The 72,089-nt window shown below is 32.0% G+C and overlaps 1 non-coding gene and 1 pseudogene across 1 annotated transcript; both read left to right on the top strand.

Moving 5' to 3' along the window:
* The first annotated feature begins 2,290 nt into the window (after window positions 1-2,290).
* On the top strand, window positions 2,291-2,402 carry LOC141492372 (U6 spliceosomal RNA). Its single transcript, XR_012469861.1, has one exon. It is a non-coding gene; the product is annotated as a U6 spliceosomal RNA (small nuclear RNA).
* Window positions 2,403-36,535: 34,133 nt separating this feature from the next.
* LOC141492286 (ADP-ribosylhydrolase ARH1 pseudogene) lies at window positions 36,536-52,411 on the top strand (annotated as a pseudogene).
* Window positions 52,412-72,089: the final 19,678 nt, after the last annotated feature.

Genomic DNA, 72,089 nt, shown 5'->3' with positions numbered 1-72,089 from the left:
TTTTTTTCTTTCTCTCCCTCTCTGTTTTTGAGGTTTCTCATCTTCTTTGGGGGGGGAGGGGGTTTATGTTTATTCTTATGTTTACTCTTATAACATTCAATTTACATGAATGTATGGCATGGAAACAATGCAGAGACTGCCAGACAGCCTCCTTGGGGGGGGGGGGTAGAAGAGGGGGAATTGTAGAACTCAGAGCCTTGCAAAAAATGATGGGTACATATTACTATTATATATAATTGGAAAACAAATAAAATGTTAAATTGTTTAAAAATACAGTTAAGAATTTTTAAAAATCTGAAAATATTTTGGAGGGAGCAGTATCTCTTCTCAAAATAAAGAAAACCTCTGTGAAAAAAATTAGTCAAAATTAGTCAAAATTTGACATACAATACAACTACATATATTAATCTAAAGAACTTGTATAAATGAAATATTAAGGAAGAAAACAAAGCAATACAAATTGAGTAAATCTGTCAATAATTCTATTCTGAATTATTTACATCATCAGTTATGATGTAATGTAATGTCCATGTAATGCTATTTGTTTAAATTAGGTTTTTGTTGTTGTTTTTTGCAAAACAATGGGGCTAAGTGGCTTATCCAAAGTCACACAGCTAGGTAATTATTAAGGGTCTGAGGACAGATTTGAACTCAGGTCCTCTTGACTCCAGAGCTGGTGCTCTATCCATTGTGCCACCTAGCTGCCCCTATGTAATGCTATTTGATGAAGCATTAAAGAAGACAAAGCAATTAGTATATATGTATGTATATGTATGTATATATGAAACCTATGCTATAGGAAAAAAAAGACATAGAAAAGCAAAAAAAATACAATTCTTGGATATTGGGAGTTTTGATTATATATTAAAAAGGGAACATATCAAGTGACTAAATACCACATAGTACTATTTCCTAAGCTCATTTCTTGACAAATTAGGTCAAAAAGATATCAATAAGGGGCACCTAGGTGGTACATTGGATAGAGCACCAGCTCTGGAGTCAGGAGGACCTGAGTTCAAATCTGACCTCTGACCCTTAATAATTACCTAGCTGTGGGACCTTGGGCAAATCACTTAATTTCACTGCTTTGCAAAAAAACAGATGTAAATAAAACCCTTGTAAAAAAGAACATTAGTTAACAAATGTATTGACTGACTGAAAAACATGTATCTCATTCTACATATATATAGTCTCATAGTGGAGGAATTTGTGAAACATCAACTCACAAACATATGCAGTTTTATATCAGTCTTATAAAGTTTATTGTGGTCATTGAAAGGATAAAAATTTGTTGACTTTGTGTGGCTTTTATTAACTTTATTTAATCATTTCATAAACTGTTCTGTTAAACATCAGTCTGCTTCAGTTCATATAAGTCTACCAAATTGTAGATATTTATAATTTTTATGATAAATGATTATTAAAATAATCTAGCAATATTTGTTCAAAAATTCTTTTATTGATAATCCCTCCCATTTCCCTAGGTTTTTGATGACAAAAAGTACTTTGAAAGTTTTCTTTATATGTTTGCCTGTTTTTATTAAATATGTGTTTTTATGGGTTTTTTAAATCATCTTGTTGCATAGCTAGTATTATATAACTGGGTCAAAGAATATACACAGTTTAATTATATTTCTGAATTCCATATTCTCAAATATATGGATCAAATCACATCTCTGAGGACAGCACATTATTATTTCTGTCTTCCAAAGCAATTTAAAATTTTTTCATATTCAGATTCATGTAAAATGAACCTCATGTTTATTTTATTATTTTGCTTTCGCCTTTTTGTATTAGTGACATGGAACTTTCCTTGATATGGTCACTGATGATTTGCTTTCTTTATTTTGAAACATTTAAAAATTCCTTTCTTTTAAAAAGTTGTTTCTTTATATTTTTTTTACTTTTTTTCAGGGAAAAGTTTTTCTGTAATATTTTTTAAATGCTTATTTAAAAGGTATTTATGGACACTTACATAAGAATTATCCTTTTTAGGGTACAGTGTGAATCATGTGTGTATACATATACATATATATATATATATATATATATATATATATATAAATAGCCACATAGATACATAAATATATATATGTTTTTGTATGTATTTACACATATCTACATATTTATGCATATTGTCTTATAGTTATATAACTCATTAATTTGAAGTTTATTATAAAATATTAAATGAATATTTATTTAAAATTATTTTTTCAAAACACTTTTTAAAAAAATTATTACTAGGAAGTTTTTGCACTAATAATATGGTCTCAGATACAAACTGTGTGTTGTGCTTGCTTTGGCAGCACATATACTAAAAAAAAAATGGAACGATATAGAGAATATTAGCATGGCCCCTGCCTAAGGATGACATCCAAATTTGTGAAGCAGACACTAACTATGTGATATTGAGCATGTCATTCAACTTTGCTTCAATTTCCTCATCTATAATATGAACTCAAGAAGGAGCATTTCAGCATCTTTGTAAGAAAACATTAATATAAAGGTCACAAAGAGTTGGACAGAAAGTACTGCACATCACTACTTATCTTAGTATCTGTTTTTTAATTTTTTCTACTCTCTCAGTCTCTTTACCTATCTCCAGTTGTCTTCTTGTCCGTCCTTCCTTTCTTTTATCCCTCCTTCCATCTCTCTCTCCTTCTCTCTCCCTTCTCTCTCCATAAATATATACATATGGCTACACATGTAAATATATTTACATGTATTTAGAAATATACAATTTCTCTTAAGGCATATTTGGTTACATCTTATAGATGCTGATATATTGATAAAATGAAGATGGAAAAATGGTTATCAGCCATACATCTAAGGTACCTTCCACAAAGAATCAGCTATGAGATTTGGAAATTGCATCATACTGAATCCTAATGGGGAAATCTAGAAACAGGAATAATAAGCTATTTTCTAGCTACCTTTGCATATGGAGAGAGAGAAATATGAAAACCCTGAAGACCAGGTTACCTTAAAGATATACCATAGAACTTCTGAACTGCCATTCAGGGTTGAGTTCAGTAGTAGTCTTATGTTGGTTAGTCATAAATCAAGGCTAAGAACTTATAGACTCCTATCAAAGAGGCAGCTAAGCAATCTGAATGCAGGGAATGTTTACCAGTCAATCCCTAGAATCATAAAATTACAGTATTTTCAATACTCCAAGAAAGCAGCAATAGAATCATACCAAATCTTCTCTCCTGGAGTGTCATAGAACCCAGTTCTATCATCAAGTCTGAATTAAGGAACAGCAAGGAAACAAAAAAAAAATCCCACTATTAAAAGCTATTGTTTTGACAGAGAAACTCAATAGGTAAACCTAGAAGAAAAAAACCTTAACATATCTATAAGGAAAGACTAAATAAAAACACAATTCTGAGAAAAAATCAACTCAAAGTAACGGAAAAAAATATAGTAAAAATTTTTTTCAGAGTTGAAATGTTTTACATGAAATGAGAGCATTTGGTTTAAAAAAAATGGAAGAAAGAAACAACATGGAAAGCACTGAAACACTTAACCAGAATAATAACCAACCACACAATTCTAAATGAGTAGTAATGAATCATCCTTTACAGTTGCTACAAAGAGAACAATGCATAGTACAGACTGAAATAATTTTTGTTTTGGACAACATGACTAATGTGGAAATTTGTATTTACTTTATATATGTACTATATATATATATATATATATATATATATATATATATATATATAATACATGCATGCATTATAAATGCCAGTAATTGACTTTGTTTTTCATTTATTTGCAATTGAGATGTAGGTTTGGGGAAAAATAGTTCAGAAAAAAGATTTTTGTTTATTGAAACAAAATATTTAAAATTTTATTATCTATTGTTTCAATGTAGTTATTTTTATTTTTATTTTTCCCACTAGTTTTCTTTGTCTCACTCATTTGTTAATATTTTATTACTTAATCTCCATTGACTGAATTTTACAAATTTCCCTTAAAGGTTAAAATTTGCATTTTTAACCCTGAAAAGTTGATATTTAACATTTTTGTATTAACAAATATGATTCTGAACTCTATCAAGTTACATGCCAAAATGAAGAATTTGTATTATATATATTCATATACCTTCTCATTCAGTATTATTAAAGATCTTCCATATTTATCTTCATTAATATTGTTTTTAAATCTTTAACTTTGTTACTTTTTAATGAATTGTCATAAATTTCAATATCTGAAAGTGTCATTTTATTGTCCCCCAAATTAGTTTTACTGTCTACTTCTCTTTTGATTACAGTTAGCATTGTCAAAAGAATAAATATTGTCTTTGCTGGTTCATACATATTTAATATTTATATAGCTTAATTTTCTATGGTATTTTAAAGTATAATGTGCTTTCCTGTTTAACACTAAGATATATATTTTATATTAATATTTTATTTGTTTTCCAATTACACACAATTGCACATTCTATCAATCATTTTTGCAAGATTTTGAATTTTGCAATTTCCCCCTCCCTCTATTCCCTCCCCCCTCTCCACAAAAGAAGGCACTCTGATAAACTTTACATTTGTTTCTATGATATGCTTATATCAAAATTGAAAGAGTAGAGAGAAAAAGCATATCCTTAAGGAAGAAAATATTAGAGGTTGCAAAATTTTGTAATACCAAAGACAACTTTTTTTTTAATTGAAGATAAAAATTCACAGTTCTTTCTCTGAATACAGATGTTATTCTCCACCACAAATTCCCTAAAATTGTCCCAGATTATTGTACTTTGTTATTTACCCTTTTTCATGATGTCTTCAGGATATAGACCAAGTAGAAATATGGCTGGATTCAATGGTATGCCCATTTTTATTGTGCCTTGGACATAATTCCAAATTGTTCTCCAAAAACATTGGATCAGTTCACAGCTCCACCAACAATGCATTAGTATTCCTGATTTCCTACATCCCTTTCAGTATTCATCATTGTCCTTTCTGGTTAATCTGAGTGGTGTGAGGTGGTACCTCAGAGATATTTTAATTTACATTTCTCCATTCAGCAATGATTTAGAGCAATTTTTCATATGACTCTAGATAGTTTTGGTTTTCTTATCTGAAAATTGTCCTTTGACTATTTGTCAATTGAGGGATGGCTTGGTTTTATGTAAATTTGATTCAGTTCTTTATATATTTTAGAAATGAGTCCTTTCTCAGAAATACTAGTTGTAAAATTGTTTCCCAAATTGCTATATTTCTCTTGATCATGGTTAGAGTGGTTTTGCTTCTTTTTAATTTAATGCAATGAAAATTTTCCAGTTTCTTTTTTACAAGGTTCTCTATTTCTTCCTTGGCCATAAACTGTTCCCTTTTCCACATATCTGACAGATAAGCTATTATAAAACATGTATTTTTACTTCTGTCTTTCCTGAAGTTCCTATTTAGTTCTGCTTATGTTTTGAATTACCTAATACTTAAGAGATACTTATCCACCTATCATTCTAACTCTGTATGAATCTTTGTGTTTAAAGTGTGATTTTTTAAATAAAAAAAGTTATTGTTGAGTTTCTCTATCATTTTGTTATCCTCATTTTAGAAAAAAAAATAGCATTACATCACAATAAATCATGTCTCTTCCCTTGGTCCTAACAACTCTTCTTCCAAAGAAATGGAAAACTGGAAAGAAAACAGTTAAGTAGCACAATATTTGGAACTATCTTCTCTCTCTCCCTCTTCTCTCTTCTTCTTCACTCAACTCAAAAGAAAGTGGTTTCTCCCCTTTTCCTCTTTGTTCTTGTTCTTGCTATTGCTATTTGTGAAAGACCTTTTAGAGGTCTTTGACCTTGGGAAAATCACAGTCTCTTTAGAACTCTGCTTTCTACTTTTCATTTTTAGACTTCATCATTTAAGCCACTTTCAGGTCTAAATTTCTGATTTTATGAAACTTGCTGTTAATAACAATAACAGTTCTAATTCTACCCCATCTCCACACCCACTTTTCCATAGATCAGCTCCTAGATCAGCTTTAAATAATTGATTCAGTGTCTATAACATGCATCCACCTATCCCCCATTAATTCCAAATTCTCTTGCTGACCTCAGATAAGTGGGAACTTCATGAAGTTGCCCTCATTCATTCCTAACCCATTCCCTGTGGCACTTCAAAAATTTATATAGCAAGTGAGACTTTTTCTACTCCAATCTTTCCCTAAAGTATTCCTTACCTACCCATGCTATCTTCTCTTTCTTTTCTTTTTTTATCGACATTTTATTTTTCCAAGTCCATGTAATAAAAGTTTTTCAACACTCACCTATATGAATATGCATATTTTACATTACAAGATTTCCTTCTACCTTTCCCATTCCCCTCCTCTCGAATGAACAGTCAGGTGAATATTGTGCATATATGTTTGTGTTAAATATGTTTATAGATTATTCATTTTGGTGTGAGGAATTAGAATTAAGTAAAAGAAATATATTTTAAAAAGCTAAAAAAATTGGGGGGCAGCTAGGTGGTGCAGTCAATAGAGCACCAGCTCTGGAGTCAGGAGGACCCGAGTTTAAATCTGGCCTCAGACACTTAATAATTACCTAGCAGTGTGACTTCGGGCAAGTTACTTAACCCCATTGCCTCAAAAAATAATTTAAATGCGAAAAACAATGAAATACATAGCAGATTTTTTAAAAAAAAAAAAAGTGAACGTATTGTTCATGAGATTCTGAAGGGCTTTTTTTTTTTTTTTTTTTTTTTTATGTTTTTCTTCCTCTGGATGGGGATAGCATTGTCCATAGCCAGTCAATAGGATTATCCTAGCTCTCTGAACTGCTGAGAAGTGCACCATCCTTCAAGGTTGATCAACTCACAATGCTGTTGTTAATATTTAGAAAGTTCTTCTGAATCTGCTCCCTTTGCTTAGCATCAGATTCTAGAATTCATTCCATACTTCTCTAGAGTCTGACCATTTATGGGTTCTTATAGAACAATAGCATTGCAAAACATTCATATCTCATAATTTGTGCAACCTCACCCAAATTGATGGACATTCTCTGAATTTCCAATTCTTTGCTCCCAAAAGAGTTTCTATGAATATTTTGTAACTTGTGGGACTTTTCCTAATTTTTTATGATTTTTTCAGATCCTAAAAAGTATTGCGAATATTAGAATTGTTTGGTTAAAGGTTACGATTAGTTTTATTGTTCTTTGGGCTTAGTTCCATATTGCTCTCATAGATGTTTTAATTTGCATTTCTCCAATCAGTGTTTGGATCAGTTTACAACTCTACCAGCAATGCCTTAATGTCCAATCTTCCCATAATGTCTCCAACAGTGATCATTTCCCCTTTTTTTCATCTTAGCCAATGTGTGAGATGATACTTCATAGTTGTTTTAATTTGCATTTCTCTAATCAATAATTATTTGAAAGATGTTTCATATTATTATATGGGATTTATTTTCTTCCTTTAAAAAATTCTGTTCATATCCTTTGACCATTTATTAACTGAAGAATGTTGGATAACCTTACAAATTTCATACAATTCTGCAGAAATTTCAGACATGAGATCTTTATTACAACCCTCAATTGTGAAAAATCATTTCCTAACTTTTTGTTTCCCTTCTAAGTTTGGATGCATTGAATTTTATTAGTGCAAAAACTTTTTTTTTTAATTTGTTAATCAAAATCATCCATTTTTCAATTCATAATGAATTCTATTGCTTGCTTAGTCATAAATTTCATCTTTTCTTTAGATCTGACAGTGTCTCTTGGTCTTTTAGTTCATCTAACATATCAAGTTTTATGTCTAAATAATATATTTATAGAGTACCATCCCTGGAGTCAGGAGGACCTGAGTTCAAATCCGGATTCAGGCACTTAATAATTACCTAGCTGTGTGGCCTTGGGCAAGCCACTTAATCCCATTTTCCTTGGAAAAAAAACCTAAAAACAAACAAAAAAAACAACCCCCCCCAAAATAAATAATATATTCATTTTGACTTAATTTTGGTACAGGATATGAGATGTGAGTATATGCCCAGTTTTTGCCATATTGTTTTCCCAATAATTTTTATCAAATAATAAGTTCTTTTCCAGAAGCTAACATCTTCGGGTTTGTCAAACAGTAGGTTACTGAATTATTTTTTACTGTTTCTTTGTGAATCTATCTTAATCCATTGATCTAATTCTTAACCAGTACCAGGCAGTTTTGATGACTACTGCTTTACAGTATAGTTTAAGATCCAGTAGGGTTGGGCCAACCTGCTTTACATTTCTTTTATCATTTCCCTTGATTTTCTTGTTTTTTCAGTGGATTTAAGTGGCTTGCCCAAGCTCACATAGCTTGGTAATTATTAAGTTTCTGAGGTCGGATTTGAACTCAGGTCCTCCTGACTCCAGGGCTGGTGCTCTAACCACTGTTCTATCTAGCTTCCCTTGAATTTCTTGTTTTTCTGTTACTCCAGATGAATTTTGTTACTATTTTTTATAGTTCAGTAAAATAATTATTTAGTAGTTTGATTGGTATGGAATTGAATAAGTAGTTTTATTTCAGTAGAATTGACATTTTTATTATATTAGCTTGACCTAGCCATGAGCAATTGATATTTTTCCAATTGCTTGGATTTGACTTCATTTGCGTGAGAAGTGCTTTGTAATTGAGTTCATACAGCTTCTGGCTTTGCCTTGGGAGGCAGATTCCCAAGTATTTAATGTTGTCTGCAATAAATTGAATTTCTCTTTGTATCTCTTGTTCTTAGTTCAAATATTAAAAAATGTTGATGATTAATGTGGGTTTATATTATATCCTGCTACTTTGTTGAATTTGTTAATCATTTCAAGTAGTTTATTAGATGATGTTTTTGGCTTATCTAAGTTTACCAATAGGTCATCTGCAAAGAATGAAAGCTTTGCTTCCTCATTGCCAATTCTGATTCCTTCAATTTCTTTTTCTTCTCCTACTGCTAAAGCTATTATTTCTAATAATACATTGAATAATAATGGTGATAATTTGCATCCTGGTTTCACTTATGATCTTACTGTAAATGCACCAAGGTTATCCCAATTTCATATAATATTTTTGATGTTTTAGATAGATACTACTTTTTTTCTTTAAAGAAAACCTCCACTTATTCCTTTAAGCTCTAATATTTTTAGAAGAATGGATGTTGTATTTTATCAAAGGCTTTTCAGTAACTATTGAGATGATCATATGGTTACTATGGGTTTTGTTATTGATATGCTCAATTATGTTAAGTGTTTTCCTAATATTGAACCATCCCTGCCAACTGGTATAAATACTATCATGGTGAATTATTCTAGTAATGACTTGCTGTAATCCCTTTGCTAAAATTTTATTTAAGATTGCTGCATCAATGTGCATTAGGGAGATTGATCATTAATTTTCTTTGTCTGTTTTGGTTCTTCCTGGTTTAGGTATCAGCAAACTATTTGTGTCAATAAAGGAATTTAACAGAACTCCTTTTTTAAAAAATATTTTATGTAGAATAAAAATTAATTGTTCCTTAAATGTTTGGTTGAATTCACCTGTAAATACTTTTTCTTAGTGAGTTTATTGATGGTTTATTCAATGTCTTTTTCTCTGAAATGTGATTAAGTATTTTATTTTTTCTTCTGTTAATTTACACATTGCTATTCTTATAAAGCTTCATCATTTCACTCATTTATCAAATTTATTGCCATACAGTTCAGTGTACTAGCTCTGAATTATCCCTTTAATTTCCTCCTCATTGATGTTTGATTAAGCCTTTTCATTTTTGATACTAATAAGTTGGTTATCATCTTTCATTTTTTAAAATAAGATTAGCCAAATGTTTATCTATTTTATTTTTTGTAAAGCCAACTCTTAGTTATATTTATCAGATCAATGGTTTTCTTGCTGTCAATTTAATTAATGTCTCCCTTGATTTTCAGAATTTCTAATTTGCTATTTAATTGGGTATCTTTAATTTGATCTTTTTCTATCTTTTTTAGTTGTATACCCAGTTCATTGATATCCTTCTTCTCTATTTTATTCATATATGCACATTTAGAGATAGAAAAATTTCTCTGAAACCTACCTTGGATACATCCCATTTATTTTTGTATGAAGTCTAATCAGTATCATTTTCTTGGATATAATTATCGATTATTTCTATGATCTGCTGTTTGATCCATTCATTAATTAAAATTAAGTTTTATAGCTTCTAATTAACTTTTGGTTTAGTTTTCCATGAACCTTTGTTTTTATCACATCATGCTCTGAGAAGCATGCATTTATTATTTCTGTCTTTCTGCATTTGATTATAAGTATTTTATGCCCTAGTACATAGTCAGTTTTGGTATAAGTACCATGTACTGCGGATAAAAATGTATATTCTTTCCTATCCCCATTAAGTTTTATCCATATGTCTACCATATCTAATTTTCTAAGATTTTATTCATCTTCTTAACTTCTTGTTTATTTTGTGGTTAGATTTATCTAGTTCTGATAGGGGGAGGTTAAAGTCCTACATTATTAAAGTTTTGCTTTCTATGTCTCTTTATAATTCACTTACTTTTTCCTCTAGGAATTTGGATGATATATCACTAGATGCACACATGTTTAATAATGCTATGGCTTTAGTACCTATGGTGCCTTTTAAGAAGATGTAGTTTCCTTCTGTACCCCTTTTAATGAGATAAATTTTTTCTTTTGCTTTATTTGAAATTAGGATCTCTATCCCTGATTTTTTTTACCTCAGCTGAAGTATAATACATTCTGCTCCATCCTTTTACTTTACCCTGTATGTATCTCTCTGTTTCAAATGTGTGTTTTCTGTAAATAATATAATGTAGAATTCTGGTTTTTAATTCATTCAGTTATCTGCTTCTGTTTTATGGAAGAGTCCATCCCATTCATCTTTACAGGTAAGAATACTGCTTCTGTAATTCCTTCCAAGTTATCTTTCCTCATTTATATTCTTCTCTTTCCTTTCCTTATTACCCTTCACCAAAGTTTTACTTCCTTTCCCTTATAACTTTTCTTTTAAAATTTAACTTGTTTATTTTCACTTAAACCTTTGCCATCCTTTTTATCAGTATCTTCTTCCACTTTTATCCCTCCCCCTGCTTCCCTCTATAGTAGGATAGATTTTTAAAGCCAAATGGGGATGTATCATATTCCCTCTCTGGATTAAATCTATTGAATAGAATTTACTTAGTATTCTTTTTTCCCCTCTAATATAAGAGATCTTGGAGTGTTATTTATCAATCATGTACTATTAATCAGGTATCATCAATCAAAGCTTGTTTTATTGCTTGTTTGATTGTTTGATAAGCTCGTAGTATTATAAATCAAACCACAATCACAGATTGATTGATTAATTGCTTGATTGTTTGATAAGGAGCATAGCATCAAAGTCATTAAGTATCTCCCTTTCTTCCATCTCATTAGAAATATACTTCTCAAGTATCTTGAATTACATCAAATTATAATCATTTTATACCTTATCACCTCTCAGGTAGCTTCCAAGGACACATTATTCTTATGAGCCAAAGTGTCATCCAAAGCCAAATTATTTTTTCAACTATTTTTACACCATCAAGCATACTCTCTCCCACATTTTTCCTTTAGCTCCCCATGAAGGTTGCTTAAATCCTTTTTAACTAAAGTATAGTTTAAGTCCCATCCTTTTAGGTATTTTATAACTGCTACCCCTAAAGTCACGTCTGAGTTAATAAACTCTTGAGTCTCAAAGTCCGCTAAGTACTGGTATACTCTGAAGAACTCTCTTATGAACTTACCAATTGACTGTATAAAGTATGGGAGACACAGGTTCAGGATTACCCAGCATATGCCCTCATCACAGAAAGTGTTAAGTTTTGTGAGCAAAACAGAATTAAAGTAGGTTAAAGGAAACAGAGACACTTATGTTTAGTGTAAACACCCCTTGTTTTCATTGGGGCTTTTTGCCTCAAATGTAGTGTTGTCATCTTGGTCATCTTCAGTAGAAAAAACAAGAACCAACCTTACTCATATCCTCTAAATACAATTTTTTTCAATTATATTCAATCCTTTAACTATCCTAAGAGAAATACAATTCTTAGTTATGTGTTAAAGGGTTGTATACAGTTTGAATATCTTGAATAACATTTGTTTTGTTTGTTTTATCCTTTCCTTTCCCTTTTCATTTAGCTTTTTATGTATCTCTTGAACCATATTTGACAATTCAATTTTCTATCCAGTTTGATCTTTTTAATCAGGAAAATTTGGGTGTCATCTATTTTTGGTGAATATCCATCTTTTTCTCTGCTGGTGTATGCTGAATTTTGCAGGGTAGTAAATTATTGGTTGTAATCCAAGGTCCTTTATCCTCTGATATATATGATATTTCAGATCCTCCAGTCATTCAATGATGAAGTTGATAAGTCCTGTGTAAGTCTGATTTTGTTTCCTTTGTATTTAAATTTTTCCTTCTTGTTACTTGCGCTATTTTCTCCTTTCTGAGAATTTTGAAGTTTGTCTATAATAGCCCTTGGTTACAAAAGCCCTTTTTTCCCCCCTGAGGTCTCTTTCTGGGGGAGTCTTGTGCATTCTTTCAATGGCTATTTTATCTTCTTGCTCTAGTTTTCTTTATCTTAAGTAAAAATGTACATATTTTTCTCATTTTTTACTTCCTAAGATAGCTTCTTAGTAATTCAGAGGACACAATATTCTCTATTCTTCCTTTAAGTACACAAAGATTTTTTTTTTAATTTGACTGTTTCAAATTTTTGCAGCTTGTTTGCTTCTCTGATTCTCTTATCAGCAGTAGTAGTGTTTTAAGGATCTATTTGCCTTTTGCCTTCCATTAAAAGGTATTAGAAGTCATAAATTCTTTTAATTATATAAATTTAATAAAATTTATATAATTATATAATCTGAATAATTTATATGAATTTTAATCCTTTGCTTTGATTGGCAATGAATTTTTGAATGTATACTTTTGTGTTTTTAATGTGTTATTCTGATATTTTCTTTTTTTGTTCTATTTTCCATGAATTTATGTGATTTGGATTGTGATGTACTTTCTTCCTGGCTACTTAAAGCATTTTAATTTGACTTTCTGGGCCCATTATGTTTTGGAAAGGAATTGCAGAAGCCTTCTAGTACACACCATTCATTCTGGAGATCATCTAATTGATTGAGTCTTATTAAGGGTTAAATAAAAATTTCCTAAGATCATAAATATAACAAGAATAATAAATGGGAATATTAATTGGGTCATTTGGATTTTAATAGTTCTGAGTACTTTTGCTCTTTAATTCGTTAAATTATGGCAGCCAAATTTGTTTCTTCATGACTTCAACCTAATGCTTCTAACATTATCTTTGCTCATTCTTTATTTCAGGTAATTATTGATAGTAGATAATTCATCTGCTCTTTTCATTTTCTACTTTGTATTTACCTTTTTATGCTTCTCTTTGCATTTTTGAAATATGGAGTATTATTTTTCTGTCCTATTTTATTGATTATCCATTATACTTCATTCATAATTTTCCAGGCTATTTTAAGATGATTGGGATTCTTTTTTTTAATTTGAGGGAGGGATTTATCAAAGCTCTAATTTCAGCACTTATTTCTTTTTTTTTCTTTTTAGATATATTTCATGATAACTCATAATTATTGCATATAAATTTTACATTATTTTTCTGGTATTCATTTGATAATTCCTCTAGAATTACTTTTGTTTTATATTATCTTCTCAGCCTCCATAAGATTTTTTTCATTCTGTTTAGCTTTTAGGGGGTAAATTCATTTCTTCCTTTTCTTATTGGATATGGTTGGTGAAGATACCCACTTTTGCTCTTTCTTCTGAAATTCACCTTGTTATACAAGTATTAAAAATTTAATTCCACACCAACTCCATAGTGCCAGGTCCAAGGTAAGAATAGGCCAACTACTCTCACCATCTTAAGCAACTACTGTTATCTAAAGATAAGCAAAATCCTATGATTATAGATATAAAACTAGAGAAGTCCTCAGAGAGCATCTGGTTGAACTCCTTCATTTTGCTCTCAGTTCTTGGACAAATATAGAGCAATCACTAAAATTTAATAAGAATAATTTCTGTGATCATTCCTTTGCTCACTAACCCAAATGCAAATACATGATCTGGCTAGTTATAGACTTTAGTATTTTCCATATTAAAATCGATCCATAAGAAGTCAAAAGTGTATGTTTTATGAGTATGTGTGTGTGTGTAATATGAATTATATTAAAACAAGTTCCTTTTCCTTCATCCATCTTTTTTGTATTTGATGCAACTTTATTTCTCATAAGATGCTTTTGTGGGGAATAAGGTTTGACTTGAATCTTTCATCTCTTCATTCTTTCAGTTATTCTGTATGCCTACAAATCATACTCTCTGAGAATAGCAAAATATTTGGTAACCCAAAGGATTAAAGACAATGAAATGGTGTTTGGGCTAGAAGGCAGAATATGATAAATGGTGACTTATGTCCAATAAGCAATGTAAAAGATCTCATCCAGGAAATGTATGATCAGAAGAGGAGGAAAGCCAGGCATATAGCCAGAGCAAGTGATAACAGATGGGTATCTAGAAAAATAAGCATATAGTATAGGTGATAAATCTATTATGGAAATTTAATTGGAGGAACTAGACAAAAATCTCAAAGAAGGAGGAGTGGACTGATTATGTTCTGCATCACTGGAAAGGGTACCCACTTTAATGACATCACATATCTATTGAAGTTCTAACCTTTGTAAGTATGAGGAACATCTGGATAACATCCATATTATGATAACACTTTTTTATACTTGACTATCATTATTAAGAATCCTTTCAATCTCACTTTTTCTATAGAGTAAATAATCCCAGGTGTTTGAAATTCTTCATTTTTATCTCTAAATGTTTAATCATTTTGCCACATGTGCCTTGATATGAACAGATGGATTGAGTTGAATTGTAAGAGTTGATGAAGATAATAATAATAAGGCAGTCAAGATAACCACAAAGACTTTCTGAAAGGTATTGTTGGATGTTTGGTTTAAAGCTGGAAAGAATTTTAGGCATCATAAAACCACCTCCCTTCATTTAGCAGATTAGGAAACTGAACCTCAAAAAAGAAGTGTTTCACACAAGATAAGATAATTGGGAATATAAAAGTCATCATTTTAATCTGGGTTCTCTAACTCTACATGATAAAGAGAAAATTTTCTTTATGAACTTCATTGCAATAGGAGATGAAAATAAATTTTAAGGATATCAATATCATGGTGAAATAGATGCTTTATTTAATTCTTAAGGAAACAATTTCACTTATACTGAAATATGATCCTAGGACTTTAGGAGGGAAATATTCTCTCTCCAAGATCCCCTCAACAGAGGATTAGGAATCATTATTTCACTGGAGGAAAATACACAAAGCACAAAAAAAGGGTCCCAAAACAAACAAACAGAAAATTTCCCCTGGGTTTCTCAAGTATAGAAACCCAGGAATAAAATTCACCTTGATTTTATTATTTAAATTTTCAACACCTGGGTTGTGAGTCAAGGCTAGAAATTTAGTTTTGCCTAAAATAGTATAAAAGTGAAATTAATTTTCTATAAACATATATTCCCACATCCTGAAGAACTACAGGTAAACTTAAAGCTGGTTGATGATGATGAAGATGACGATGTTGATGATGTTAATGATGAATGATGTTCTTTTTATGAGTTTTTTTTTAAATTTTTTCCTCACTTGTGATCTATTCTAAGGTAGAATTAAAATCCATGCCTATGTTAAGTGAGTCACTTTTTTGTCACAATCTTTTTACTTTCCAGAATTCTAAGAAATAGTACTTCTGATCATAATGAGAAGTAAGAATTAGGTCTTCCTTTTATTAGACTTTTGTTTCTTTCATTGAATTACTAGTAAATAGGAGCTTGGAATTAGAATTAGGAGAAAACTTCTTTTTCTGAGATTGGGAGAAATATTTCTGATATAAAAAAGCAGGTTCTAGTTTTAGCATGAAAATATATACATATATAGTGTGTTTTGATATATGTGTTGATATATTTATACATACACACACACACATATATATAATTATATGGTATTATGATTTAAGGAATGGCATTACAGGCTTTATATAAATGCAAAAATGAGGCATTTCTGCTTAAAGCAATTATGTGCAAGGTTGGCTATCATTTAGTTGATTTCACATTCTTCATTCCTCAATCTGTAAAATGAATTAAAAATATACATAATAGAAAAGAAAATAAGTATAATGGCATATAGATAATATTTTTCAGAGAGAAATCTATTGGACTATTGCAAATGAATCAATCTTTGAAAATTTGTTTAGTGACAATTGCCAAAGGACTGACTTCATATAATTAAATTTTAATTTTCAAAGTCACATAGTAAAAAATAGTTTCATCATTTACCCGTGTATAACATAGACAATACATATGGAAAGAAACTTACATTATTGTGCAATCCAAGCCTGTCATTTTATAGAATCAAAAAGTAAAACCCAGAGAAAGAAAATAATTGACCCAATAATAAACATTATAAGTAGAAAAGTTAAAATTTAAATCCAGATATTTTAAATCCAATCTTGTTACTACTATACATTTCATGTGTTCATTCACACAAAAACATACACACACACACACACATATATATATATATATATAATACACACAATAAACAAAATATATTCATATGTGAATAAATATTAATACTACTTGAAAACTGGTAATTTTTTTAAATCATTGGAATTTTACAAATCTAAGACTCAGGATGACAATTTGAAAGATATTAGTATATTATGTAGATTCTGAAAATTTCCAAATTATCTTCCATCTTCCCTGAGCTATTCCAATAATGTCAAATGATTTTCTTGACTTTTAAAGAGAAGGGAAAACCAGTTTTTTTTTAAATATGAAAATATTTTTCATTCAACTATTATTGTTATATTTTTCTGATCTAATTAAAATAATATGGGGGTACAATCTATGATGTTCTTGTTATTAATGGAATATTTAAATATGAAAACTTTATAAACATAACAAATATATTCTTAATTAAAATAATGCATTTCATGGTTCATTTCAATGAACAAATATTGATTAACTTTTTTAATTTAAAGAGCAAATGTTTACTAATTTTCAAGAAAATACAAAGAAATGCCATTATCACATTGTTCTATGAATCTATACCATGGAATTACAATATGTGCAATGCTGTCACAATGGCATGCTAGTAATACAAATAATTGAACCTCTTCCTAGAATCTTACAGAGATCTATCTTATATTATATTCTGCACTGAATGTGATTATATTTTGCTCCTAACTAAAAATATTCAAAAAATTGGCTATGGAAGAACAGAAGTATTACTAATAGAGATTTCTGTGGAAAGCATCAGCTTAAGTTACCACCATATTTTTCTCATTTGAGTTCAAAAGAAGAGAAAGGGAAAGGTGCAATTGTTCAAGAAGCAAACAAGGTCAAAATCAACAAGGTCCAAAATAACAAAGGATCAAGTCCCAAATGATGAGGAAAATATTCCTATATTTTTTACTGCTAATACATCCATATCACATGTCATTTTTTGAGGATACAACTTTTAGACCTTCAGGAATAGGGAAGTATGTTTAAAAAAAATCAACGTATAAAAGTGAAAGGAAAGTAAATAAATGCAAAGAATTGGAAATTGAGGGGATGTCCAACAATTGGGGAATGACTAAAAATATTATGATACATGAACACTAGGGAATATTATTGTTCTGTAAGAAAGCATAAATGGTTGGAATCTGGAGAAGCATGGAATGACTTGTGGGATCTGATCCTGAGAGAAGGGAATAGAGTCAAGAGAACAATGTACACATCAACAACATTATGAGATTGACAAACTTGATGGAAGCAACTCCTCTTGACAGTCTAGAAAGCTAAAAACAACTGTATTAGATTGGTTATGGACTATATTATCTTCAACCAGAGGAAGAAAAACAAAACAAAACAAAACACACACCCAAAAAAACCCCCTAGTGAATCTGATGAACACTGTATAAAAATTATGTGTTATGTATCTTTCTCCCTTCTTCCTAATTGCTCATGCTAAAAATTGCTAATTTGTAAATATGTTTAACAAAATACGTAGCAAAATACTAAACTGACTGTTCCCTATTGAGGGGAGGGGGCTGGTAAGGAAGGGTGGAGGGAAATTTTGTAACCTGGAAATATACATGTACAAATGGATGAAAATGAAAAAAACTAAAAAAAGAGGAAAAGAATAAAAAACAAATAAAAGAGGTTAACAAAAGAAGAAAGTAAATAAATTAACCTTGGTGGGTTATTGATTGCTTTTCTTGTTTATGATGGTTTTTGTTATTGTTTTTGTTTTTAATAGAAGAGAGGATGATTGAAAAATTCAAAATTCAGATTCTTCCAGAGTGAATGTAATGTTGCCAACAGGAGTATAACAATGTGCTAATAGAAGAACACTTTGATTTAGAACCTATCAAAGCCAGAAGAGGAAAAAAAAAACCTCTGATGAAAAAAGACATCTTACAATTTATTTCTTCTTTCCAGAGTTAGCCTCAATACAACCTAAGTTCTGGTTATGTTATAGGAGATTAAGTGAACTTTAAAGAACAGTTGGTTAACTATAATAGAGATTTTTTTTTCCTCAATCAGAATATGTCTGCATATTGCTCCATAGCTCCAATTAATTAGATGATTCTCTAGAAATATATGCATATATATATATATCACTTCATATTCAATTGTTAACATGAATTTCAGAGCTCACTGTGTCTCTTTCTGAAAATGTATTTCTTTCTCCTACCAGCAGTGACTTTCAAAAGCAAATACAGTATTTTGCATCTGTAGTTTTCACAGAGATCACATAGCAGCTATGTGAAATCACAACTTAAAGACAAACCAATGTGTGGCTTAGTTTTCAAAGACATTCCTCTAGTTTTATTATCGTGGATAATGAACCCTGTGTTGTGAGAACAGTATGAGATGATCTATTCACACTGTGCCACATTTTTCTACAGTGCCCTCTCCAGCTGGTATAAGATTTTCTTAAGAGGAATGATAGTATTAGACATTAGTGTTCAGACTAAGGCTTTTCTTTAGTCATTAAAAGAAAGGTTTGTATAAACCTATTATGAAGGAAGAAAAAAATCTCTATAATTGTACATTATAAAATTCAGTGTGTCTGTCAAATTTTTCAGGTTTTAGAAAAGTGCATGGATAATATGATTTTTCACCACCATCATTTTTGTTTATGTTCATCAGTATTTGCCCAATTAATCTAATGACATTGGAAATACAAATAACACTTTCATCAGCCATCTTCATCTTAAGTTACATATCAATATCTAATCTTTAATTTCATATATGTGAGACAATCACATTGTAGAAAGTTCCTATCATTTATGCAAATAAGTTTCTCATTTCTAAAATGAAAATTGTTTTGATTTTTTTAGAATTTAGTCAAAAGGATCAAACAAGTCAATTCATCCTAGAATTTCCTTTTTTTGAGGTATTCTGAAATTCCAATCCTTTAAAAGCCTTGGCAAATGTTACACAGATAGTATTATAAGAAAAACTGATCCAGATCAAGCTCTTTCCTCTATACAATTTTGCCTTTATATATATATATATATATATATATATATATGTATATATATATATATATATACATATATATATATATATATATATATATATAAATGTTTTGTATAATTTCTGGAATGAAATTGTGACTTTATATGTAGTAGGATATTTTCCCTCATAGAAGTAAGGGTCAGTTCTGTCATCATACCTCATCTACATCTGCAGAAAGTTTTGTTTTCATAACAAAGTCACTAACAATGCTTATGAATGATTTTGACAAAAGTATATATGTTCATAGGATAGGAATGTGTCTATGTGCAAATATACATAAATGTATTCATATAAACCACAATTTATTCTTTATGGAGAAAATAACACTGCAGCTGATACTGTGTGTATACCCTTGAATTTCTGACAACATATTTTCTTCTAGCTCATAAAACTAAGTAGTATAGATATCTCTAAGATCCCAGAAGCTTCTTGAAATTTCATGTCAAATCATTTTTATGTATTTTTATAAATGATTTGGATAATAGAAATAATATACTTATATTATTTGATATGGCTCAATATTCTTTTATTACTACTTAGAAGGCCAAGGAATAAGATGGATGACCCAAATTCTATAGTCTATCTGTTGCCTACTCTGCCTAAATTTCTCTTAATTCTTTGACAGAATTAGAGGATCTTGAGATTTCAGAGTTAGAAGAAATTTCAAAGGTCATCTAGTACAATTAGTATATGGAGATATATGACTTCAATACCACCTTCTAGGGGCAGCTAGGTGGTGCAGTGGATAGAGCATGGGCCCCGGAGTCAGGAGGACCTGAGTTCAAATCTGGACTCAGACTTAATAATTGCCCAATTCTGTGACCTTGGGCAACCCTTCAAAACTGCATTTTCTAAAATAAAGAAAAATTTAAATAATACCACCTTCTGAAAACCTCTAGTGAGAGGAAATTCATTTTAACCCAGGCCATCCATTATATTCCATTTTCAGATGTGTGTGTGTGAATGACTTGGCATTTGGCATCCTTCACAATCTGATACCTTATTTCACATTGTACATTTTCACAAAAATTTTGCACAAGCTATTAGCAGTAATCTCCACTAAGCAGTTGCAAGTTTTAATCTCCTTCACTGAAAGAACAGTGTTCCCCATATTATCCCAAAGCAAGAGATTTAGTTTTTCCTGAGAAAATAAAACTATCTCTTTGACTTGAATCCTGTCCCCTTGACATTTTTCTAGTTATCTTAAACCATAAAAGATCCCAGGCATGTGCAGCCAGGTCCCTTTCAATTTGTTAGTTATCTGAAGATCATGTGAGTCACCATTCTCCATCCCTGCTGACCAAATGTCTTTATAAATGAATAGAGGAGATAAATTTGTAGAAGTTCACTTTGTCTTTATATCATTATTGCATATCTATGCTGTGTGGTGACAAATCAAGCATTAATTTGTTAAGTGCTCAATGACTTATGAAACCTTCATTTTCAGTCAATATTGAAAGAGAATTAACGAATCGTTAGCATTATGTCTGATGCAAAATATTTCCTTGCTTTTTTTGAGATCCATATCTATATGTGACTCTCTCTCTTTTTTGCAAGGCAAATGGGGTTAAGTGACTTGCCCAAGGTCACACAGCTAGGTAATTATTAAGTGTCTGAGACTGGATTTGAACCCAAGTACTCCTGACTCTGGGGCCACTGCTTTATCCACTGCACCACCTAGCTGCCCCCTGCTTTCTTTTGTAATAACAATATCATCATCATCATCATCAACATCATCATCATCATCATCATCATCATTCCCCTCCTCATCCTAATCTTCCTTCTCATCAATATCATCTACATTTTTTATTTTGTAAAGCCAACTCTATTAGGTAGATACTCTGGGGCAACCTCTGTTTTGTCAAGGCTAATAGAGAAAGTAAGTCTTGTGTATAGAATCTGAGCTTAAGTATCTCCTTGCTCACACTTTCTAATGTGAGTAACCATTCAATTAAACACATCTGCTTACAAACAGCACTCCTTCAAATGAGTCAGTTATTTTATCCTTGGGGTTTTTTTCATATTTTTATTCCAAGTGTCTATCAAGAATGTCTTGAATGAATTAAATATTCATTAACTTGGCACATAAAATTATTGGGAATTCAGTTATGTTGTTCACTGAGGATTAGTATAGTTTAAATGTCTACAGAATTTCTCTATTTGTGTATATAAGTCCTAGTTTGCAAGCAGGGAAATGAAGATGTATAAATAGATCAATAGACAGATTTTTAAAGCCATAGTTTTAACCTAGTTCATATTCCCTATTCACTGGGTACTTAACCTGCTGTGAAAATATGTTGGCCCTTCCTTAATATTCATTTAGCACCTTGCCCAGCAAGACAATTTCAACAGATGATGTTGGAATGATGAAGTCCAAGGGGGATATCACTTTCAGGGGACTCTCACTGCTCATTTCCCTTAGTCACTTTAAATTACAATGTCAAAAACATGATGCCGTGTATAAGGCACATGTTTGTGTCAAAAGTTGTAAAAGGTGAAACCTTTGCTTATAAAAAAGTTCCTTTTTTTAAGTGTCAGAAAGTGAAACTCACTCAGGATGATTATCTTCTTCATTCCCACCTCTTAAGACAATCTAAAGGAGAAACTTCACGTTGTCGACATAACTTATTCCATTACTAAGCATTATCTAGTTTTTGTTTTCTAAAACTTTAATGAAATTGTCCTGAGTCATCTTACAGAAAGTCTAAAAAAATAAGTGAAAATGTTAGTCTATTTTAAGTTTTCTGTTTTTTCCTTATGATAAAGATTTTATTTAATCCTCAGTTTATCTGTAGGAAAATCTCGTTATTATTTAGTTTCTAACTATGAATTTCCTTCTTTCACTTGAACTTAATTATCCATTTCAAAGTACAGATAACAACATGTTCTCTCCCATTTATTCCTACTGGCTTTGACTGTCCCCCTGCTGTCCTATTCAGGCTTCATATACTGAAGTCCTCACAAGTCTTGGAGACTAAGATTTGACTCCCTAAAGAGCCTTCAAGTCTTCCATTTCTTATCTGTTGTTCTGTTCCATTTGGTATCTAATAGGGGAAGGGAAGGGAGTAGGAGAAATTGGAAGGGAAGGAAAGGAAAGGAAAGAAAGGGGAAAGGATAGTAAAGGAAAAGAGGAAAAAGTGGAGAGAGGGAAGGAGACAGGGAGAGTGTTCACCATTAGTAAGAGAAAATTTTTTTATTTCTATGCTTGATTTTTCAATCATCAAGGATTGCTTCATTTCTTTGGGTGCTTGTGTTTTTTTAAAGTTTACTTTAATAGAAGAGAATTTCCAAAATAGTAAGTAGTTTTTAAATTTCTTCATTGTAAAATACTGAACACAGGCTCTCATCCAAATATAGACTATTAATCATTTTTTAATTTAATTGAAAACTTGATGGTTTATTGATACTAGTCATATATTTATCAAATATTTCCTTTCTTTAGAAAATTCATATTTAAAGAATATTGAAGTAGTTTATTAGGAAATTCATTGCACTAGAGAACTAGGCAAAGATAATGTCTTTTAGAATTTTATTCCTGAAATATAACCAAACATTTCTGAAAAAATGCACAGACACCTACATTATAAAGTATATTTTTTTTTTGTTGCTTCTCTCATGTGACTAGGCTTTGTTCCTTTTCCAAATCTTGAATGACTTTTCTAAATTTCTGCCTTTCCAGACTTAATTTTGATCATGGGACTCTCATACCACCACCCTTGTGCTATTTGTAGAAGTCTGTTCCTTTCTTTATTTAGACTGGACACTAGAATGTCTGATATTCCATTGTCTAGGCATCATAAAATCTGATATCAATATTCTACTGCATCTACTTCCATCTAACAGATGATATACTGAAGTATCCCCTAGGAAATATTTTGAGGAATAATATGCTACTGTTTATATCAACTATTACTTTTAATTAGTATTTTTTTCTTTTTTTCTTTTTTTTTCTTTTTTGCTTCATCTCATCCTTCTCTAAACCATCCTTAACTCAATGACAAAGGACAAATCATATCACTATGACTTGTTGAACTGCTGTAGTTTCTTCTTAACCCTAGAATCAAATGCAAATTCCTCTGTGAATTATTTAAAGCTATTCACAGTCTGACTATAACCTCCCTTCCAGTCTTCCTACATAATACTCCTCTTCACACATTCCACAATTGAGTCAAAATGGCCTGCTAATTGTCCCTCATCTGAACATTTCTTTTTCTAATCTCTGTAGCTTTCCAATTTATCTTGCATGTCTGGAATATACTTAATACACTTAGAATATATCCTTCAAAGCCACACTCAAAATTCATTTTCCTACTAGTGAGCTTTCTTGAAACTTGTAACTGCTAATACCTTTTCCTTGAAATATTCTTATATCTATTTTGTATATATTTTGTGTATTATTATTTTGTACCTGGTGTTTCCTCTGAGATTATGGAGGCCTCTCAAGAGCCGAAATTCTGTTTTTTTGTGTAGCACCTATAACCTAGAATGATTATTAGTTAATATGATACATTTAATATATGCTGGTTGATTGATTAAAAAGGCACCTTAGCAGTCCTTTCCATACAGCAACTTTGTGAGACAGGTATGGTGTAAGTTTTGGTATCTCCATTTTTAGTAGATTAAATTGAGACTCAAAGAGGTGATTGACCCATGATCCAACTAAGTTTAAGAGCTAGAATTTGAGATGAGGTCCAGAGTTCCTTCTACTTTATCATATAATCCCTCTATCACTCTGATCTTGTATTTTTTTTTGTTTACAAAATCTTTTCCTCCCAACAATTTTGAAGCATAAAACTCTTTTACAGCAAATTCAAAGAAATGGTTATTCAATTTGTACTTGAAAATTTCCTCAAATTATGAACTCACCACCTTATGAGAGAACCTATTCCACTTTCAAATGATTGTAATTGAGAGGAAGTCCCTCTCTAAAAGGAGAGGGAATTTCCTTTTCATTAAATTCCTTCAGTTTTAGATTAATCATTTGGTACAATTGAATGTCAAATCCTTTTTCCCTTAAGTCACCTCTGTGAATATGTGAGGATGATTTCCTCCCTCTGTTTTATGGAAGCTCGGAGTGATGATGTAATATGACCGAGATCATGGTGCTAGGGAAGACAAGAATAAAAAAAAAATAGATATTACTATGTATGCAGTGAGGATTCTTTCCATTACAATTTAGTGAATAGTTTATCTGCATGAAGAGGGATTTATACATAGGACTATTAGGATTACAAAGATAGTGGCAACAGGCAGAAATTATCTCATTTTCAGGTGATTTGGTTTTAAAACGTTGTCTCTAGGGGAGGCTAGGTTGTGCAGTGGATAGAGCAGTGGCCCTGGAGTCAGGAGTACCTGAGTTCAAATCCGGCCTCAGATACTTAAAAATTACCTAGCTGTGTGGCACAGGGCAATCCACTTAACCCCAGTGCCTTTCAAAAACATAAAAAAAAACCAAACTTTTTCTCTAGAATGGTACAGATGTAGTAGGAAAATGAAGAAGATGGGAAGAAAAATAGAAGGAGGAAGAGGAAGAAGAGATTGAAATCGAAAGCAAAGAGTATTACACAAAAGGCATTTAAGAATGTCTGACCAATCTAGAATGATTAAGTATAAAATGAGGATTTAGAGAACCTCAGAATATTTTGATAAGCTCTGTTGTCAGCTGAATGAACTTGGGTAACCAAGGAGTATGATAGCAGTTTCTGGAATAATATCATAATGCAATATTTTAGATTGTTTTTGTTTGCTTTCTTTTTTTTTTGTCTTTTTATTAATAGTTCCAGTATCATGTTTTGTTCAAACTTAATAAATATTTCCTGAATTAGTTTGAATGTCATCTTTCCAGTTTTTTCAAATCAAAAGTGAGATAAAAGCAGAGTTATATATTTTTCAATATTTTGCATAAGTGATATACTAGGCAATAAAAGCTGAATCTAATTTTATTTCTTTTTCTCTTGGGAAGTAGACTTTCAAATTGACTATTATAAAATAGTACTCATTCTGATATCTTTCTTTGAGGGCTTAGAATAAGGGAGACCATAGTGCTTGAAAGGAATCAATGGAAATAATGCATTCCATCTGCACAGACTTTAGCAAAATATAACTAGAAAGCTAGAAAGCAGAAAGGCTAAATTCTTTTGAGTGGCCAGTGTTTGTCATTCTCACCCTTATTGTAACCGAATTTGTATATAAGAAAGGTTGTTTCTAATCTCAAGGGAACCATTCATTAATTGAATTTGTTTATCTATAGTATCATCTCCCTATCACTGTACCCTCCTTTCTAAAAACAAAGATAAAAATCTTCCTACTACTTCACCCACGGGATTGTTATGAAGATCAAATGAGATATTGCATGTGAATTTGCTTAGAAATGTCAAAGAGTGTTATTTTTTACTGATAGTTATTGAGTGTGAGTTAATGTAGTAGTCACATCCAAATAAATCCTAACAATCAAAATAGAGATCCTTTGCTCTTTGGTCAAGAAGGTATGTTACTTATTGTCATTATTGAAATTCGTGGCAAAGAGAAAAAGAAAACCATTAGCCTGCTAAGATTCTCAAATCAATTTGTGATACCTTTTAGAGCAGTTTCTTTTTCCTTTACAAATGATCCCAGTGTTAGTACATCACTGCTTATTGTGGGATTTTCTCTATGGAGTTCTCTGTAAAGTTCCCAACTAAAGCAACACTCTTATTATGTCAATAAGGAAATGATGCCCCAGGGCAGGAAGTGCTTAACAAGTGTTTGTCCTTCTATTACCTAGTAGGCTAAGGGACTGCAAAAAAACCAAAAAATTATTTTAAACTAATAAATCTGCCTAGAGCAATCGCTTGAATTTGATACTTTGATGTTCCAGTGACTCTTCGCATTCTGAATATAAATCAGACTTAAACCAATTATCCTCTTTAAAAAGTCAGCACATTGATTTTCTAATGTAAAAATTTGATATTTTTTAACTGATTGGTTTCATAATTAGTCTATAGGAATTTTTGTTAATAAAGTAATTTAATATGTCATTCAGCATAGTTATTTTATAATATTTTGAATAATATGATCGAATATTTTGTTAATCTATGTTTTCTAGTAAATAATAAAAGTTATTCAAAGATATACCTATGAACATACAAATTCATATAAAACTAGATTCATAATTTATAACCAGTATAAGTAAAAGTTATTTATTTGTTCCATTTATAAATTTTAAAAATACATACACATTCATTTTTATACAGATACATGCAAATATGTGTATCTACTTAAAAAGTTTTTTTGTTTACCTTCTTATTGTTTCTAGAATTAAACTGCCTGCAATTTTTTTATTCTTCCCAAATATACTTAGAGTTCCTGGTGATGAACCTGGGGAACAAAAAAAGTAAAATTTAGTAAAACACGTCAATTTCATATAACTTTAAATTTTAAAGAACAAAATAAATTTAGAAAAAATTCTTCATTTTATATAATATTTCAAAGAGAATTTATAGAACCACCCCAGAACTCTTTACGTGCCTTAAGCAGAGAGACACAGAGACAGAAAGAGACAGATACAGAATCAAAAACAGAGAAAGAGAAAGAGGTAGAGACTGAAAAAGAGAGAGAAAGAAAGAGAAGAAGAGGGAGAGAGAGAGAGATTGAAGTTTCACCTTGCTATCTCATTACAAGAAAGGGCAGAAGAAAGACAGTAATAATGATAATAATAATAATATCCCATCTTTATTGACAGCTATATGCAGTTAAAAAACAGAGGTGCATAGAGACATTAGACAAGTTTGATGACAGCAAAAATGTGTACACAACTATATGCACACCACACAGTATGTGTGTATATATATATATGTATAAACATAAATACAATTGATTGGTGACCTAAGCCCATTCCCCTCTGGTACTTTTTTTTAAGTGACTATTTTAATTTTTTCTACCTATCTCCATTAATTGTATTCGGAGTTGGGAAAATACTCCACAGTACAGCCGAAACTGTAGTGGTTTATCATACTTGAGGCTCTTATTAATGGAAGAATTTGCACAGACCCTAATTAGGCTATTTCTTTCTATGCATTTTTTTCAAATGTATACATACAAAATTAATTGGTTAATTAAGTCTTTAGAAGGTTTTACAAACTGAAAGATGATCTGAATAGTCTATGTTCTTTTAATTGATTATTTAATATTTAACAACAATCTAGATAGTCTAAGCACAAGACTGAGGATTCATTTTGTTGTTGCTGATATTTCACATTCTCTTCTTGTTTTAAAATTGTGTAAATTAATGCATGATGACAATATTAAAAGTATAATTCAAAAAAGTTCATTGTTCTAATTTATTTACTAGTCTAGTGAACAATCAAATAGAAACACTTTTAAATAGCATTTAATATTATTTAATTGCCTTTATAACTTGTCATATATCTTTAGTACTATGTGGATTCATTTTATATAAAATGTATATTATGTATGCAATAAAATTACTTTAAAATCAATACAATTTTAAACATATGAAAATTTAGGTGGAAAGCATTTTTACAGGTGCTAAAAATTAAAACAAAATTCTATTATACAATACAATTGAAAAATGAACTGCTAGAACTTTCTTTCCACTTTCAATTAATTTGAAAAGAATGAGATATTAATGATTTTGAAAAATTGAAAGAATATGTGAAATCATGATAGATTTTCTGTGAAATTAATGGAGAAAAGGTTATACATATACATAATTATTCTAAGGGACAAATTCAGAATTTTATTTTATTCCAGAAAAGTTATTATTCACGTATCAAGTCGACAGTTTGATGATGTGTTCATTTCCTTCTTTTCTTGGGAAACTATTTCTCCATTTCTTTATGCAAAGTTCATTTTGTTCTAGTGTTAGAAGCTTTGCAACCACACCCCCACATGTAGCTATAGTTAGAATTGGGGATGTTAAAGCGAGAAATTTGACCTACTTGAAGGTAAAACTAAATCTCAATGTCTGCAGGGAAAATCATTATGATTATTAAGATCTCCTAAAGATAAATCAACTGAGGAGGATAAAATAAATTATCAACCCCCTATAAGAAATCAAATATTATTCCTCACAATCTTCTCCAGCAGTAGGAAAAGTCCAATTTTAAATGAAATGTAATACTTCTCCTTAATAATTACCTTTATATTTCTGGTCAAATTTAGATAGTGTTTAATTGAATCTTGATAAATTCATTGAAATAATTATTCACATTTTCTACCAAATAATATTTGCTCTATCCTGAATATTAAACTTATAAAATCAATTTCTCCTCTGCATTATGTGTCTATTTTATGTGTATATGTGCATGATTGTGCATGTGGGAAGAAAGGGTTATAGAAATTGATTTCCTTCATTTATTCAAACTATTTCAACACATATTCACTGAGGCACTGTGATGGGTTTTATGGATACAAACATACAAAGTTTAAGAAGATATGAAGTCTGCCCTCCATGACTTTTCACACCAAAATAAAAGTCATTTCAATATACAAACAATTGTCTAAATAAGGTAAATATAGAGCACCCTATTTCCAGTAATACAGCAAGGACTCAAAGTTTCATTATTTTATATACTTCTTAATTTGGATTAAATCTAAATGATTTTATGAGGATATATTTATTATCAATAACAATTAGTATCCAACCCTTTCATAATGATCCTCTCTCTCTAAACTTAACCAGTCTGGGTTTGAGATCACAGATTATCAAAAGAATCCTATGAAGACTTTTCAGTTTAGGAGAATGTGTTAGAGAATAAGTTAGAGCTTATACCAATTCAAGTTTAACTCCATGTCATGCAAAACATATCCAAACCCTTTTCCACATGAAAATATTATGATACTTGAAAACAAACCATCATAACTCCCTTTATAAGTTCCAAATTTTTCCAAGTTAAACATCATCGGTTCTCAATTTTTTAACTAAAATTTATATAACTTTATTCATTGGTTAATGCCAGTAACACATCTTTAGACATGTCAATTTGTTCCTCACTTACCTGAAATATGACATTGAGAAATGAAGTCAAATCAACAGATATAGACTAGTATGGGAAGAATGGAGAAAATTTATTGCCTCCTGTGTTAAAAATAATTTGCAATAATATTTCACCTATGTTTTGCCAGTGTCACCTAAAAAATGGCAGTTATAGGGGCAGCTAGGTGGCACAGTGGATAAAGCACTGGCTCTGGAGTCAGGAATACCTGACTCCAGAGTTCAAATCCAGCCTCAGACATTTAATAATTACCTAGCTGTGTGGTCTTGGGAAAGCCACTTAACTCCATTTGCCTTGCAAAAACCTAAAAAAAAGAAAAAGGAAAAAAATGGCAGTTATTTTGTTATCTGCCAAGGCACATTTGACTCATTTTGATAATTCAAGAAAACAATGAGTTTTTTTTCCTTTTTCCCCCCCTCAAATTTTTGACAATGAACTATTCAATTCAACTCTTTGGACTTCTTACACGTCAGTAAAATAATAGGTTTTAACTTCCAGTGTAGATTTTATTTATTTTTGTTAAAGGTCCAATTTCATTAGCCTTAGTTAAGGAATACACCTTTCCACATTTCCAGTCTTCTTACAAACTTGCTTCCTGGCATGTACTCTCTCACTCAATAACAATGGTTTGTGGGTAGTTCTATGATTAAGACATTCCATCTCTCAGGTCCAGATATTCCCTCTGCCTGTGCTCTTGTCCCCTTTCCTCTCTCTGCTCTGACAACTGAATTCTCTGAGTTTGTTTACACCCCAATTAAAATTCCTTCATTCTTCTCCAATTTCTCTTAATTCAAGTTTTCCTTCTGTACATTATTTCTTATTTTTTCTGTATAATGTTACTTTTTCCCATTTGTTTGCATGTTGTCTCCTCTTTTAGACTGTAGGTCTTTGAGGGCAGGGGATATTATTTATCTCTTTTTCTATCCACAGTGCTTAGCACATTGCTTAATAAATGTTTATTGATTTTCATTCTAAAAGATATGGGAATTGTTGATTTCAAAAAGCTGGCCATCACAGAAAATGGAGTATAGTTTCAAGACTTGAGAATGATGTTGACATGGATCTAACATTTAAATTAATGTTCTAGTAGGTCTAGGCTTTTTAGGATTAAAAAAAAAGAACAGTGGTATTTTTGTCTTTTTATTCTAGTGTCAACAACTTCTAATTAAGGTTTCCATATTTCATTCTAACTTTGATCAGCACATGTCTGCACATCTTTAGTCCGGAATTGGCACAGTGTACCACAGAATATGGATTAACACTCATTGAAAACACTGGTGATGCACTGTTCAAGGTCACTGTGGAACCTAGGTGTTCCAAGTCAGATTAATATAGCTTCCAGATCCTTGTCTACCATGCTAGAACAAAAGTTTAATCTTTTTAAATATGTTTGAAGATAAATAATTTTGGCTAGTGGTCAAATAATAAATAAATAAATAATTTTGAGGGTGACTATTTGTAGTACATCAAGAAAATTTCTTTCATCACAGAAGCTTTGCAAATCACAGGGTAAACAGAAGTTATTCACATCACCAATGGTATTCTATATGTGTTTGTCTAGAACAAATGATGGAGACTGATCATATTTTCACTGTGTCATAATGTCAAATATGTGGTGCCAGCTGCAAAGTCTGTATTCCTTTTTCCCACTCCTTTGTCCATATCTAAGTACCATATTGAAAGTTCAATGCTGCAAGATCAATTTAATTATTTATATTCTTCTCAGACTTCAGTCAATAAATCACCAATCATACATTTACTATGTATTATGAGCCAGGAACTTAGGAAAACTAACTAGATAAACAAACATAAAAATAACAACAACAAATATTTGCTCTTCAAGAATTTACATTCTATAATTAAGGCCAGTTCAGCTATTCCTTTTTTAAATTTTATTTTCCTATATCTGCTCAAGTTGCCATTGCTGTCTCCAGTCTATCTCAAAAAATATTTTCTTGTCTTTGTATTTCTTTTAATTTGCATAATATATAAATGATTTATGCATATACGTGTATGGACACAAATATATATATAAAATATATATTTGCACACTTTATCTCTCATTCTAATTTTCATCTGTTACTGAGAGGACAAAATCTACTGGGAATAAAAATCCAACTTTCTGCTTCCTAATATGTCTAGCACTTGTCAGTTCAGCAAAGCTGGCATTTACTAATTAAATATTGCATTTAATTTCTAGGCAGGATTTCAACTAGACAGTAGCTCCTGACTTAAAATTTGCAATTTAAGATATTGTTCTGGATGTCTATAATGTTAAGTACGAACTATACTATTTGACATATTTTTAAAGTTTATTCAGTGTGAAAATTGGAACATATTGTGAAAAGGAAAGAATTGAATACACTTTAAAAAAAACTCTTCAGCTGGAGGCTTTAAAATTAGAGCTTTCATCTGAACATGCTAAAGGAGGTTCTAATGGACAGCTTTAAATGTGAAAACAGATACTCCTAAGATAAAGATGTAATAGCTCAAAGTCTATATGCCTGAGGAAGCAAAACAAAACTCCATTTTTCTATGAAAGCATTAGAGGCAGCTTTATCATTTGCAGATCCCATGGGAGCAATTTGATCCACACTCATCCATGACCTTTTCTAACTATAGTGGTTACTATGCTTGCTCTTTACCCTAGGATGCTTTATAGATATCTATTGATGTAGTCACATACATTATTATCATCCAATCATAAGACCTACTTAATGTTGTTTCCTCAGTATCAAGCATAATGCATATTCCATTATTAATCCCTTATTATCCATTAAAATGTCATTTAAAATGATTTATCATCAAATATATCCATGGTATTTTTCCTAATAGAATATGAAATTTATAGCTCTAAATGGGGATAGAAATAAATGGCTAACGAGGCAAAAATTGGGACTCATATGGGGAATGAGTCTCGCTTTCTGGAAAATATTATTATTGTAGGAAATAGGAGGAATATAATATAATTATATAATGAGTAGCTTTATTAATCTATAAAATTTTAGACCTAAAAAAGAATTTAGAGTATAAGTCAAATCCATTTATTTTCCTCTTAAAAAAATTGAGGTCTGAGAGGTTAAGTGAATTTCCCAGTATCACACAGTAGAACTAGGATTAGAAATGAACTCAACTGGAATGAGACTCTTAAGCTTTTTCACTAAAGAACTGATTCCCTGTCCTGATTAGCATAATCAAGGAGTGGAAAAAAATATTGAATTGAGTTTTAGAGAGTTTGAATTTTTAACACCACTAAAAAGTAATATCTACTTAAGATGAGTCAAAGTGCATGATCAATGATTAATTTATTGATTAAATCAACAAGAAAAAGAGAATACACATATCATGTGGTGTTTGATGGGGTGAGAGAGACAGAAAGACAGAGAGACAGAGAGACAGAGAGGGACAGAGAGAGAGAGAAAGTGGCTGACAAACACAAAGAGAAAAAGGGAGACAGAAAGACAGGGACTGAGACAGAGGAAGAGACAGAGACAATGTAATGACAGAGACAGACAGGTAGCTAGAGACAGACAGAGATAAAGACAATGAAAATCATCCTTATACAATGTATATCCTTAATAATAACAGATATTAGTTCTTTGACACTTTCAAAACACTTTCTTTGCAGCATGATACAAAGGAGAGAACATTAGCTCTAAAGTCAGAAAATCTGGGTTCAAATTCCCTCTTTCATATTTTTTTCCATGAAAGACCTAGGGTAAGTTCCATTCCACCACCACCACCACCATCACATTTATGCCACAAAGAGTTTGATCTAAATGTTCCCTGATATGCCTTGAAATTCTAAATCTATTATAAGAAGTAGAAATTGTTAGTATGTTTATATTAATTTTTAAGCACAGAAAAATGAAATTGAGTTGTCTTTCCTAAGCCATGTACTTTTTAAATATCTGAGAGATGAGATCTGAATCCAGGGGTCCTGATTCCATGGCAATCACTAATTCTCCTATGCCACATATCTTCTCCTTAAAATGTTTACAATATTTGGAGGAGATAAGATATATAAAACTGAACTGGAATACAAATAAGGATATGATATATGTACAAGGGTGGTGCAAAGCATCATTAAATCAGATGAGGTTGAAATGCTTTCAACTAGGGAAGGGAATCAAGTAGATCCTGAAAGATAGATGTGATGTCAGTAGGTAATTATTGGCAGGAGAAGAGAAAAAGGTAATGCAAGACACAAGGTATGAAAAGTTACCCTTTCATGAATTGATTTAGTTTTGTTCTTTAGGGGAAGAGCTGAAGACAAGTCAGGGAATTTGGGAAAGTACTAAATTTAGAAGGCAGTAGGACAGTCATGTTCTTTCCATCTTGTTCTCTTACCCTACTATTACTGCTCAGTGCTACAACTGTGTAGAAATCTCAGATGACCCAGATCGAGATTCCTGCTCTCAGGTGCATTCAAAGTGCATTCAAGGCATTTAATACATCCTTTATTAGAGTTATCTCTGCCCTTCCCCCCCTCTAGATAAAAATTCCTAGTAAAACTATTTCTTATTTTTCATTCCTCTTAACCCTCTTCTCTTCTCCCATCTCTATTTCTATGATTCCCCTTTTCCCCTTCCTCTCCTCTCTCTCTCTCCTTCTTTCTCTTCCATTTCTCCTCTCTCTCTTCCTTTTCTCCCCTCTCGCCCCCATCTCTTTCTTTCTCCCTTTCTCTTTCTCTCTTTCTCTATCTGTCTCTGTCTCTATCTCATTCTTTGTCTCTGTCTTTGTCCCTCTGTCTCTCTTTTTCTCCCCCTCTCCCTCTTTCTCCCTCCACCTCTCATCTTTTCAGTCTTTCTATTGTGAGAACTTTCATCTAGGTGTTAGTGTTATCTAGTTTCCAAGATTTATTGTGAGTATCATTTGTTCGGGAGATCAGAAGCAATTGTCCTGTTTGAGGAAATGTTTGCATCATAGAAGGCATCAATCACAATTGTTCTTTCCTCAATTATCTGCATAGTTACTAATCCTCAACTGAAATGAAGGAATCTTTAAAAATCAATAAAGAAAATGCAAGATGGCTTTGTTAAATTAGAATTGGCATATGCTAAAAGTATAATTTGATAGACTTTATTGATTCTGGACATATCCCCTTCAATGGGTGTTTAACTATATATTTCACTGTACATGAGGGTTTTATTGATAAACATAGTAATCATTTTTTCTTTCCTGCTTGTAGTCACCCCATTTAGTAAAAATGACTGCATATATATTAACTGAAAGGAAGTATTCTGTTGTTGTAGATATAGAACAGAAGGACATGTAATATGAGGGAGGTCAGGGCCATCTGGTTACATTTTGCAAAATACTGTATAATTATTAATCTAACAGGCTCAGTCTCTCACCTAATTTATCCAAATTTCTATTTGTTTGGGGATTTTTTCCATATGAGAAATCTACTATATCTCTGTCTTAAGGGTATCAAAATGGGTTTCAGTCTTTTAGTTTAATTATATTATAGGCCAAGTGACTGAAACAATTTCACATTACTCATTCTGGTCAACAGAGTAAATAAACAGTACATTTTTACAGCTCCCCTCAAAAGAGAAATTAAAGCTTGTAACCTCTTAATGGAAAATATGAGTAAATGCTAAAGAAGATATATTAATAAAATGAAATATCTTTTCTCATTTTGGTCTACAGTCATAAAAATGAGCAATATAAACATCTATCTCCATAAAATTTAATGAAAAATGTAAATATTCTGCAAATTATATTTTAGCAATTTTTAAAGACATTGATAAATAATGGTGTATTCCCCAATATCATTGATGTCTCAAATACTAAGTAGAATGAAGAGGCCTTTACTCTTACTAGTCAAATTTCCTTAAATTATCTGAGCCAAAATTGTTGATTTCTTGTTGTTTTCCTTATGAAATCCAGTTAAAACATACGTAGTATCTCATATTATTGTGGAAATCAAAATAAATCATCTAAGTCAAAACAAATCATCTAAGTTAAAGTTTTTTTCTAATGGAAATGGTGGGGAGAAATATATATTTGTTAATCACCTGCTATGTATCAAGTATGATGATAAGCATTTTTTGATCCTAATAAAAAACCCTGGAAGGCAGGGAATGGTTTTATCTTCATTTTATAATTGAGGAAACAGAGGAAAAACAGATGTAAAATGACTTGCCTAGGGTTACATAGACAGTGTCTGATATCAAACTTGAACTTGATTCTTCAGGATTCCAGAACTAGTGCTTTGTAAATTGCCCTACTGCCAGAAAATGGACTTTCTATATATTATAATTATGATTAGTAAAAGCAATCTAATTTCAAATTTACATTAATGTTGTTTCAAGATGACAAAAATGTTTTTAAAAAACTGAAACAAAAGAAATTTACGTATATATGGCCTTTGGCTTTGTTTAGAAGTGTAAAAACTCCTTGAGAGAAAGAACTATCCTATTTTTGTATTTACCTCCATTACTTGGCAAATAGCATATACATAATAAATGTGACTAATAGTTTATTGATTATTCAAATTAAAGTTTGAGAGGAAATAGAGAGGAAATGGAATTTGAGGCTGAAATATAACAGAGAAAGACATTGTAATTCAAAGAGAGGGCCTGAGGCTTAGAGCAATCATAATCTTATCAAGCCCTCCAACATTTGCCAAATCCTAGATGCCTTGAAGTTAAGAGGACTCAAAAAGTTGATCCTAGATACAGGTTAATTTAATTAGATCTTCCATAGCACTTACCCCCATTTTTCCTTGAAACTTTTAGGTCTCTTGCTGTTTCTTTATGTCTGTTCATGTTTTCAGTTTGTTTGTTTATTTATGAGATCATATTGATTCCTTCACAAATGTTATCTCTTGAAGCCTTACCATTTCCTAGCTGGGTTGAGATTATACTCACTGAATATCCTCTTTGGCAGGCCCTAGAAGGATGATGAACTTACAAATCGAGTGATGGACTGTATGAGCAAAGTGATGAAGGTACGACATCACTTGGACTCAAGAAAGATATTTTAGCCATAACAATTCTTGAAGATCATATAATAAGTCATAGAAGATTTAAAATATATTTTCCCTTTACCCACATACTTCATCTGCTCTTGTAGTGTACCCAAAAAAGTTCTTCACCTCAGTATTGACAGAGTTGATACCCTAAATTCATTTTGTTTTAGGCTGACAATTACATCCTAGTCACAAACACTACTTGTGTTTTAGAAGAAAAAGGAAAAAAGACTAGATTGAACCATTATGAACTGGAGGACCCCACCAACCTCTGGCTCGAAAAAGAATTAAAGCCTGGTTCTTTCCAATTTTCACTCTGGGAACCCAGTGCTAAGTTTCTCTGCACAAACTTCGAAGGTATAGTCATTTTATCCTACTAGAGCAGAGGATATTTTGATCCATTTAGCTATTCAGCAAGTCCATATAGTCTATCTTTTTTGGGACAGTCTTCTCAATGCACTATGAAACAGTGCACTTGACCAACTGAGTTTTCCTCCTTGAATTTTCTTCTTGGTTCATACCTATGTAAACTCCAAGAATGCTTATCTGATGACTAAGATTGTACATTTGGACCTCTTTGGGATTGGGAGAAACTATTCCATATTAAATTGATTATACTTGTGAGAAAAATCAAGAAGTAAATTTCAATTATTTGAAAGATTCATCACAACCCTAATAATGCCAGGCAAATGATTGCACTGAGCATTTAAGTATATCCCACTGTGTGACAGATAGGCAGTGTGGTAGGCATTGGGGGGATAAAGAGGTGTAGATATAAAAATGAGACAATCATTGACCTTAAAGCTTTTTATTTTCATCATCTGAGATTTATCGAGGCAAACTAACACATTATTTTTCATGGATAACCCTGGCCACTGGTCTCTTACAGGAGGGAGGACCTTAAAGAGAGGAGTTCCAATAGGTGAAGAGGACATTCCATGAATGGATAAAAGAATTGGTTAACCAAACAATGATGCACTGTCAGATAAATCTTCTGCTAAATATTATTTGGTTATAAGTACCACATTCCCTTCAAGTCATATTATCATATAGACTTTAATTTGATCATAGAGAAATTTCTGAAATACTTATATTTATTGATGTATAAATATATAATCATTTAATTAGATAACAAAGGTGCATTTATACATGCACATAGCTATACACAAACCATATACAAGTATCTATATGAACATTACACAAATATTCTAAATATATATTTGGATAGGTAACCATAGATATTCCTATAACTATTTATCTCACTATCTTTCTCCATTTATATGGGGAGAGAGAGACAGAGACAGAGACAGAGAGAGAGAGAGAGAGAGAGAGAGAGAGAGAGAGAGAGAGAGTAGCCTGTCATAATTTAAATACCAGAAAAATACATGGATTATTATTGATTACTCATTCTAAGAAGATCTAAAATTTCATAAACTTTTCCAGATAGATACTAGGGAATACAGATATTGAAATTTCTCAAGTTTCTGAAACAAATTGTGCTTATCCAAATTCATAAATTATAATTACCATGCTAACCAGTCAACTAGTATGAATATATTAACTGAGAAGTAGAAATGGACTAAGATCTTGTTAGATTATGAGAAGAGCAATACTAATTCACCTCCACTGCTAATACATAACCAAATAGAATTCATAATACAAATTTATATTAAGAAAGACTTTAAAAGTCATCCAGTCCTAACTTTTCCTTTTATAGATATGAAAATTGAGTCACCAAGAAACTAAACAATTTTGACCCAAATGCTGCAGATTATAGACACATATAAATGTGCTCATTCCATTACCAGTGTGGGTTAGTTAGTTTTCAGCATCAAAACAATTCAGTAGGTTTAGAAGACAAGTGGGATAAAGGGGTTTTCTGAGGGTTCAGATTTAATAAACCACATTTACATCAGGCAACGCTAGGTAAAATTATGAAGTATACAAAATTTGTCTTTGACACATTTCATTTATCCCCATCCAGAGGTCAAAATGAGGATGTGGTGACTCAAGAACTGCAACTGAAGAAGCACAAATAATTAGAGAAGAGTACATTGACCTGGAATTAGGAAAAAGAGTTCAAATTTGACTTCACATATTTATTGGCTATGTAATCCAGGACCAGTCATTTAACCTCTGTTTGCTTAATTTCTTCGATGGTAAATTTGGAATATAATCAACTTGCATTACAGAGTTGTGAATTTATAGTGTCAAGTACATAGTACACACTATATAGATGTTTATTCTTTTTCCCTCCCATGCTTGTTTATTGAATTTCTTTGATTAGAAGCTGAGAAATATCTGGGGTCAAAATCGAGGGGAAAAAAGTCAGCTGATACATATTTATACTTGATAAAGAAATATTGAATTAGGGTGATGAAAATTTCTGTACCCTTTGACCTGAGGTCTCATGTAGTTCTTTTTCCAAACAAGAAAATAATCTGATAGTCTACTACCATATTAAAATGTTCATGAGGTGGGTGGAAATTGTAAAATTCAAAATCTTATAAAAATGATAGGTAGAAATTGAAAATCAAATGCAATATTTTTATAATAAAAAGAAAATGAAAGAAAATTCATGAATCAACGAATTCCTGGATTTTTTTTTAAAAAATAGAAACAATGGAAGCAGAGCCAAAATTTCCAGATACGTGCATTCAGATTTAAATTTCTTTTTTGTTGTTCTTTTTAGGTTTTTGCAAGGCAAACCGGGTTAAGTGGCTTGCCCAAGGCTGCACAGCTAGGTAATTATTAAGTATCTGAGGCTGGATTTGAACCCAGGTACTCCTGCCTCCAGGGCTGGTGCTTTATCCACTGCACCACCTAGCTGCCCCCAGATTTAAATTTTTAAAAATAAACATTAATCCAATATAACAATTCTACTTTTTTTTTTTAAAGTATATTTGCCGGGCGGCTAGGTGGCATCTATCTACTGCACCACTTAGCTACCTTTCCCCCAGTGGTTGCTTTTAATAGAAGAAATAGTTTCTAACTGGAGCTCTTATGACTTCAGATTGACTCCAAAAAGGGATGTAGAAGGATAGGATCTTTTTCTGTCTTGGTATCAATGTGAAACCACTTAAATGACAGCTAACACAAAGGCCTTGTCTAGGTAAGTCTATCCCAAGAGACACTTGACTACCCTTACCTTTCTCATGGGATCCCTTTCTTTTAGTAGATGACACCTTCAAAACCTTTTTATTTCTGCATAGAGATAGCAGTAGTAAACCACTGGCATATTGGAAAGGTGGTCACTAGGGTGGCAGGAGATGAAAAATAAGCAATTTGACTGATTATACAAAGAGATGAGTTCTAGTATTAGTTAAGATAATGCCAAATCCTGGTGAAATATGCAATGATCAACCATGAAAACACTGTAAAGAGGAGTTAACTGCAAATCTCCCACTAAGAATATTTTAGTAGCTATAGGTTACGTTATTGAATTATATGTTAATTATTATGCCAATGTGTATTATGATTCTTTTATGCTTAGCTTTTCCTATCCTTTACTATAAATTCCTATCCTTTACCTGATTCATGTCATACATTTAATACCTATTTTATTTTCTCCTTTGGGTTCACCTAGATAAAAGCCAAAGCTCATACTATTATATGCATTCCTCCACAAAAGATAATGGAAGTTTTCTAATGAGCCAGTGAGTATAGGAATAGAGAACTTAATCCCCCTAATTAGGAAAAGGTCCCTCCTGCAGTGAATCTGGTAGAGAATGAAGGGAATGGGGCTAGTAATCCCTGCTAGTCACAGTAATAGTTCTTCAATTCTGAATTAGAATTTCAAGTACAAGAAAACAAATTTAAGTAAGAGCCTTTCTCAATTCTCCTGAGATTGTATCTCAAAGGTTATTATTTTAATTTAACTAATATGAGTTGAGGGATATATATGTTGATGAAACACACTTCCTCTGGGGGAAAATATAATTTATTACATCACACTTTCAATATTATCCAAAAGTTCAGTTTTGTTGTATCCATTCATGGCTGAGTTTTCATGACCGTACTTAAGAGTTTTCTTGGCAAAGATACTGAAGAGGTTTGCCCTTTTCTTTTTCTAACTCATTTTATAGATGAGGAAACTGAGAGAAAATATCAAGTTAAGTGACTTGCCCATGGGGACAGAGCTATTGTCAGAGACTGGATTCGAAGTCAGGATTCCCTTGACTCCAGTCCCAGTTCTCTATCCACTTCACCACCTAAAAATTCAGTAAATATAACAAACAATATGAAAAGGTAGTCTTAGGTTTTATTGAGACAAACATTTTATTTTGGTATGTAGTCCTTCTCTAGACTGCCATTGGCTACCCATTAGTCATATTGGCCCCATCTGTGCTTTTTGTGATATTCTCAAGACACCAAAATTAGGGGTCATATTAGGAAAATTGAAAGAATTGTATAAATACCAGAGAAAAGAATGTGGCAGTACAGAAATTGGAATGATAAATTATTAAAGAATTTGATTGATTATCATGGGAAGGAAATTCAGCTTCCAATGAATTCCCCATTCAGAAAACTTTATTTTTGAAATGGGGGAATATAAAGAAACAGAAATAAACCTTTTCTGCAATTAAAAGTTCAGAAAAGTAGAATAGATTATCTGGTCAGTATTTTCCACCCCAACACCCACTTATTTTTAAATTTTATTTATTGATTGATTCATTTATTGATTCCTTCCTTCGTTATTTTTTTTTAATTTAGTGCAATTATTAAGAGCCTGAGGTCAAATTTGAATTCAGGTCCTCCTGACTCCAGGGCAGGTGTTCCAACACCTACTTAAAATGGGGATTTAAAAACAAAGACTAAGGGGCGGCTAGGTGGCGAAGTGGATAGAGCACCGGCCCTGGAGTCAGGAGTACCTGAGTTCAAATCTAGCCTCAGACACATAATAATTACCTAACTGTGTGGCCTTGGGCAAACCACTTAACCCCCATTACCTTGCAAAAAAAAAACACTAAAAAAAAAAGAGACTGGATCATCAGTTGTCAAAGAAATTTTAGTTCTTCAGGAATAATAGACCACATTGCTGATAAGGTTGCTTCCAAATCTAGAATTCTGTGATTTTAAATGCAATTATGACCTGATCCATAAAAGATACAGAGTATTATCTAGTCATCAGTTTTGAAGGTAGCACCCCTAGGGGTGGCTAGGTGGCATGGTGGATAAAGCAATGGCCTTGGAGTCAGGAGTACCTAGGTTCAAATCCGGTCTCAGACACTTAACAATTACCTAGCTGTGTCGTCTTGGGCAAGCCACTTAACCCCATTTATCTTGCAAAAACCTAAAAAAAAAAATAAAGGTAGCACCCCTTAGTTAAAATTCAAAAGGCATAAAGTGACCACATTCTAAAAGATTCATTTGTAGCTTTCAAGTGTAACACTATGCTCCTCAATGTAAATAGCATTTTGACCTCCTTAGAATCAATGACTTATACAAAACAGAGATAAATGAGAGCAAGGTGGATTTCTCTGAACAATTTCTCTTAAGACCTTAGTGATAACTGCATATTCAATTCATTTGGAATAATTTAATAAAACATGCCTTTCTATGCCCCTTTATACCTCAGAGGTGCAGATGCAGAGTCACTGGTCCTTGACAATGAAAGAAAAGTTTCTTGGGAAGCTCAGGGACAATAAAGATAGACTGCATAGTTAGGAGAGTGTGCTTATGGATTGGTGTGGCAGCAGTAACATTGGAGCTTCGACAGCCTGGGACAAACTTGATTAATGTGCCAACAAACCATGTGGGCTTTTTGCACCTCTATTTATTTTCTTCCTTTTTAAAGAAGAAAAGACACTGTCATGGCAACCACTGTTAATATATCACATCATAGATTCACTGAGGTAGAAAATATCTTCATAAAGAAGTTGATTTGGTGATGTATATCCTCCAAGCTTTATTTTTAAGTTGATCAAGTAAATAGTAATTTCTAGATACAAAGTTAGCATGGTAATATTAAAAAAGTTTTAATTTTTGTTTTTCTTCATAAATACAAACAATTGTTTATGTGCTTACATATAAATGCAAATGTATTAATACAAAATTGAATATTATCCAACAAATATTTATTAATTTCTAATTAGGTATATGTGGCAGGCTCTAAGGAAACAATTGGAAATACAAAAACAAAAATGAAAATAATCCATTCCCTCAAGTAACTTACATACTGTCAGAAAAAGGTTTCTTTTTTTAATTAAAGAGTAAAAAACTGTACACAAATATGGACTGAAAGATAATTTCTGGATCCATATAATGAATTATCTACAATTATATTTGTAGTTAATTGGTAGTTCACGTAAGAGAGTTTCTACTTTATATATATATATATATATATATATATATATATATATATATATATATATATTTATCGTCATTTATCCATAATTGTTTTCTATAGACTAAGCAAAGTTTAAAGTGTCATATAATATAGAAACAAATATTTATTGTGTCATTCCAGACATATTTAATGGAGATAGCCATAATAATATTTATATAACATGCCACATTCTGCAAACTTTTTCTGTTGCTCACTTTTCCTTTATTTAATATTGAAAATATCATTGAGGGTTATTGTAATGCAACATATCTACCCACAAAATATCCATCTTCTTCTTGTGGTAGAATGTTTCACAGCAGGACACTAAAATGAAATAATCCTTTGGTGAGATTTATAAATTAACTGCTTAAATAAATTAGCCAGAATATATATATATATATATATATATATATATATATATATATATATATATATATATATATGGATGACAATACACTTCTATCATATCAGCAATTTCTCTACATATTTTAGAAGTAAAATATAATGAAGTTAATAATATACCAACCCATTACCTATGTTCTCACAAATATCTATATTTTACAAATTTCAAATTAGGTGCTAGAAATTATAAATTTTCCAAATCCTCTCTATGGTGGTTTCTGACTATTAAAATTATTTGGTCCATTCTATTTTTAATGAATAAATGAGACACCATTCACATGGTAGTGGAGTCATTAAAATGCTAAGCAGTGCATCTAAAAGATATTCTCTTCTTATGCAGTGAGATTGCCTGAGAGAATGCTGCATGAGTTAATGAGTCAAAGAATAATTTTGACATGGTTTCAGTTTCTGAAATCAATAGCAATAATAGGGGAGTCTAGGTGGTATAGTGGATAAAGCACTGGCCTTGGAGTCAGGAGTACCTGAGTTCAAATCTGATCTCAGACACTTCATAATTACCTAGCTGTGTGGCCTTGGGCAAGCCACTTAACCCCATTTGCCTTGCAAACCCCCCTAAAATAATAATAATGATAATAATAATAATTTCTATTAATTCTATAATTCTATTAATATTAAATTAATATTAAATTAAATATTAATAATTCTATTAATATTCTATTGATTCTATTGATATTAGATTAAATAAAGACTATTTGACCTTGACTATATAAAATTGTTTTAAACTGGTTTCCCCAATTTACTAAGTTTGTAATCAGTTTGGTGCTATATTTCTTCCTGCTTTCTTTTATTGTTTTAGCTTTTAATTCTATAGCACTAGTATTTCTTTAAGGTCACAATTCATTGATCAAGTAATAAAGTTGTTGATATCGAGAAATCAGGTATTTCCTCAAATATTCCAGCCTATACTGAAGAAAATCAATAAATTCCATCAAAGTACTAATGAAAATATAGTTGAAAAAAGTTAAAAAAGCTCACTACTGTCAATCTCTTACCACAAAACGTCTTAATTCATCCTCATAAAATGTACAAAGAGAAAGGCAAGTGTACGAGATAATAATTTATCTATAACTAGCAGACCAATGTCAACTGCTCAGGCATTGTGACCCACAAAATTTCAGACTGAGAACTGAAGCAGATTTTGTAATTAAATAAATAGAAATACAGTAGAACATAAATAATGTGTGGTTTCCTAAGTCAATATGCAGCCCTCTAGAAATGTTATGTATGGTTAGTGCCCTCTTTTCTATTTGAGTTTGATGCTATTAGTATATACTTCTTGAAATTGGAAGAACAAAAAAAAAAATAAATACATAATAAAAAATACCTGCTAAATATTTCTATGTCGGAGAAAAAAATTATTGACAAAATTGCAAGAAGACAATTGTACTAAAGTTTAGAAAAGAGGTAATTTTTATTGATCATACTACTTTTCCCTCTAATACTATAGCAAAACTGTTGTCAATAAGAAAAAGCATACATGAGCCTATATCTTAGCAGCTTTATAAAGATATTGAACATCTACCTTTAAAATGTTTTGGAATTTAAAAAAAAACACTAATATACATGTAAGCCTTTTTCTTTTTTTTGTTCTTAAGACAATGGAACATATAGAAATTAATCTAAGGCATATTGCTCAATAAGTTCCACTGATCTGGGAATCCAAATAACTTGAACCACATTGAAAAATCATGGGCTAGGGGCAGGCTAGGTGGCATGGTAGATTGAGCACGGACCGACCTTGGAGTCAGGAGGACCTGAATTCAAATCCAGTCTCAGAATTTAATAATTACATCCCCGTGAGACCTGAGGCAAATCACTTAACCCCATTACCTTAAATTAAAATAAAAAAAAGAAAAGTCATGAGCTAAATTGGATGCTAAAAATGGAAAAATGGATTTCATTCAAGATATACTTAATATCCAATGTGATAAATGTGCAGCCTTATTATGTTTTCTGGTTTTTTTTGTTTGTTTGTTTTTGTTTTCAGGATTTTGCAAGGCAAATGGGGTTAAGTGGCTTGCCCAAGGCCACACAGTTAGCTAATTAGTAAGTGTCTGAGTCTGGATTTGAACTCAGGTATTCTTTACCCCAGGGCCAGTGCTCTATCCACTGCGCCACCTAGCCACCCCATGTAGCCTTATTATGAAGAATTAATGCATCAAAATCTTTAAACCTCATGACAGATTATGTAAAAAAGAGGGCATATTGCTTAACAAAAATCTTTTATAGGATTTTTATTAAAAGTAATAATAATATTATGAAAATTGTGATGAATTACCGATCTTCAATTAATAAGCAGGATAGTTTGGAAGAAACAAATAAGAAATTAGGAACTCTAACTAGGAGATGACAAAACTTTAGAAGTAAGGTAACAGGCATCTGGCTTAGGGTAATGGAAATAGAAGTGAAAGGGTAGAGATAGTTCAAAGGATGTTTGGAAGGCAGAATTTGTAATATTTAATAAAATGAATGACTCATGTGACATAAGAGGAGTCAAATGTAGCTGTAAGATTCTTGTTTATAGTTAAAAGAAAAATGGAAGAATCATTGACATAAACAAGGAAATAGAGACAGATAACATAGTGGATCCAAAGATGTTGAAATGGAAAGTAAGTAAATATTATACTTCCTAATCAAGATCTATTCTCTTTGAACTTCAAACTCTGAATTTAATCATATTTATGTCAAATTACAATGTTTAGCAATGGATACTTCTTGAGGTAGATTTTTGGATATGTATGAGATTTGAAGATGGTATCTGTGATTCCTGGGGAAAAAAAGGTAGCAGTCGAATCTTTCTGAACTTTACTTAATATTTTTGTTGAATCTGAGATCAGCTATGTTAGGGTCTACAAGTATTTTCATGTTTGAGGAGAAGGTGTATTTTAGTATTCCTTCCTCTCCAATACTCTCTAATCTTTTCTTTGGAAGCAAGTTATTTTTAAATTAGAAGGAGGCAAGTATAAGAATGACATAAAGTGAAAATGTCCAAATTCTTACAGAAAGATATTCTTTATTTAAGAAAAAGAATTTCTATTAAAAAATAAACTTTTCATGTAAGATAAATAAGCAGATAGAAAACAAGTTCAATGAAGGGAGCAGAACCAAGAGAACAATATATACATTCACAAAAACATTGTGAGATGATCAACCTTAATGGAAGCAGCTCCTCTCAGCAGTTCAGAGAGCTAACCATATTAGCCCGGCTATGGACAATGTTAATCCACATCCAGAAGAAGAAAAACAAAGACACTAAAAAAAACAATTCTTCAGAATGTGATGAAAATTTTACAAATATTATCTCTTATATATATATATATATGTATATATATATGTCTTCCCCTTAATCCTAATTCTCCATAACTAAAAATCACTAATATGTATACATGCTTATCTAAAATATGTCTGTTCAGTGCTAAAGTAACTGTTTACCACTGAGGGGAGGGGGATGGTAAGGGAAGGTGAAAGGAAATTTTGTAACTTAAAAATATACATGTGCATATGGATGAAAATAAATTTATTGATTCATTTTTTAAAAATTCAAAAAAAGAAAATAAGTTTAAAAAGTCCAATAACTGACTATATCTTGCAGTAGTTGGAATATTGAAAGAAAGTTAATAGTAATGTCAGAGTCACCATTACTGTAATGTAATCTGGGAAAATCTTTGGATTCTTTAGATGTAAAGGATTATGTTCGACCTTGGTTTTAAGAAAGGCACTTAGGATTGTATGAGTGCTTTATGTCTCTATGATATAATTTTATATGTATATGCTTTTATATCTGTGTGTGAGTGACTATATATGCACATGTATCTACATGTATATATATATATATATGTGTGTGTGTGTGTATTCAAATGTATATATATAATTATTTGTATGTATTTATGAATGTGTATATATTCCTACCCTGGAAGAAGAGACAATGTGACACATGAAATTACTCTAATTTTGGCAGGTAAATGTAGTGTAAATGTAGATCCTGGACTGACTCTTAAAAGTTGATGACTATATCAATAGAATTGGACTGTACTTAGGAAACTGGAAAGATTTTGGCTAGAGGACCAAACAGTCATACTTATCATTCAGTTCTGGCAAGTTTAATTAGAGGAGAGTTGATCACCACATATTGACTTTTTCCCACAAGGTTATTGTTTCTTGGGAAGGTCGTATTGTCAAGGAAGTGTGTTGCATTCAGAGTAAAGAAAAATTGGGTAAAAATTTCACTTCTGCCACAATTTATGTAGTCATCATTAAGTAATTGAGCCCTCTTTGACTCAGATGCTTTATCTCTTAAAAGGAAGATATTAGATTTCAAACATTCCTTTTAATTCTTAAACTTAAAATGTTGAAATATTGAAATATATCAGAACTTATATATTCATATGAGTTGCATTTCATTCAAAATTTTCATTTTGGATTAGTAGATTCTTATTAAAACTACTACTATTGCTTATATGTTACAGAATTTGGAACTGCTATTCCAAATACATATTCACATACACACAACTGACTCAGTAATGGGTAACTGACTTTCTAATGATACTGATCTTAAGTCTCAACTGGTGCACTCCTGCCATGATTATAAGCTAATATTAATTAATTAGTTAAAGTTATTTTTAATGAATCTTTACTTAAGAAAAAATAGGGATATACTTTCATCACATTAACTATAGTGTTGAAATAATCTGAATTCATACTAATAAACCATGTATAGTATAGGAGTAATTCATACCTAGATTTTAGAAGATTAGGACAATTTTCTTCCCTTGAGAGGTATTTTTGGTATGCCCTTACAGTTTATGCTAGTCTCTGTGTAGAATCCTCACACTTCCTTTCCTAACTGTAATGTAGTTTATTCTTAGCTGGTAAATCAGATCCTGCCATCAGAATTGAAATTCTGCAATTATTTTTAGGGACACTGCTAAGAACCCCATGAGAAGTCCAAAATTGTCCATTATTTCAAAATTCACAAATTGTTTTCTAGTGGAAGGGAGAAGATTAGAGAGAGACCTTATCACCCAAAGAACTCATTCAAAAAAGTATGGCTAGAAATGTTTACATGTTTCCTTGAGACAATGATGAAACCCTGAATTGGTTTTCTAATTTATCTGTACCCTATACATCAAAACTGACTCTCATCAACAAATCCTAATATACTTCATCAACCAATTTGATGTATTTCTTGTAACATATCATTTTATTTCATTTAATGGTTTTCCCTATTTCAAAAATGAGTGACAACTTTTTCCATCATATTTAATACTTTTATATGTTTAATTGATTCAATAGGGGTAGTCTAAACTTATAATGGTATCAGAACAAGAACATAATATTGTTTAATTTAGTAATGATGATAGCTGACTCTCATATTCTTTTTAAAATTTGAGGGTGCTTTGCAAATTTATTAATTTTGCTCCTGAGAACATTCCTGTGAGATACTTGATGTTATAATCCCTATTTTTCAAAGAAGGAAATTTAATCTGAGAAAGGTTGTGACTTCTATGGAATGGCTTTGTTTTGAAGCAAAATTTGAACTCAATTGAACCCATTAATAGGGTTTAGAATGATTGATTGATAGATTTAGTTGACTCTCATTCTTAAATGATTTTTGTAGCTCTTATCTGGAATCTTTAGGGCTAATTCTGTTAAAATCCAGGTCCATTTCAAAGCATCTTAGGAGGATGAAATTGATCTTAGACACAGACAAAAGGAATTTAATTCTATTTTTTGCTGTTGTTGTTATTAAGATGGATGATTGACTGACTTCTCAAACTGGCTCCTGATAATGAGGTGGATGGGTGGTCCAAAAAATGTTTCAATCAATTGGATCAGGACTGGAATAATAATTATAATTATTAGAATGATAATGAAAATGATATAGAACTTTAATGATGACTCTTCAAATGAGCATTCTCAATTTGAATTTATAATTTAGGTTATGATTGCTGATAAATTATATTTCCTTATGATTACATTTAATATGAAAAATCTAGAACTATTCCTGAATTTTTTAAAAAAATTATTATACCTATATGATATTATAATCCCTTTAAAATCTTCAAAAGATCTTAAAACTCCATTTCATCTATGGAGAAATTTTTTTCATTCTAGATAGAAAAAATTATTTGAAAATAAGCTCCATAATATCAGATATTGTCTACTTTTTAGCATTATATCCCCAGCTTTGCATGAAGTTGGCACTTAATAGTTTATTTTTAAATTTTAATTAGATTTAATTTATCTGAATATATAATTCATACTCACCTTTCAGTTTGTATCTCATCAAATTGTTCCCTCTTAAAATTAACAAATTTTAATTTAGTCTGGGAAAGTTAATTATCAAGATTCATGTATAATTGGAAACTCAAAAATATTGATTTGAAATTTTTTTAATGAATTCAAGTTGATTATTAGAAAATTTGTTTTGTACCTTTACAAATGTTTTCTTCATTATTGCTTATATGATTTACCCTCCCATCTTGACGGATACATTCCCATGTTATATCTGCCATTTTTGTTTAATTAATGTTTTCTTGGCATAAAAATGGAATAATTGCATATGTTTAAATTGATTAAATTTAACATTAATTTGACATTTTCAATTAAAATCAAATTTATTGCTATATTTATGAAGATGTGAGTTTTTGTCTTGTTTTCATTAGCAGTTTGCAACATCTCCATTCTGTTATGGTTTCCAATGCAGTCACCTTTAATGTTGAATTTTTGAAAATAGATAATTATTTAAGTTATGAGTGCTTTACTTTAAAGAAGAAGGGAAACCTATTTGTTAGACTGTGTAGAATTCTCATAGGCATACAAAGAAACTAGAAATGCTAATGCTTAGCTATATTAAATTATGCTGGACAAAATGCTGGGTGATGATAATGATTTCTTCAAGTTGCCAATTTTGACTTGCAAGATAATATAGTAAACAAATTTAAGTAATATATTAGCTCTTTTCTATTTTTAGTTTCTGTCATAACACTCTAAAGAAAGAATCCATTTTCCATTTTCTATCCATGAGAATAACAATAATGCATCCTAAGAAAGAGTTATAAAGCAGTCCAGGATGAATACACTAATTATACTCTCAAGCAGGATCTTATGAATCATAATTTTTCAAAACATGTATAATAACACATTTTTGCATTTCTAATTCTTTGAACTTTCAAACAATTATATATATTTGCTCAAAAGATCCTCACAAAACCCCTTAAATTATGTAGGTCAACTAAAATCTCCATTTTCCAATAAGAAAATAAAAAATGAGATTCAGTTGGGTTAAGTTACTTGCTAAACTAATATTACCCAGATAGTCAGGTAGTGGCAGGGCTGGCATTCAAATTTATTTCTTCTGACTGAAGCTCTCTTTTCACTACCATGTCACCTCATTATCCTAGTCAAGTTGAATATGAACAAGTGGGAAAAGACTAAGAATTGCATTTTATATTTAATATGAATGTTATTCATATGACTAGATCATATTTTTACTTTCCCAAATAACCAAATCACTGGGAAACCTAAGTCCTATTGACACCTTTTTCTCTGAAATTGAAAGTAATTGATCCTATTGAAAGCTTCCTAAATAGCCAAATGTAGTAGAATGTCTTTTCAAAGAAAATTGGTTTCAGGGGATAGAAATGTTATATTTCTGAAATGTTTCTAATGTTCTAAATGAAAAATCATACATGGGGGCGGTACAGTTATACCTGAAATATAACAAAACCTAGCTCTGCTGTTTAAAAGCATGTAATCAGGGAGTATGATTACATCTAAAAATGATTAAAATCAGTAATTTTATCTAAGAGGCATTAAAAGAGAAAATATGTATGAATTTATCTTGTTGAGTAATGTGTTGTTTTTCTAGTGTTGAACAAAACAATAAATAGGGCTTGAAAGCTACAATTTCGTTTTTCATGTAAAAAAAGTACCCCAGTAGACCCAGAGCAGGTGGGGAGACTTCTCTGTGCTGAAGCTGAGCCATTTCTGAGCCTCAGGCTCCTTGAACTTCAGTATGATTGTCTAACCATTCTAAACTGAGACTAATCCAAGGTCAAGTCCAAGAGCCCTTTCTTTTACTGGGATACACCATGTCTACTGGACTATTGAAGAGATATGTAGCTGTCATGGTACTAAGTACAGGAGGTGACTACTATCTAGTAGTGAGTAGAAGCACCAACAGCCTGCCAACCTTGGAGGATTGGATGCCATCAATATTGAAGGTGGAAGAGTCCTTGATGATTCAGTGCTGCTACAGCAGAAGTCCTCATAGCTGCTGGGAAAGAAGAAAACTTAACTTGGATGTATTCCTTTATAGTGAGACACTATAAAGTAGGCATAAATGATATGATTGACCAGGTTCCAGGTGGTGTCAGTATATTCAATTCTTTGAAGTTGGAGCCAGATGAACCCAATGGATGGAGGATTCGATTGAACAACCACAAAGAATCTGTGGCACTGCCACACACATGCTATGGGTATTGGAATAAGATTCCCACACCATGAGCAACAGGATAGTGTGATCCAAATGAGCATTGAAAGTAGACACATGACCTCTTACCTACCATCCCATTGTCTAACCCGTGGCTGTCACCTCTGCTCTCTTATGCAGCAAATGGCCCCCTCAAAATGGGGGGGAAGATTGATGGAGTTGAAATAGAATCCAAAATACAATGTGCAGGTTAGTTTCTTTGTGCAATCAAATCTTAAATCCTTGGACTACTTCAAAGATCAAGGAGAAAAGTACTTAAAATTTCGAATGATTTCAAATGGCAGGCCTCTTATTTTCCCAAAAGCTTTTAGTGTGAAAGAGAGAGATCAATTCTATGAGTCAGTGAGTTATCCTGCCTGGAGAGGCAATAACAGATGCCCCTGTGATTGTCTATGATGCCATCCTTGCTACAGGAAATTGTTGGAAGGAACTTGCCCAGTGTACTGTTTCCATGGTGGGGACAGTGACTCTATAGCTGCCACTGCTGATTGATGGAGGGAGGGTCATGCATGGATTTAAAGGGGTTATCCATTCCAACTATAAATATATGCAGAGAATAATTCTAACCACCCTCTCTGTCTAATTTAGCAGTTAGCACAATGCCTTACATAAAGTAAGAACTTAATAAGTGTTTATTGACTGACAATTGTGTCTCACCATTTCCACAATCAAGATATTTAACTAAATAGTCACCAGATTTTAAAACATTACATTGCATTATCTTTGGAAGTTTGCTTCAATGCCCCATCCTCCCTGGATCCTATCCAATCCTATGCCAGCCTTCAATCTCCTGAGCTCTAAGAGTGGCAGTCTGAACTCTGAAGAAGTCTGATGTAGTATTTCAGGAGAGAAGGTGGAGGCAGTAGGGTCTTACTTTTGACTTATTTTCAGGTCTTACTTTTTATCGACTTAATTCTTCGAATGACAGAGACAGAGAAGTAGGGAAGGGAAAGGAAAAAGGAGAGGTTGGAGCAGAGCTAAAATGTGAACACAGAATTAGAATTTTTAATTGCAAAGGACTTCAGACATCTATTGAGTTAGAAATGTATGAAGCTTGAGGAGCATGGGGCAAAACAGGTAAGACCATAATTTTGTTTTAATGGCCTGTGAGGCTGTTGAACAATACCAGAGACAGTTACAGGATGACCAATCTATGTCCCTCTGTTTTGCTTCAAAACTGATTGCCACTTGGTTTAAGCCCACCATCAAAAATATTTGTAGTGGCCCAAAATGGTAACCAAACTAGAAAGAATAGTTCTCAAACTTTCTCATTGTAAAACATATTATATTTGTGTGTGTATGTAAATGTGTGTGTGTGTGTGTGTGTGTGTGTGAGAGAGAGAGAGAGAGAGAGAGAGAGAGAGAGAGAGAGAGAGAGAGAGTATTAGTAGAGGGAGCTCCATTATCTGTAACTTCTCTATAAAAATGAAATTTTATTTCCAGATTCTGTTTTTAAAATGAGGAGAGGGTAAAAAAAGTAAAGCTAGGTATTTAAAATGAAAATGAAGTTGGTCTCAAGCTATTACAAGGAAATATTCACAACAGTAAGTAATACTCTTTCCTTCCTATTGAAATGAATCTCACATATGAGGCATCAATATTGCTATCCCATCAAATGAATTAAAACAGGGTCCTGTCTGGTTATAAATTGCATTGATGATCATATTTTCAGAAAACTGTGAAAAGAGCTCTTTTGTTTTTTCTCTTTCCCCATTCTAAAGAAATGGTAATAGAAATGTTATAATTAAAGAAGGATAAAATACTGGGGAGGGGGGATAAATCCCAGACTTCCAACAGAGTTTACCACTTTGCTGGCAATTATCCTAAGTGCCTCCCCACTACTGTGAGCGAGAAGAGAAGCTGTTGTTCCTGCCACTTCTGCACTGTATGTTGCTATTTTATCCAATCTATTCCTGTAAATAAGTTCTCCAAAACCACTAAATACCCATTTCAAAAGCACTTCTTAAAGCAAAGTGCCCACTCTTCCCTCTTTCTCAGAATATGGCTCTTCTAGTGCCAAAAAGAAATCACAAAGCACAGATCACAGCCTGCTGTGGAAATGGAAAAACACAGTCAGCTTCCTAGGGGTTACTCAGGTACTCTATGTTTACTCTTTTTGATGTTCAAGAATGTTTTCTCTTAGTTAATATCAAAAGACAGTGAAAAGGGGGAAAATAAACCAATGTGGAATTGAACAGTCTCTAATAGCGCTATATACATATATATATATATATATATATATAAAATTAAAACTAATATTCTTCTATTCAGTAGTAAACTGAACATTGACTACTAAAATGGTAATACATCTGCCTATTATTTGTAGTCACTTTTTTAATGTAGTATATTGTCTAACTTTATATTGACTTGAAACTTGGATTCCCAAGAATTGGCCTCTATTTTTAAAAGTAAGCCTGAATGCTTGCATTAATCTTTTGGTATTATTGTTAAAGGACCCCTGATAGTGTCTTCCCTGCTAGTTATCAATGGATATCAAATAGCTGTCTAGCACCAATTAAATAAAGAAATGTGCATTACTAAAGTGGCACGATAAGATTATTGGTACATAAGTTTTATCCCTAAAGTCTGGGATCTACTCTTCCAAAAGTACAATTCAAGGAGAATTAGGTTCAAGTTTAGAGATCAAATGTGTTAAAATCATGACTCCATTTCTAGCTAAATGGAAGTCTAATTCTCTTTTTTGTGGAGTGTTCAAGAAGTTACTCTGAGGTGTAGTTCCCCACTAGGAACCTCACTGAGGCCTGAACCTGAACACTTCTCTCTATATTTAGTTTGTTTCTTTTCTGTTGTTTTTTTTTTTTCAGTTCCTAGATGGATGCGTTGATTTGGTTCAACCTCTCCAAAGACATGGTCAACCAAGAAGGGAGGAGGGAGTGTGATGCAGTTGTCTCTCCCTCTGAAGTTACCTACTTCCCTCAGGAATAGATACAAAAGAATATAAGGGGTATACTTTCTAAAAGTAATCTGAAAAGTAGACCCCCAAAGAAGTTTTTGAATGGTTCTAATTGAACTTACTTATCTTAACTGCCTAGGCCATAGGCCATTTAGCTAATCTCACATGAAATAATAACCAAAAATTTTGTCGATATAAGCTTGAGAATAATACCCCATTTTATCAGAGGTCATTTTCATTACCTATAAAATAAAAAAGATTGAACTAGATGATCTGTAAGAAACATTAAACATTTAATATTTCTATGACTATTTTTTCAGTATTTTCTATTCTATCCAATGTGCATCATTATTGAAGTCACATCGCATAATTTTTCTCCCCTAGAAGTTTACAAATATTAATTATTTGATATAGTTCAATTAAAAATGATCTGAATATATATTAAAGTGGCAATACCAAGACACAACCAGATTATCTCTTGAATTCCTGTCCTTAATGAGTTTAAGAATTTGCATTTTACTTAATAGGAGAAAGGAGAATACAAAGGGATTTGGGACATAGCACATATAAATAAATAAATAAATTCAAATATTTTCAAAACAATATAAAGTCATCTTATGTAAGAGAAAGCCTTAATTATTCTATCCTCTGTCTCATTAGTTCCTAGGTCCTTATGAAACATGAAAATACATTATTTTAAAAGAATCAAAGATTCAGGTAATACAAAGGATGGACAAGTAGATGATGGTATAATTCAGTAATATTTGGATAATGGAACTATGAGCTATATTGTTATAGATCATGAAATGCAATATATTAAATGATGCAGAATTGTAGATCATCTAAAGAATAAAAGAAGTGTATGAATGGTGTATGAATTAGGCTAACAGACTCTTCATGAGTAATAACTGCAAAAAGTAACATGACATATATATATATATGTATGTATATATATACACATATATATATATGGCTGGAAAGTAAGAAGAACTTGCAACATATCAAAAGGATAAATGATAGATCAAAAGGAATAGAATGATAGAAGATATGATATGCTGCACTAGTTTTCAAGGTGTTGGGTGGGTTTGTATGTATTTATGCATGTGTGTGTATATATATATATATATATGGGTGTGCTGATATATGCATACATTGGCTATGTATAATATACATTATATATACATGCATATGTGTTCAGAGACATAAGCACATGGATATGTGTGTGTCCATTCATGCATACATATATATGCATTTGTGCACATATGTGTTATATATATATATATATATATTTAAAAGGATGAATTAACTACTTAATTATCTCACCTCAAAAATAAGGTGTAGGATTGTCTGAGAAGAAAAAACAGAATTCACTTTAATACTAATCAATTTTGAGAAATTATTAGAATATTATTCTTCTATAATTGAATGACAGCATCAATCACTTATTTTTAGACAGATGAATCATCCTATCCCATTAACTTCTTTGCCTAGGTCTGGACATATTACCATATAACACTAGACTGTGTGTCTACCACCCTCTCCCTCCCAAACTCGTGACTTATGTCTTCTCTTTCTTTCTATGGGAGTAATCCAATAAAAGCTATCATAATTTCAAGAAAAAAAATGGAAATTTTGTGTCTAATGATTTCATTCACTATCTCTATATCTCATCCCATCAGAACTTCCTTGGTTTTCTATCCTTTCCCTATGTGTGTTGTTTCCCTGAACTTAAAATGAAAACTCCTAGAGGGCAGGTTGGTTTCACTTTTGTATTTATATCTCCTCCCTCTAATACAGAGATTATTACAGTAGGAACTTAATGAATAATTTTTCATTTGTTCACGAAGCATCCTTAACCCCATATTCATTGCTCTTAATTTTAGAATGTAAGAAGAAAATAAAATTTAGATATATGGAAAATATTGGATATAGAGCTCTAATTAAAGAGTATTAGTATAAAATTTCTCAAATTGCTAGACTCCTATTGGGCCTTAGTGCTTGACCTGCAAAATAGATCTAATCAGGTTACCATGTCTATTGACAAGAAGAAAAACATCTTCATCAGTCTAGCAGCTACATATAAATGTGGTCAACCAGTGACAATTACAGTAACTTTTGAGATTTTGAGAGAAGGCTGATAATATAAAGATATTTTAGATGTTAGTGAATTTAATAGATTCATTTTCTTTGAAGATAAACTAACAAAATTGTTGTATTTTCAAGTATATGCTAGTCTGAAAGCAGTCAGCTTATGTGACAATTCTGCAGACTCTGTCAAAAATGAGATCAAATAGTATCTCAGCAAGATGTGCAGACTCCTAAGAATAAAGGAGTGCTCACCAGATGATCATATGTAAAGAACCTTTGAGGATAAAGACTTCCAGAATTTAGTGTTCACTATCAAAATTTTGTGAAGAATTATGTCATTTTTGCTAAATCTGGAAATTATCTGACTCATGTTTATGTGACTAGGAGGTTCTAAAGGGGGAAAACAGCCAAAAAAAGTCAATCTTGATTGCTCTTTTCAAACTCATTTGAATTAAAAACTTTTAAGACCTTGATAGAATGCCTCATCTATTTCCAGTGTTATTTTGTGAAGATCCAGGAAAGACCTTTTTTAAAAAAATCTGTTATGTATGGTACCCAAGATGACATATGAACAGTCTTATCCCAAGAGAACTATTTTCATCAGACATCTATTTCATTTGCCAGAAGAGGACTTAATGATATTTGGATATGCTATCTACTATACAGATTTGAATCTTGTTTTTAAAATGTGATATCTCTAATAAAGTTTAAGACTATAATAAAGTCACGTTCAAAAATAACCTTAGAAAAATCAGTTGATATATGTTTACCAGCTTTAAAGTGCATCAATGACATTAAGGAATCCTGACTCCCTTAGGTACCTTAGTCTTGAGAGTTTAGTTTCTGTTTTCCTTTCTCAAGCTTATGAAACTTCATTAAGTTGATACCCATAGAAAGTAATCTCTGACATACAAGGAGATGGAACTATATCACGCAAAATTATCAGACAACATCTAAGAATCACTGACAGAAACAGGGCACAAACCCCTGTCCTTTGAATTTTGATTCTAAGGCTAGGGATACTTCCATTGTGCTCATATGTCTGCAATCTCAGACATATCATTAACAATGAAGAGCAAACAAACAAAAAGAATTCAGAAGCAGCAACCTAAAATTTGTAATAAAAAAACCCAAACAGTAGAAGAAAACAAAATAAAATTTTGTTTTGGCTATAAAACAAACAATTTTGGGGAGTTAACAAAACTGAATTATGGGGAAGAAGCACTAACTCCATCTTAGAAAAGAATGATATGAAGGAATCTGCAATAGACACAGAAAAAAGATCATTATCTAAATAGGAAAAAAGACAATCAACCATTCATTAGCAGATGAACTACTTACTAAAATTATAGTTTATCGATGCACAACTGATAATATTTGGATAATATGACAGCGTTGCATAATGGTTGTGGAGTTAAGAAGTATTAGGTTCAAATCTGTTTCTAATAAGCTATTGCATATAAGATCGTGGGAAGTCAATTACCCCCTTAGTGCCATTTTACATTTTGAAGATTATAAATTACAGGTAAATTCCTCATCTTTACAATTCATGAGATTCTTAAGACTTTAAGCCAGAAGGAAGTGATCTCAGAAGTGAGCTAGTCCAATTGATCACGTTATAGATGAAGAAATTGAAATTCAAACTGAAACAGGTTGTGATTTACCCATGGTCTCTCACTTAATAAGTAAAGGAATTGAAAACTGGGGGCAGCCAGGTGGTAGAATAGATAGAGTAGCGGCCCTGGAATTCAAATCTGGACTCAGATCCTTAATAATTGCCTAGACAAGTCACTTAACCTCATTGCCTTAAATAAATAAAATTTGAAAAAATAAAAATAAAAAAGAGTTGAAAACTGAATTGTTGAATGTGAATCTTCTGATTCCAAAGTCAATGTTATTCTTCTGTGGTGGAAGGATTTACAGAGCAGCAGTTAACCAATACTGACCCTAAGAGACATTGATAGTAATAACACCAAATAAAATATAACACCTAAATGTATCTAGCAAAAATGCAAAGAACATGGTTATTGAAGACTAAATAATCTTTTAACACTTCAGATCAAAATGGAAATGGATTAGTATAAATAAACACTTCTGATTTCTCAGTGCTAGAAATGCAAAGAACTCATAGTAGCAATTATACCTCTCAGAGACCAATATAAGAGAAACTCCTAGACTGGTCTAAAAAAAAAAAGATTGGGGGAATCTTTCTTCTTTCTTGTCAGGAAGACTTCACATGTTCAACCTTCTTTGTTTGCTATTTGCTCCCCAAATGATCACTGAATAGATGATGATTCCAAAGGACTTTTGAATGCAAATATCTCAATTAGGAAAGAACAAGATTCCACCATTGATAATGAGCCTGATTGATTAATTGGTTGCTAAAAATATTCACTTTTCTTACCGGTGTTTTGAAATAACTAAATAGCAATTTTGTTACTTGCATTCTTATGACAAATGATTCTGATTGTATTAAAGATGTCATTTCCTGAGCTGAACATTTTTTGCCCTGCTTTGTTGCTTTGTATTTGCATTTGTTAATTTTTATATTGCCATGAATTGAAATTCAGTATAAAATTTTATTTGAGCAGTAGCATGAATAAAAATATTTTAAAATATTAATTAGGCATTGAGATAATGAGACTTTCTCTTTTTTGGGGGTCTATCATTTGTTCTGAAATAGTGTCAAATATTCCTCCCAAACTGCACTGTGGGTTTTGCAAATAAAATGGGATACAGATTTCTGCATGGGTGTCTTTGTTTTTTAAAGTACTGTCTTGTAAAGAAAATTAAATTAATGAATTTTAGTTCCATAATCCTGTTGTATCCATGTATCTATTTGTGTGTATATGTACATGTATATATATATATATATATATATATATATATATATACATATATATGTATATATAGGTGTTTGTCTGTCTGTGGGTATGTGTGTATATACATACATATTATCTGAATATATATTCATTGAATTACTGCTGTCCAAGCTAGATGCCAATTTCAGTACCTAGGTTGTTTGGAGTTTCATATGCCACCAAAATTATATTTATGTAGGAAGTTTAACAATACATTTATTTTGGGAGTTCTTGAAGGCTGCTATAGGGGAAATTAAGTCATCAGCACATTAATTGTGGTAAATGACTGATTAAAGCGCAAGAGTCACATAAAAGCATCTGAAAAATGGAAAAGGAGGGAAAAGTTTTATGTGTCTAGACTTTCTTCCTTTATATTGACTTTCTTCCTTAATCTTAGAGTAGTAGACTTGTCTTTTGGACAATCTTCTTACCAGGTCAGGTGCCATTTTGAAGAGAGAGAGAGAGAGAGAGAGAGAGAGAGAGAGAGAGAGAGAGAGAGAGAGAGAGAGAGAGAAAGGGAATATTGGAATGAGGAGCATGACACATCTAATCATATTGCTGCTGCTATGATACGTTAGAAAGTGAAATTGGAGTTTGCAGGGCTTAAATATGGATGCATATGCATGAATGTGAAGGTATTTATTTAACATTTGCTATTTGTGAGGCTCTGTGCTATGTTTTGTGGCTAAAGTAGAAAAATATGATAGTTCCTAATCTAAATGAGCATATCATAATGGGAGAGAAAATTCATATAGGTAGTTTTTAGTTACAAGTCAAATTATTATGTTTCACCTGTCTTGGGATATAGTGTTCAAGAAGATAATAATTTATCTCCTTTAATATTATTTCTTTTATTAAAATGTATTTATTTAAGGCAATGGGGTTAAGTGACTTGCCCAAAGTCACACAACTAGGCAATTATTAACTGCCTGAGGTCACATTTGAATTCAGGTCCTCCTGACTCTATGGCCAGTGCTCTATCTACTTTGTCATCTAGCTGCCCTTTAATATTATTTCTTCTGCTTAAACTGGCCATGTCTGATACCTGCAGCATTGATTGTTACTTGGTTATTTAAATTATGTCTGACTCTTCATGACCCCTTCTGAGATTTTCTTGCAAAGTTACTGGAGCACTTTGCCATTTCCTTCTCCAGATCATTTTACAAAAGAGAAAATGAGGCAAAACAGAGATAAATTACTGCTTAATTAGACACACACACAAACACACACACACACACACACACACACACACACACACACACACACCACACACAAACAGAGTAACTGAGGTCAGATTTGAATTCTGGAACTGAATCCAGTCCCAGCACTCTATCCACTGAACCACTGAACTGTGATGTTGATGGTAAGAACTTTCTCCAAGTCTTTAGTAGCTATAGTTGCTGAGAGAACAGTTTGTAGATCACATATACATAAAGATTAAATTAGATCATATATACCTAAAGATTAATTAAGGTGATACCTCTAAAAGATGGAATGGAAACTTGGGTGGTGGTCAGAGGGTCTCTTGGATTAAGAGGGGAAGCCTGCCCAAGATGGTTTCAAAGTTTTGATGACTTCCTATAGTTCTACTATGTGAATGTACCTAGGAAAGTCAACTAACTCAGAGAAAGCAGCAATAAAAGTGAAAAAAAAATACTTCTCTCCTGTGTCATCTTTGCCTCTCAACTCACACTCTAGACTCCAAAACATGCAACCTTTTCCACCCTGATGTGCTACCCCATATGTATAGGAAACATGAATGGGATCAAGAGAATGAAAAGAAAGAAATTAGGCTTAGGGCTATGTCAAGTGACTCCTAATGAAATTTTAATTTGAAGGTTGGTAAATTTGAAGAAAATGTTTCAAAAAAAGGATTATGGTAGAGCCATAATTCAGTCACATCTCATTTATTTTTCCTAGACTACATTTTTGAATCAATCTATCAAGAGGATTAAATCTTCTTTCTTAGTAGTGTCCATAATTGGATAGAGAGAAATTTATGAGGTAATTGATTAGTGCCATCTGGTGAACAGTGGGAATATTGCAATTTATCAGAAAGAGAGCCCATGCTCTTTGAGCATTTTTTTAAATCGTTTTGCTTCTGATGAGTTCAGAGTCATCTGTTGATCATTTTAAATGCATTATTCTCATGTTGATAAATTAATTAAGCAACATTGCTTTTCTATAGACCTGAAGAAAGTTGGTTATGAACCAAGGATCACCTGTGTTTTATGGTTGTTTCTCAAGTGTCACTTAAGACTCTAAAATGACATTTGTGTAACCATAATAGCTGATGATTTTGTAATCTGGAACACGTAGGTAAAAAAAGTAATTCATATTTTTTCTAGGTTCTTTTTGTATTGCTGCTATCAAAAAATAGCATTTGTCTTTGGTTCTGATTCTGCCTGGATCAATGTTTTTAGTCAAAATGGAAAGATCTTTTTCTTGACATAACAGAGAATATGAACCACCTTTGAAATATTGGCATTTCTTTGAGTTTTTCTTTAATAATTTTGAAAGACTATTACCTTAGATACATTATTATTTGTAGCACTAGCACTATATTTTATCTGGGTACAAATATAAGCTTGATCTATAGATGAGATTTATTTATAGAATTTTATGAGTGAGGGCCATTAATGAAATTTTGACTGTAGTATTCCAATTTAATAACAAAAACAATTAATTTATCACTCCACTTTCAATATACTTCTCTGACCCAAATAAAAAAATAGTGATAATCTCGTGTATTTGTGGCTATAACCAAGTATTTAAAACTTGCTCAAGTATGCTAATTTATTTGTTTTCTGTAACAAGTCCATAAGAAAGACAGGACAATTCTAGCTTCATATTTTCAGATTAAAAACAACATCAACAACAACAAAAACTGCAGTAACGGGGGTGGCTAGGTGGCATAGTGAATAAAGCACAGGCCTTGGAGTCAGGAGTACCTGGGTTCAAATCTGGTCTCAGACACTTAATAATTACCTAGCTGTGTGGCCTTGGGCAACCCACTTAACCCCATTTGCCTTGCAAAAACCTAAAAAAAAAAAGTACAGTAACAACAATAATTTGAAACTCAAAGAATTTATTCTCCATGACAGCTCAAAGACTTCAACCAAGTCTTCTAATTTCCAGTCCATTTCCCTTTCTACTCCACTACCAGCCGCTTCTAAATATCTGAAGTACCAACATTTAAATCAATAAAATACATTCCAGTACATATTAAATAAATACACAGCTGTAAATCCTTTGGGTAAACAGATGGCACATGACATTCATTCTACTTACAGAAAACTAGAGGGGAACATTATAGAGTGCAATTGAGGGGCCATTAATTGGTCAAAGGAATAGTGAAAGCTTCCCTCAGAAATCACACTGGTATTTTCTTGACTAATGAATCATTCTTGTACCTCTCCTAAAATAGCTTAAATTATTTGGTATACAAAACATCTCTTGAGTTTTCATAGAGATTACTGGAAGGAGAGTCACACAAATGAAATGACAAAAGCTTTGGTTTTGTTGTCACATACCTATTTCTTTGAAAAATTAACAAATATATCAATTTTGCCTCTGAAGTTCACTACCTTTTAAAACTGTTTTTCTTCTATTTTATTGGATGTTCTCCCTATCTCTTATAAAAATAGTAATAAAATATATTAACTATTATTATCCCTTATTTGTTAGACTATTTTTCATTAATTCTGGGGTAAGTTTTCTAGGGATCTTTTTTCCTCCCACTCTCATTCTTTTCACTTTCTTTTTTAATTTAACCCTGTTGTTCACATCTGATATATTCTTAAATTTTTGGCCATGCATGACACTTCTCTTTCTCCTCTTACATTGCTAGTTTTTCTTTTTAATCTGTTTTGATGGTTCAGTTTCCTCCAAAATTCTGTCTCTAGTCCTTGTTGGTTCTCTTCTCTTTTTATGCTTATTCCTTTTGAAATCATCAATTTTTATGTGTTTATCTTTTCTATGACAATCACTCATATCTCTGTCTCTGTTTCTGTCACTAACCTGTCTATGTCTCTTTGTCTGTCTTCCTCTCTGATTCATCTATCATTTCTTTATATATTTCTCTCATATCTATCTCTATAGCTTCAGATAAATATATAAATGATATTGATACAGATATAGATATAAATTTTCACTCTTCCCTGGATTTTATATCATATCTTTAATTGCATATTGGATATTTCAAATTAGGTATATAATATATGCCTTGAATGTAGAAAGTAGAACTTCTCTATCCCTTCAAAACTCAAACTTTTTCTATACTTGCCTGTTTCTGCTAAAGGAACCATTATTCTTCCAGGTTTCCAGTTTCAAAATTTAGCCAGTCTCTTCTTTTATTCTCTCTTACCTCAATTATCTAGGCAATTGCTAAAGCTTTATGTTTCTTCCTCCATAATATCACTTGCATCTGACCTAATTACCATGTTAGTTCTGGTGCTTATTACCTCTGACCAGGATTCAGTTAAGCAGTCTTCAAATTTGTTTGCCTATCTCAAGTTTCTACTTCAGTCTACTTTCCATGTAACTACCAAACTAATTTTTCTTAAGGAGACTTGTACTGTGTTAATATCCTATTCAATCAAATCTATTGTTTTGCATTTATGACTAAAATTAAAACAATAATAATCCTCTATTTAGATTTTAACATCCTCATGATCTTGTCTCATCATTTTCATTTTTAATATGCCATTAAGTATTTAAGTAAATCATTAAATATCAATCCTTTTCCCCATCCTTGAATCAGTCAAGGTGATATTCTTTCTCTTCTTCACTCAGAAGAATCTACCCCCTGCTTTTACAATCACTGAGTCTTTTACCTTCCCTTTTAACATCTATATTTAACTACTTTTATTTTTATTTTTTGTATTTATTCTAAGTATACTTATGGCTTTTTTGTCTTCTTCCTGGAAATGTAAGTTCCTTGAAAACATATATTTGTATAGTATTTGTGTTCTTCACCTCTAACATTATACTTTGTATACAGTAAGCACACAATAAATCCTTATTGATTTATTCTATATGGCAGAGAGAAAAAGAACAAATGAGAGAGAGAGAGAGAGAGAGAGAGAGAGAGAGAGAGAGAGAGAGAGAGAGAGAGAAGCAAAGAGAATAAGGAATAGAAAAACAGAGAAAGAGAGAAATGAGAGAGAATGAGAGAAACAGAGAGAAAGAATGAGAGATAGACAAATGAGAGAGATTTGGAAAAGAAAATTTTAAGCTAATTATGGAGAAGTAGAATTGAAATGTTAATTGATATTTAATTAAAAATAAAAGTAAAGAGGTACTGTGTCACTAGGGCTAGGCTTGGAATCACAAAGATATGATCAAGGCCTACATCTGATACAGATAAGATAGGTAAATATTCAAAGTTACATTAACTGTTCCTGTCAACTTTTTAACACTGGGTTTTTGAATTGCAATTTACTTGAGAGAATTTCCACACCAATGAAATCACACAAAAGCAGCATAATAGCCAATATTCATAAGAGCAAATTAACATTTCCATAGCATTCTATGTACATTGACTCATTACATATATATATAAGAACCTCTTGATTAGTAAGCAATGTTTTTATTTTGTATAACTTTTTCCATGTTATCAATGAGTTTCTTTATTCATATTTATACAGCTAGTAGTCCTAAACACAGAATTTGAACCTAAGTTTTCCTGACACCATAACCAGAACACTACAAAATACCATTATGACTCCCTACCATATAGTCGCATAGGATGTTAGTATGGGTTCTTTGTTTTATTATAGGTTTTATTTATTTGTGCCATTAAGTGCATCACCACAAGTTATTAAGAGTCTAGTGTCTGAATCATCCTGCTTCTATATTTATTATAACTTAGATCATCTTAATATATTACTGTATTTGGATCCTTGCTGTTGAAAAAGGTTTGAATCTGGACCTTGAAATGGGATAAATCTGTAACACTATATTAAAGCTATTCAATATGTATGTGTGTGTCTGAGATGGCACATAAATGTACAGTATAGAAGCATATCCATTATCCTTGTATTACCTGATATTTTGACCTGAGGCATGTCATATAATCTATGGGCAATGTGCTGACACTGCATTAGGATAACTATCAGTGATCTAGAAACTGAAAAATGAGACTTCATTTCCATGATACCTTAAAATAAATAAATGAATGAATGACGATACAACATAGTGTTTTTTTTAATTTCTAGATTTCTTCATTAAAAATCAAATTAAGCTGATAAAAAATAAAGATTTATTCTACTTTAAGTTCTTAGCTGAATATATAAATAGGACTGTGATGGCACACTAAACTACATAGTATTTTTTCTTCAATATATAGGGTTTTGAGATTCTGGGGAACATTGTGGGGAACAAATTCAACAACAAGGCTTAGTAAATATTATTTAAATTCCAAGATCTTCATGGATTTCCTTAGGGAAAAAACATATTTAAAATGAGAGGACTGCATAAATTCAGCATTCACAAAAGGAAATTGCAAGGTCAATTTCAGAATTTCCTTTTCCAATTCAACTGAAGCAGGACACTCTGCTTTAACATTTTTTTTGGAGCTTTCTGAACAACAGGGTATTATTTTCCATATTTCATTCACCTGATGGATGATTTAAAATCATTTTTGTGGTTAATGTCTGTGCACCTTGATTTACCACAGTAAATAAAATAGTCTGTAAGATCTCCTCTACAACATAGTTTGTGAGCCACATAAATACTTGAATCAATACTTTCAGAAAGCTGAGGCAGCTGCTTGTCAATTAAGTGAACTTTTTTTTCCCTGGTCACAGGTTTTCTTCATTAGCTTTTCCTCCCTTTTCCCGTTGTTGTGAACATGTTTTTGCTAAGGAAAAAGAGAGGGAGAGGGAGAGGGAGAGGAAGAGGGAGGGGGAGGGGGAGAGGGGGAGGGGGAGGGGAGGGGGAGGGGAGGGGGAGGGGAGGGGGGAGAGGGAGAGGGAGAGGGTGAGGGAGAGGGAGAGGGAGAGGGAGAGGGAGAGGGAGAGGGAGAGTCTTTTACATGTAAACTTTTGAAAATGACTTTCCTTAATGAGGAATGAAGATGATAATGAAAAAAATTGGAGATTCATTTAAGTTTGCTCAAGTTATTACATCCCTGATTCCTATTAGCAATTGGATAATATATAATATATATTTTACAAAATAAAAATAATACTTTTCAAATTGCTTGGCTTTCAAAATGAAGTGGACAATGAAAGAAATAATAGTCTAAGTTAGGCTATAAAAAATTCCAATGTCATGTATGGAAAACAGCTCAACTGTTAAAGATTATGTGCTCTCTCTTTTTTTTTCTTTTTATGATTATGGGAAAGTGATGAATGTGATTAATGTGGTAGCAAATATCATAAATTAACAAACATATACTAGTGAAAGGTATATGCAACTAAATGTGTAACTTTCTCTCTTCTGCAAAGTAATTTATATTCATAATAACATTTTTACTTGAAGGACTATAAGAACCTAGACACTAGCGGCAGCTACACAGGGGCATGCAACAGAGCACTCCCCGTTTTGTTTTGGTTTTCCATGAATTCCAACACATTGTTACTGTGGTCAAAGTTGAAAAAAAATGTCAACAGAATTGCAGAGCTGTGATATTGCATAAGATGGTATATAATGGCTAAATTCAGAAGTCAGTCACTTAAGAATCTACTGACTGACCAGAATTGTGGAAGGTAAACTAACTTATCTTGTGCAAAATGAACATTTTCATTTACTGGAGCAATTTAACCTATGCTTTCTTTTTTATTTCTCTTTACCAACACCTGCTTACGGGGAAATAACTTTTTTTTTTAGTTCAGTTAAACAAACTTCAACTCAAGCTACATTTTTCTCCTGGGGGGAAGAAGTCCATTCAACTTCTTGCTCCCCCACGAGCACCTCTAACCCTCTCCCAATAAAGAATGAACCTTATTTGCATGAAGTTATTCTAGCATAAAATTATTCTAGCTGAAGGAGACTAACAGCAGGGCTTGAAATAAATCAGCACTGCACTGATCATTTTGTAAGGTTATTAGAGCACACCCTCTCTATGAAACTGCCTATGGATGCCAAGTACTATGCATGAAAATAACTAGATGCTGTAATCGTGATGCTTGTGATGGACACCCCTAAAACAGGAAGGAGAGTGGGGCTATTTCAAAAGAGTGGGCTGAAACAGGTTGAAAGACATTCATGCCAGCATTCATTTCTTGTAGCAATATTAGGGTAATAAGGCATGTGTACATCTTTGCCCATCTATTAAGATAGAGGAAAAATATAGGGGCATGCATTTAAGAAGAATTGCTAGTAACAGAGGTCTCTTATTCTTCCACTTACTCTTAACATAAGCTCAAGGTTGTGACAGTAGACCTCAAAGCACAACAAAATGCTTTACATGTTTGATGCTCTGAGCTATTAAAAAAAAGGCTGGGAACCAAATGAACATATTTTTGCTTTTGGTCTTACCATTTCAGTGCTTTTTAAAAGCCAAATGCTGCTTAAGGTAATGGAAAAAGCAGCGTTGCATAGTGTGAGCTTGTATCAGCTAAAATTAAGCCTTAGGAAGTTCCCTATCGATTATTGCATCACTAGTGCAAGAATGCTGATTTGTAGCCCAGTCTTAGAATGGCACAGAAGCTTCACAGGTGGATGCCAATAACTATTCCCATTGCCCTTAAATTGCTCTCTAGAATTAGGTTTTGTTGAAGAAATGACCAAATATTCAGATAGACAGATGTCTTTTATGTTTAATTATTTTAATGGCACTGCGATTTCATCCAAGTTCTTATATACTAGATAAGTCTTGCTCATATTTCTCTTTGTGTTCTTTATTGGGATATGTCCAAGGTGCTCAGGGCCTCCCTCTCTTTTTCTTGGCATTGTAAGGATACCAGTGGAGTTCCATTGCCTGTTCCTTGGTTCTCCCTTTTGTTTGCCAGCAGACCAAGCTCCTTGGGAAATGCTTAGTTGTTAATAGGCTTCAGTGTGCTTATACCAACCATGACTCTTGTACAATTCTAATATATTTCTGATTTTATAACATAAATACAGGATATTTTATAATATAAAATGCATTTCTGCTTTTATAATCAGTGAAGATGGTGATTACAGTAGTGAACATTTATTTTTAAGTTTAAGGTTTACCAAGCACTTTACATATTTCATCTTATTTGATCCTCAGGACATCTCTGTGGAAAAGGAGTTATTTTTTGCTTCATTTTATACATGAAGGAACTGAGGGAGACTGCGATTTATTGAAGTGTCTAGAGTCACATAAATATCCAAACCAAGATTTTAATTAAAGTTCTCTGATTTCCAATCATTCTATTCATTGCATCGCATTCTTATCCTCTGCATTCCATCCATTATGACACCTAGCTGCCTCGGTGAAAAAATAAAAATGCTTCTTTAGAAATATCACTAAATATATCAGAAATCTTTATAATAACCATAATGGTTATGCCTATAATTATAATAATTCAAGGAATACTGTTTAAAACAATGTTTTCCCTAATTCATTGATATGAAAAGCAAAATCCGAAGTTCAAGAAATGCCAAGACATAAAATAAATAGTCCCTTCCTTTAGGGAATTTACCTTCTGGTTAATGGGATGATACAACTTTTTTTACACATACACACACACACACACACACACACACACACACACACACACACACACCCCAAACGCACCCATACACACAAAGATATTGAAGGTGGGAAGAATATGTAGATCTAAAATATTCAGAAAAGACTTCATTATAAGTGCCACCTGTTGTTGTTGTGTGTGTTGTTTATCCTTCGTTGTCCAAGAGGACCATGACCTCAGAAAGGTGATGCCATGACTTGCAAATGAAATGCATTTAAGTGAGGGAGTGTTTTGCAAAGTCACTGGTCCCAGTTTCTCTTCTGGGGTCATCTGGATCTAGTGGCTAGATATGAATCTGGACAACTGAAGATTGTCCCCATACAATTGTCCTTTTTTTAAACTAAGATTTTTCCCCTGATATGAGTTTTGAAAGAACCTAAGAAAAAATAGAGATGAGAAAGGAATGATGGCCAAGCAGAAGTTACAACCTGTTCAAAATCCTTGTGGCAGGATATGCAATGCAGCAATTAATTCAAGCCAAATAGGTCATAGGGGTTGGAAGACACAGTTTATAAGGTAAAATAATAATAAAATCTGGTAGACATATAGACTTGCTCTCTATTGGGGAGTGGTTTATATGTCAAAAAGATATTTGAGTTGTTTTTCAATGATTTCCAACTCTGCAACTCCATTTGGTTTTTTCTTGACAGAGCTATTGCAGTGATTTGTCATTTTGTTGTCCAGTTCATTTTGTAGATGAGGAAACTGAGACAAAGAAGATCAAATGTTTTGCCCAGGGTCACATAGTCATCCAGGATTTAAGTCTAGATTTGAATTCAGATCTTCCTGAGTGGAATCTGAAGCTCAGTCCACTCTGTCATCTAACTAACTGCTTGAAAGATTTAAGAGGTTACGTTATTTGTCCCTAGCTATATAGCCAGTATATTTCATAGATAAGACCTGAAACCAGGTGCTCCTGACTTCATCTGATCCTCATTAGATAGACTCTACCATACTTCCTTTCAGAATAAATGCAGCAACTGACTTCATTTCTGAACTTAAGATTTGTAGACTTTTACATGAAGTATATTTTATATTTTATCCTAGAGACAAAGAGAGCCACAAAAATATTTAGAATAGAAGAGTGGCAAGGTCAGATTCTTTCTTTAGGAATATCATTTTGACAAATTGTGGAGAATGGAATTTTGAAGGAAGTAATTATAAGCAGAAAGATAAGATAGGAAGTTTAGCTTTAAAAGCATTTATTGTTGAGCAGAAGGAATTATGTAACTATGGAGGTTGGGTTTCCCAAATCTAAGTCAAAAGTAAAATTTTGTCAATTAAAGGAAAATATTACGATTATAGCCTACAAGATTCCTTAGGTACCAGTGTGAAATAGTGTGTGGGGGCAGAAATTGGCCTAAAATTCTCTCAACTTACTTTTCAAATAACAATATTCAAAAGTAAGCACCTCTACTTCTGCACAGAAGCTTGCTAAGCCCCTCATGCTTTTTGTAAACTTAGTAACCACCTTTACATCCCCACACCCAATGCTATATCAAGGAAAGAAGTTCAGATTTGTACCAATATGCTTAAATTTCTGCACACTTTGCCTAAATTATTTACAATAAGGAAGAAAGAAAAAAGAAGAAAAGGAGGGAAAAAACAGAGCTGCATTAATCTTTCACCTTTCCCTATACTTAGTTACAAAAAAAATCATACAGATTTTGAAATATTGAATAATGTTCATTTAGTCTTCCAAATCTTATGAAATTCCCTCCAGTGAATCTTGACCAATATATTATTGTTGGAGCATCTGGTTGAGGGGGTGGAAAACTGCTGGGTAGCTTAAAAAGTATCTGTGGGTGTGGGGGATGCCCAGGCATCACGATGGAACCTGTTACCAGTTTGGCAGCACATCATTGCCTTCAGGATGTAATGTAATACCTATCTCCAAGAACCAGCCTACCAATATGTGTAGGATGGGAATGGAATAATTCTTTGGGCTCCTTTCCCTGAGATGCTGTTGGAAACTTAGTGAAAACTTAGTAGGAAATTGAATTCACCTAGGCTTAAAATGAATTCTTATTTATATTTAAAGTCCTATTCACTCAAAAACTATTTTAAGCTTTGTGAGATAAGAAAAAAAAAATACTACCACTAATAAATTGTCAAAGAATTTATTATTTTTATATAGCTTAATCATTTTGTTATTTTTCTGTGACATCCTTCTCATAGAAAAATAAAAACAAAAGGTTTCACAAGTATTTTACTAAGTAAAGAGAGAGAAGCAAGAGAATGGGCAAAGGAATAAAAAACTAGTGATAATGACTAAAATTCTAGTGAAGGGTTTTGATGCAAATTTAGTTTTGACTATAAGTTCAACGTATTCTCATCTTAGTAAGTTTCTTTTTCTTCTTTCATCACCAAATACTTATAAATGTTTTAAGCAGACAAACTCTGAATGACTTATGTAGATCACCATTATGGACAGTATACAATATACAATATATATAATGTACAGAAGCATACTTTTTTACTTGAAGAACTTGTGATTCTATAGTGAAAATGTTCGATTCCCAGGGAAACTGAAGAAAATGAATGCATAAAAGTTACATTTCAAAACAAATGGTACACTAGACCATGGATTTATCCATTTCAGCCTCTCTTATTCCTGCCATCTTGTTAGCTATTTTGATTTCCTTGGAGCATTGTGTTTTTCTTCCCGGAAGGAGATAAAGTACAATCTCTCTTGCTAGCATCTTACAATGTATTTGCTTAAAGAAGTTTTAG

This window comes from Macrotis lagotis, chromosome 6, assembly GCF_037893015.1.
Source record: "Macrotis lagotis isolate mMagLag1 chromosome 6, bilby.v1.9.chrom.fasta, whole genome shotgun sequence".
NCBI classification, from domain to species: domain Eukaryota; kingdom Metazoa; phylum Chordata; class Mammalia; order Peramelemorphia; family Peramelidae; genus Macrotis; species Macrotis lagotis.
This window is presented reverse-complemented; position numbering and strand designations above follow the sequence as displayed.